General features: G+C 53.9%; 1 protein-coding gene across 1 annotated transcript; it reads left to right on the top strand.

Moving 5' to 3' along the window:
- The first annotated feature begins 25,760 nt into the window (after window positions 1-25,760).
- On the top strand, window positions 25,761-62,091 carry LOC138808592 (E3 ubiquitin-protein ligase NEURL1B). Its single transcript, XM_069994886.1, has 5 exons — window positions 25,761-25,899; window positions 43,356-43,913; window positions 51,651-52,355; window positions 55,416-55,541; window positions 56,987-62,091. Exons 1-5 carry the CDS (start codon window positions 25,869-25,871, stop codon window positions 57,229-57,231), a joined length of 1,665 nt encoding a protein of 554 aa, XP_069850987.1. The 5' UTR covers window positions 25,761-25,868; the 3' UTR covers window positions 57,232-62,091.
- Window positions 62,092-70,405: the final 8,314 nt, after the last annotated feature.

Below are 70,405 nucleotides of genomic sequence, written 5' to 3'. Positions count from 1 at the left end.
AACATCCGGATATTAAACCCAAATACGCCAAAACAGAATTCTCTAGATAGGCAGAGAACTGTTGTGGACAGATGCATTGATTGTGATAAAATATACATAACATTTCCCTTGCAACCTTTTTTTTATTGTGATCCTCGGACTTGAACTCAGGACCTGGACACTGTCCCTAAGCTTTTTTATTATTATTATTTTTTAGCCACAGCCCCACTTCTGGATTTTGGTCATTGTTTGTAGATAAGAGACTCATAGACTACAGCCAGGAGTCGGTGGCTCCCGCCTGTCATCCTAGCTACTCAGGAGGCTGAGATCTGAGGATTGTGGTTCAAAGCCAGCCCAGGCAGGAAAGTCCCTGTGAGACTCTTATCTCCAACGAACCACTCAAAAACCAGAAGTAGCACTGTGACTCAAGTGGTAGAGCACTCACCTTGAGCTGAAGAGTTCACAGACAGCACCTAGGCCCAGAGTTCAAGCCCCACAACCAACAACAACAACAAAAATCTCTCACAGACTATCCTGCCTGGGCTGGCTTTGAAATGTCATCCTCAGACTCTCAGCCTCTTGAAGAGCTAGGATGACAGGCATGAGCCACCAGTGCCCAGCAAATTCTAGAACATTTCATCACCCCCAAATAAGTAGAAACCCCACAAGCTGCCATCAACTGAGGGTCTACTCTGTGCCCAGCACTGTTACTTTATTAGTTCTCGCTCCTCATGGTTTTGAGAGAAGTCGATTTTGCACAAGGAGAATGGGATACCAGAAAGGCCCAAAGCCACAAGCGTTGTTAATGTCGAGGCTCGATTTTCATCCAAGTTTTTCTGACGCCAGAGTCCACTGTGTTTGCGGTGAGAAGTTGCAAGATAGGGAAACTGGAATCCATCGGTAGGAATCAACCTAATCAAGCACGCTTTGGTCCCTAGGTTCAGTCTGTGGTTGGTTGCTTGGGCCCATGGCAAAGCCATGCATCCTGGTTAGGAGCATGTAATATGAAGGGCCTCTTCATCTTTGGAAGTTAGGGGGTGGGGAAAAAAGAGAGAGAAGAAGAGAAAGGCTGGAGTCCCAATATTCCTTTCAAGGCCACACCCCCATCCCAATGACCTAACTTCCTCTCCTTTGGCTCCACCTCCTGAGGAGTCCATGAGCTCCCAACAGCCACACAGCACTCAGCCAAACCACAGCATGGCAGGTGTTGGACAAGTAGATCATCAACCCGCTCTGCTCCCTGGGGTGCGTCTAGATCGATCCATACATAAGCCACGGACGACAGTGACAGGCTTCATGAGAAGTTCCCACATACCAGGCCTGAGGACTGGGGAATCCATTCTGGGAACAGAGCTCAGCTGGGAAACCAAGGAAGCATGGTGCCGTGCCAGAACTTTTGTACCCTGATGGGTAACAGAGAGACCGGGTCCTGTCCCAAGACTGTCAGTCAGTCGTGGGTCTTGAACTCTGAGCCTAAGCCCTGTCCCTCAGCTCTTCAGCTCAAAGTGAGTGCTCTACCACTTGAACCACAGCGCCACTTCCGGTTTTCTGCTGGTTCATGGGAGATAAGAATCTCACAGACTTTCCTGCCCGGGGCTGGCTTTGAACCTCGATCCTCAGATCTCAGCCTCCTGAGTAGCTAGGATGACAGGTGTGAGCCACCAGCACCCAAGTCTTTCCAAGGGACTTTAATAAAACACCCAAGACTGTTGAGATATAAACCTCATGCAATGCCTTTCCATCAGGGAGAGGGAAAAATGTCTCACCTTCTCCTCTTTCCTCTGTGTGTGTGTGTATGTGTGTGCAAGCATCCCCATATGTAAAACTGAGATCCTCTTACACACCCAGCATTTCGAGCTTTTGATTTTCCTACTCAAAACATACATCTTGGAGCTGGGTGCCAGTGGCTCACACCTGGCATCCCAGCTACTCAGGAGGCTGAGATCTGAAGATGGTAGTTAGAGGCTAATCCAGACAGGAATGCCTGTGAGACTCTTAGCTTCAATGAACGACAAAAAGCTGGAAGTGGCACTGTGGCTCAAGTGATAGAGCACTAGACTTGAGCAGAAAAGCTCAAGGACAGCATCCAGGCCCTGAGTTCAAGCTCCAGGACTGGCAAAAACTAAACACACACACACAAAAAAAAAACACATCTTGCAAATTGGTTTATACACGTGTGTGTGTGTGTGTGTGTGTGTGTGTGTGTGTGTGTGTGTGTTGGTCCTAGGGCTTGAACTCAGCGCCTGAGTTGTTGTCCCTGAGCTTTTCTGCTCAAGGCTGGTGCTCTACCACTTGAACCCCTACCTCCACTTGGGACTTTTTGGTGATTAATTGGAGAGAAGAATCTCACCAACTTTCCTGCCTGGGGTTGGCTTCCAACTACAATCCTCAGATCCCAGCCTCCTGAGTAAGCTAGGAGGACAAGGTGTGAGCCACCAATGCCAGGTGAAATCAAGTGACTTGGGACATACATATGGTAGATTATATTTCTGGTGACAATATGGGGTTGGGAGACTCATGGGACACTGAGTATGAATTTCTTTCAGCAGCAAGGATCTGTGGGTGCTCAATGAACGCTCAGAGCGACTTGACATGACAGATTGGACATCTCCCTGGATGCTGATGACTGGAAGCTTGGGCCTTTGGGGTTCAGATGCTTGTGACCAAATTACCATCCAGCTAGAACACACTGCTTCATTTATCCTATCAGCAATAAAGTAGGAACACACTAGTTCTCTGGGACCCAGCCTCCAAGAACTATGCTTTTGTTTTGGCTTTTTCTTTTTTCTTTTTTCAATTTTCTATGGATCTTTGTTTTTTTTCTTTCATCTTTTCATTTTTGTGTTTTGGTTTTTTTTTGCCAGTCATGGGGTTTGAACTCAGGGCCTGGGCACTGTCCCTGAGCTCTTCTGCTCAAGGCCAGCGTTCTACCACGTTGAGTCACAGCGCCACTTCCGGTTTGCTGGTGGTTCATTGGAGATCAACAGTCTCACGGACTTTCCTGTCCAACCTGGCTTCAAACTGCAATCCTCAGATCTCAGCCACCTGAGTAGTTAGGATGACAGGCATGAGCCACCAGCCCATCTTTTCTCTCTCTTGTTAAGTGCTTTCCTACCAGAGAATATAAATGGAAATGGACAGTCCTACAATGGTTGCATCACCCAAAATCTAATTTTTCCATTTCCAGTCACTGGTAGTATTCAAAATATTTAGCCTAGTAAAAAATTAAGCTGCTGAGTTAAAAAAACAAAGAATTTGTTTTGTTTTTTAATATTTGTATCGTTATTAATAAAGTGATGTACAGAGGGGTTACAGTTAACAGAAGTCAGGTAAAGAGTACATTACTTTTTTTTATTTTTAATGTTTGGCCGGTTGTGGGGCTTGAACTCTGGGCCTGGGCGCTGTCCCTGAGCTCTTCAGCTCAAGGCTCGTGCTCTGCCACTTGAGCCACAGCACCACTTGTGGTTTTCTGGTGGTTTATTGGAGATAAGAGCCTCACAGACTTTCCTGCCTGGGCTGGCTTTGAACCATGATCCTCAGATCTCAGCCTCCTGGGTGGCTAGAATGACAAGGCGTGAGTCACCAGCGCCCGGCCCACTTTATTTTGAGGCAGGGCCTCATGATCCTCCTATTTCAGCCTCCCCAGTGTCTGGGACCATAGGCGAATGCTACCACACCCAACCTCCTGACATGGAGTTAGAGGTGGATGCTGAAGGAACGTAATTCTACATTCTGCACCTTTGTGTGTTCAACCAATTATTTCTAAGTATAGGACTCTGCCTGGTTCGAATGTGGGAGTAGTTGCTGACAATAGAATACAAAGTCAGTCATATTCTCTCGCTCGCTCGCTCTCTGTCACACACACACACATTTTTTTCTGAGTGTGATTGACAGCCGGAAGCCCGCCCCATCCTTGTGGGACAGTATCAGCTGACTGACCAGGGTTTGTTGCCCCCAGAAACAGAGCTCATTTGTCACTTCCTAACCCCACCCGCCCTGTTTGCAAGACATCTGCCTTAGCTGTGTAGATGCTGAGCTTACAAGGCCCTGGCTTGAATTCTGGTTGAAAACCCTCAGGGTTTTGGGGGTCTTTTTTCTGGATTTTATTTTTGTTTTGTTTTGTGCCAGTACTAGGGCTTGAACTCAGGGCCTGAGCACTGTCCCCTGAGCTTTTGTGCTCAAGACTGATGCTCTTCCCCTTGAGCCACAGCCCCATCGGGTCTTTGGGGAGATTCATTGGAAATGAGAGTCTCACCGACTTTCCTGCCTGGGTGAGCCTCAAACCAGGATCCTCAGACCTCAGCCTCCAAAGTCGCTAGGGTGACAGGCCTGAGCTAAGAGGATCTGGCTGAAAGTCCTGACTTTTTCATGTCTGTCTGTCTGTCTGTGGAGATATAAAATGAAATCTGATTGAGGGTTTCAAAGCAGCCCGTACCCTCAAGCCTGGTGCGTGTCTTTGTCAGCCACTGGTGTCTCCTTTGATGACTTGTCTGGTCGCCATCTTTGTCCCAATTTTCTGTTGGGTTGCTTGGAAGAGCCCTGCCTCTCTTTACAGTTAAAAGCAGAAGAGGAAATAGAAGCTCCCTGCCTTGAATTAGCCTGGTTGGGATGGCAGACACACACACACACACACACACACACACACACACACACATTTCTGAAGTGCTAGGAGCCCCGGTTTGAGGGACAGGATGGCCTGGAACGCCATCAGCCACACCCGGAGACTCAAGCTCAGACCCAGACCGAGGCCAGACTCCTGGGAAATGCTATTTTTAGGCCAACCTCCCGCCTTTGGATGTGAGCACTATTTTGCTTGCAGCCTATGGAAGGTTCGAGAAGCAAACAACACTGGCCGTTTGAGTCCAATGAATCTAGGTCCAGTCCTTCACTCTGCTGGGCATGGTTGGGTAAATGGCTTCACCTCTCTGAGCGTCCCCCCCTCCCCTAGCCTACGTGGCTCTGGGGGCGGGGAAGGATCCCCCCAAGGGCAGTATGACCTCCAAAAATGAAAAATGGGGAAAGGGATGATAAGGCTCAATAGAGCATGTGTAGGGACCCTGGGGTTCAATCCCCAGCAAAGAGAGATGGGGAAAGGGAAAGAAAGAGGAAGGGGGAGAGGAAGAGAAAAGGAAGGGGAGGGAGAGGGGAGGGAAAGAAAGAAAAGGCAGAAGAGAGAGGAGAGAGAATGAGAGAGCAGAGAGAGAGGGACAGAGAGAAGAGGGAGGGAGGGAGAGAGGGAGGGAGAGAGGGAGGGAGGGAGGGAGGGAGGGAGGGAGGGAGGGAGAAGGGAGTGGGTAGAGGGAAAGAGAGAAGGAGGAGAGAGCAGAGAGAGGGAAGCAAAAAGAGGGAGGAAAGGAGGGAGAGAGGAGAGAGGGGGAAAGAGGAGGGAGAGAGAAAAAGGGAGGGAGAAGAGAGAAGGAGTAGAGGAGAGAGAAAGAGGGAGGGAGGGTGAGAAGAAAGAGGAGAAAGAGAAAAAAGAGGGAGGGCTGGGAAGGTGGCTCAGTGGTAGAGCGCTTGCCTAGCATGCACAACGCCCTGGGTTCGATTCCCCAGCACCACATAAAGAGATAAAGCCGGAAGTGGCGCTGTGGCTCAAGTGGTAGAGCGCTAGCCTTGAGCAAAAGAAGTTCAGAGGCAGCGCCCAGGTCCTGAGTTCAAACCCCAGGACTGACACACAAAATTAATAACAATAACAACAACAATAATAATAAGTCCTCATATCCATACTTGGAGTGGGGGGTTCTCTTACAAGGCCAGAATCAGGGCAGTCTGCACCCCAAAAACAACAGCAACAGAGCATGCGATTCTGCAGCCAGAACTAGTGTAGGAGATACCAGGCCTGGGGTAGGTTTCCCCAACGCCCTAGCGGAGCAGGAACTGCCATCACAGATGGGGAAACTGAGGTACAGAGAGCAGTGTTATCAGACTCAGGCCTGTTACCTGCCTACTACGTCTCCAGTATCCTTTGAAAGCCCAGTGACCAACACCTTCCCCCCAAAGTCATGCGGAAGCAGTAGAATCCTTATCAAGACACACACTGCTGAGGAATCAAGAATGTGTGGGCATCAGGTGAGGGTTGATCAGGGCGCCAGCCTTGGCTTGCTCCGCCTACATTTTGCTCTCTGGGAAAGAGAGACCTGAGCCACCTCCCCCCGGAGCCTGCTGGGGCCCAGGCTGTCTCCCAAAGCAGAGCCTCTAGACTCATGTGACAGTGCTCTCTTGGTCCTCTCTCTTGGTCCCTCCATGCTCCAGGCTTTCCAGGCTTGGGCCTTCCTCTAGCCCAGTGTCCCCCACTTGAGCAAACCACAGACTCAGGGAGGAGAGTGAGGCCGGCCCAAAGAGGGACAGGCAGGCTGGCAAACCCCGATCTAGCCAGCTGGATGGTTTCCATAAGCAGACCCCCATCATTCCCTGCCCCCCCCCCATAATAAACACGGTGTGCAGCAGGCCATCAGCCACACGCATGCGTACAGGCTCAGAGTAAACATTGGAAAAGCATGCACCCCACCCCACCCCAGAAAGACCCCAAATTAGAGAAATGTGACAGCGATCAGATCCACAGCCCCCAGCTCCTGCTTCTGTCTGTCTGTCTGTCTGTCTGTCTGTCTGTCTGTGTCTCTCCTGTTTCTTACTCTGTCAGTCTCTTCTCTATCTGCCTCTCTGTCTCTCTCTCTCTGTCTCTCTCCCAGTCTGTCTGTCTGGATCTGTCTCTCTGTCTCTGTCTCTGTCTCTCTGTCTCTCTGTTTCTGTGTGTGTGTGTGAATGTTTCTCTCTCTCTCTCTCTCTCTCTCTCTCTCTCTCTCTCTCACACACACACACACACACACACACACACACACACACACACACACACCCCTTCCCTCCTCTCTGCTTTTATCCCCATCATTAGGCAGAAGCCCGCGTGGCAGCCGCCCACCTGTGCATCTCGGGCTCTGAGGGGGAAAAATCCCACAAGCAACCACAGCGACTCCCGCTCCTCCCTCCCGCCTCCTGCTCCCAGCTCCCCTTCACTGGTCCAGAGGAGGCCAGGGGTGGAGGCCCAGGCTGGGGAGGGCACAAACCCCCTTCCCACCTGGAACCTGTGGGGACCGGGGCTGCAGCTCTGGGACACCTAGGGGGTGAGACATCCACCCCCCCCACCGCACCCCAGGATATCAGTCTGGCTGATCATGGCTTCATAGGCCAGGGTCACTTGGGGGGAACAAAGAAGGCTGCAACTTTTGTTGTGATGCCCGATCCGCACCAACTAGTCCTCCTCTGGGGTCCTCGCTGGACTTGGGGGACCGGCCCACTGGTCTACTAAGCCAGCTTGGCCATCCCCTGGCCAGTATGGGGGTGTGTGGAGGTGACCCCCAAGCATGGCAGGGGCTTCTTCTCTGGCATGACCTGCAGGACGGGGGGTCACAGGCACTGGGGGGGAGCCATCATCATGTGCTTTGGCTTGTTTGTCTAAGTTTTCATTTGAAAAATAGGAAATAAGAGCTATTTGTTTAAAGAAATGAAGTTCCAGGCTGAGCACTGGTGATGCACAGCCTGTCATCCTAGCTGCTCAGGAGGCTGAGATCTGAGGATCCTTGTTCGAAGCCAGCCTGGACAGAGGAGTCCATGAGACTCTTGACTTCCATGATCCAGGAAAAAGCCAGAGGCAGAGGTGTGGCTCATGTGGTAGGGCACCAGCCATGAGCAAAAACAAAGCTCAGGGCCAATGTCCAGCCTCTGGGTTCAAGCCCCTCCAACCCCCACCCCCCCTGCAAGTGCTGATGTGAAAAGAAAGAAAATGGAGCCGAACCCTGGTGACTCACACTCTATAATCCTAGCTACTCAGGAGGCTGAGATCTGAGGATCGAGCTTCAAAGCCAGCATAGGCAGGAAAGTCCATGAGACTCTGATCTCTAATTAAACACACACACACACACACACACACACACACACACACACACACACACACAGGGCAGGAAAGTAGACTTGTGGCTCTAGTAGAATGCTAGCCTTGAGAGAAAAAGCTAACGGACAGCTGCCAGACCCTGAGTTCAAGCCCCAAGACTGTCATTAAATGAATGAATAAATAAATAAATAAATACATTTCTCTGATTAAACAACAACAACAAAAACCCCACAGGGCAGGGAAGGTGGCTCAGTGGTAGAGTGTTTACCTAGCATGTATGAAGCCCTGGGTTTGAGTCCTTGGTATCACATACACATGAAATTAATAAAATAAAAGGAAAAAATAACCATTAAAATATTTTGAAATAAAGAAAGAAACGAGGAGGGAGGGAGGAAAAACTAATTTTTTTAAAAATGTAAAGGTACAAAATGTTAATTAATCAAATGGTGTTAACTTAGTCACTTGATTTTCTTAAAAATGAGTGAGCCAAACTAAAAGAAAGAAGAGGGGGTGGAGGAAGGAAGGAAGGAAGGAAGGAAGGAAGGAAGGAAGGAAGGAAGGAAGGAAGGAAGGGAGGGAGGGAGGAAGGAAGGGAGGAAGGAAGGAAGGAAGGAAGGGAGGGAGGAAGGAAGGAAGGAAGGGAAGAAGGAAGGAAGGAAAAGGAAAGAAGGAAAATGGAAGGGAGGAAGGAAGGAAAGCAGGAAGGAAAGAGGGAGATAGGGAAGGAGGGAGGGAGGGAAGAGATTTAAAACTAATAGAAAAATCTAAAAATGTGAGCACTAAAAATAAGATTTTTATTTTCACTCACTTCTTGAAAACATCCATGGGCCAAACGCAACTCAGCCGGGGCCCCCACGTGCTCCAGGGCCAGAGCTGTGACTCTGATGTGTTCAGAAATGCCAGGCTCGGCGGCGGCCCATGTGAAGCCCAAATGTGGGGGACACGGGCCTGACCCTGACTCTGGCCTTTTCTCACTTCTAGAAAACCATCAGCTCCCAGTCAGGCCCCTGGGTGCGCTGGGCCTGGCCTTCCATCCCCAGCCTGAGGTTCATTTCCCAATTTAAAAAAAGCCATGGAATTCTGGGAAAGCTGTGTATTTCTTTTCCCCTTTCCCTGAACCCCCCCCCAGAAGGGGTTCGAGAACCCCTTCTGATTGTACTCAGAAATGCATATTGCCATATTAAACCAAGATCTCACACACACACACACACACACACACACTGAAAACAAAGAGCCAGAAGTCAGATTGGTGCCTGAAGCTCACACCCGTCATCCTTAGCTACTCAGGAGGCTGAGTTCTGAAAGCCCAGGTTCAAAGCCAGCCAAGTCTCCAATGCTCTTGTCTCAAATCTATGAGACTCTTTTTTTTTTTTTTGGTTGGTCATAGGGCTTGAACTCTGGGCCTGGGCGCTGTCCCTCAGCTCTTCAGCTCAAGGCAAGCGCTCTACCACTTGAGCCACAGCTCCACTTCCGGTTTTCTGGTGGTTTATTGGAGATAGGAGTCTCACGGTCTCTCCTGCCTGGGCTGGCTTTGAACCGCAATCCTCAGATCTCAGCCTCCTGAATAGCTAGGATTACAGGTGTGAGCCACCAGCGCCCAGCTCTATGAGACTCTTATCTCCAATGAAGTCCCAGAAAACCAGAAGTGACACTGTGGCTCAAGTGGTAGAGCACTGGACTTGAACAAAAGAAGCTCAGGGACAGCACCCAGGCCCTGAGTTCAAGCCCCAGGACTGGCAAAAACTTTTTTTTAAATATAGTAATCAAATCAGTACATGTGAATAAGAAACTTTCAGTTGCCAACATCTGTTTCTTGGAAGTCTTTCTATAGAGGTAGAAAATTAGATGCCAGAGTACAGGTCTCCATTAACAGAGAAGGTTCCTTCACGCCTCTGCGTCATCTTCTTCTCCAGATGTCATATCCCGCTCAAGATTGCTGATTGGTTTACAAACGAACGAGACCTACTATGTGCCAAGCTCTCCTGTGTGCACATAGTAGGTCTCCTTGAGTTCCTCCACTCACACTGTCCCCCGCCCCCACCCCCAGCACTGATCGCAGAGTCCACTGCAGGGTGTGCGAACGTGGCCCAAGCTGAAGTCACTCATGAACATTTCACCCACAATCCTTTGCTTGGAGCCCAGCCAACATGGCCTACAACAGACATGGTCAGGGAAAAAATGATACAGAGCTTGACAGGAAGTCTGCAAATCCTGGGGTCTCTGCCACTGACAGGAATCTCCAGGAGCTTTGTTTCCTTGTGGTGGCCCCCACAGGGTGTGTGTGGCTGGGGTCCCCCCAATTCTCCTGCCCACCTCCACTCTCCAGGGCATCCTCACTGAATTCAGTGATCTGGTAAGCCCAGGAAATCCTTGGCCTGGACATTGGATTCCCTACATGCACTTGGTTTCAATTGTATGGAAAATCAAGGCCCTGGAGGCCTCTGGGACCAGGACTCTTTATTTTTTATTTTGTTGTTGTTGTTGGTTGTGGGGCTTGAACTCTGGGCCTGGGCACTGTCCCTCAGCTCTTCCGCTCAAGGCGAGTGCTCTACCACTTGAGCCACTGGGCCACTTCCGGTTTTCTGGTGGTTCATTGGAGAGAAGAGTCTCACAGACTTTCCTGCCCAGGCTGGCTTTGAACCATGATCCTCAGATCTCAGCCACCAGAGTAGCTAGGATGACAGGCATGAGCCCCTGGGTGCCTGGCTTGGGGTCAGTTATTTCTTCTCCTGTGTTCTAGGCAGGCCTGTCTTCTACTCACTCTGAGAGCCAGTCTCTAAACTCAGACAGCTTAGGACAGCCAACCCATGCTTTATGGAGGGAATCAGAAAGACCCCCCGGGGGGAACCCCACTCTCCAGGGACCTCCATCTCATTAAGGAGACAAAATGAATCTCTTGCAAACAGAAACCTCTCATCCAAAATACCAAATCACTTATCAGAAAGACTGAAGGTGATCTCTAAGGATGCTTGTAGTAGAGCAAGTTACATATGTAATATAGCAAGAAAAGAAACGAAAGCGGGGGAAGGGAGGGCATGAATACACACACACACACACACACACACACACACACACACACACACACACACAACACTGATATCCTTTAACATTTGTTACGACCAAGTCATGAAATCGATATTGAGCTCCCTAGCAGCCAGGATGAAAAGAGAAATTCGGACAGATGCGATGACTGTGCCATTTGAACAAGCCTACTACCCAAGAGAATCCTCAAACTAGTTAGCATGTGTGGGGTACACACGCGTGTGCAAGGGAAATACTATTATCATCCCTTCTTCATCATCCCTTTGCAGCCATACCACGGCTGGACAAGGCCTGGAACACTGACTATTAAATCCATAACCTGGGCTCCCACCTATCTCCTAGTTCCAAGCTAAAACTCTCCCACAGATCGACAGCCCCACGACTGACTTTCTTTAGCATTAGCTAAATGTGACCTCAATCATCCGGGAAGTCCTGCCTCAATCACTCCTTAAGTCCCACCCTGAAGCTATTACTGCTGATGCTCAGAACTGTAAAACCTCCCCAGCCTTACAGAGTTCATGGTCTCACCGAAGACACTGACTGATAAATAGGCCAATAGGAACACATGGAGTCCATGGGAAGTCCATGAAGGAACAGGGCTAAGGCATCCTCGATTTGGCTGGGCGGAGTCACACGGTTCCCTTGGGAAGAAATCAGCCCACTTCATCCCCAAAGGAACTGATGGAAATGAACTGATCGGACAAAGAGGTGTGACAAAAGCCCTCTAGGCTGAGGGAACAGAGCCCAGAGAAGCCTGGGGTAGAGAAATGGCTTAGAGGAAGCCCATCAGACACATTTTGCATTTCCCGCACACAGCAGATGAAGGGAAGAGAAATGACATCAGACACAATCCATCCGACAGCCAGTAGTCAAATCCTGAGATCAGGGGGAAGCAAATGTACTGTGCCGTGTTTGTTCTTTAATTTGCTTGAAATTAGACTCCCTGGCAAATGCTTGCATTTTAGCAATTCCTTGTTGTAGAATTGAAAACTCAAAGGCATTAATTTGTGGGTAGATGGATGTGTGGATGGATGGATGGATGGATGGATGGATGGATGGTGGGTGGGTGGGTGGTGGATGGGTGGATATATGGATGAATAGATGATGGGTGAATGGATGATCATGGATGGATGGGTGATGAACTGATGAATGGATCAATGGGTAGATGGTTAAACGGGTGGTTAGAGTGGATAGATGGATGGATGGATGGATGGATGGATGGATGGATGGATGGATGGATGGGTGATGAATAGATGGACGGTGGATTGATGATAATGAATGAATGGATGGGTAAGTGGGTGGATGGATGATAGTTGGTGGATGGATGGATGGATGGATGGATGGATGAATAGATGGATGAAAGGATGGATGGACAGATAGCCAGATGGATGGTGGATGGATGGATGGGTGATGAATAGATGGATGGTGGGCTGATGATAATGAATGAATGGATGGGTAAGTGGGTGAATGGATGAGTGGATGGATAGATGGATATGTGGATGGATGGATGAATGAATAGATGGATGGAAGAATGTATGGACAGATAGCCAGATGGATGGTGGATGGATGGATGGATGGATGGATGGACAGATAGAGATGGGGGATGGATGGACAGAAAGTCAGATGGATAGTGAATGGATGGATGGATGAATATGTGGATGGATGTGTGGATGGATGAATCGATGAACAGATGGACAGACAGACAGATGGTTAGTGAATGGATGATAATGGTTGCATGGATGGTTGGATGGTCGTATGAATGCATGAATAGAAGGCTCTATGCTGAAAATTTCCTGAAACTGTCTTGAACAGGAAAAAAATGAGTGAGGACAGGACAGGAAGCAGGAGCCCTCGCCCCTCCCTATGCAAAACTCAGACAAAAAAAGCCAGAAGTGGAGCTGTGGCTCAAGTGGTAGAGCACCAGCGTTGAGCACACAGGCTCAGAGACAGCACACAGGCACTGAGTTCAAGCCCCAGGAGCAGCACGTGCACACACACAAACACACACACACACACACACCACACACACACACACACACACACACACACACACACACACACACACACACACACACACACACACACAAAAGAAAACCAGAAGAATCTAATGGAGTGTCACCACCCTCGATCAGCCATTACTGTCTGTACTGGACTCTCTGCTGGACACTAACCAGGCATTCATTGGTTTTAATTCTCCCAGCAAGCCTTGCATGGGCTGTCCCCCCAGGAGGCCCACCCCCTTTCTCAGATGGGGCACTGAGGTGACAGGACTTGAGGGAGACAAGGGGTGGATCTTGTGTATCTGTAAAACATCTTCCAGGTTCCATGTTGTCCAACTTGGACCTTCCTCATGGAGTGTGTGGAATCTCGTAAGAATGACTAACATTGAGCAAACAGAGACACAGAAAAGACACCATAAAGGAGTTACCTCAGCCGGGGTGGCTCAAGGCCAGCTGGGCCCTGCCCAGGCACGCTGAGCAGCGTCTGTGGCATTTGCAGGTGTCTGTGACTGGGATAAAGGCAGGATGGTGGTGGCGGCACAGAGGGTGTGGTGGTTGTTCCTGGACAGATGGTGGATGGACAGATGGTGGATGGTGCATAGACAGAAGATGGGTGCATGGATGTGTGGATAGATGGTGAATAGATGGATGGATGGTGGATGGGTGGATGAATGGATGGATAGATGGATGGTGGATGGTGGATGGATGGATGGATGGATGGATGGTGGATGGATGGTGGATGGTGGGTGGATGGATGGATGGACGGTGGATGGATGGATGGGGGATGGATGGATGGATGGATGGGGTGCATGGATGGTGGGTGGATGGATGGTGGATGAATGGATGGTGGATGGATGGATAGATGGATGGTGGATGGATGGATGGATGGATGGATGGTGGATGGATGGTGGGTGGATGGATGGATGGACGGTGGATGGATGGATGGGGGATGGATGGATGGATGGGGTGCATGGATGGTGGGTGGATGGATGGATGGATGGATGGTGGATGGATGGATGAATGAATGGATGGTGGATGGATGGATCCATGGTGGATGGATGGATAGATAGTGGATGGCAGATGAATGGATGGATGGATGGATGAACAGACAGTGGATGGTGCATTAGATAGAAGATGGGTGCATGGATGAAGGAAATGCAGCTCATGCGTGCAATGGAATAAGATTTAACATTAATAAGAAGGAATGCCTGTCAGAGCTGACCCAGAGCACGCAGGCTTCCATGAAATAAGCCAGACACACAGAGAGACAAACGGCCAGCTCTGATGCGTGCAATCTGAAACCACCATCTCACCAAAGCAGAGACCCAGTGTTTCCCGGAGGCCAGAGGGGTGGAAGAGTGGGGGAGGTGTTCATAGAACCGCTCAGAATGTCACTTTAATATCATACACACGGACAACCATGCATACTACCTGTGCTTGAAACTGCCGAGAGTGAGATCTTAACTATTAAGGACCAGCCAAGGGTGGCGGCTCACGCCTTGGCATCCTAGGCCAGATCTCAGGAGGCTGAGATCTGAGGGTGAAGGTTCGAAGCCAGCCAGGGCTTCTGATCTCCAACGAACCACCCCAAAGCCAGAAGTGAAGCTGTGGCTCGGGTGGTAGAGCGCCCTCCTGGAACAACCACAAAGGCGAAGGGAGAGCATCCAGGCCCTGAGTTCAAAGCCCCAGTACACCCCAGTACGCATGCGCACACCCCGTGTATGTGCGCGCAGGCACATGTACGCATGCGCACACACATTCCCAGAGGGCCTAAAGTCAAAAGGGCATGGAAGTCAAAACTACCCAAAAGGAAACACAAAGACAACTCTATTATTTTCTTCTTGGCTTTTTTGTTGTTGTTGTTGTCTGTTTTGTTTTGTTTTTGTTGTTTGTGCTTAAATTCAAGGCCTGGGCACTGTCCTTTAGCTTTTTTCCCACTCCAGGCTGGTGCTTTACCACTTGAGCCACAGCTCCACTTGCAGCTTTTTTGTTTTGCTGATTACTTAGAGATAAGACTCTCTTGGGGCTTTCCTGCCCCAGCTTGGATTCCAACTGTGATCCTCAGATCTCAGCCTCCTGAGTAGTTAGGATGACCAGGCGTGAGCCACCAGGGCCTGGCCAATTTTTTTTTTTTTTTCTTTTTGCAGTGCTGGGGATGGGATGCATGCTAGTCAAGTGCTCCACGATTGAGCGCTTGTCCTCATCCCCGCAAAGGTAATATTTTAGAAAAGTCAAGGTGGGTGCTGGTGGCTCATGCCTTTAATACTAACAGCCAGGAGGCTGAGCTCTGAGGATCGCAGTTCAAGGCTAGTCTGGGCAAGAAAGTCTGTGAGACTCTGATCTCCAGTAAACTATTCAGAAAAAGCCAAAGTGTGGCCGAGGCTCAAGTGGTAGAGTGCTAGCCTTGAGCAAAAGAAACTCAGGGACAGTGCCCAGGCCCTGAGTTCAAGGCCTTGGGCCAACATACACACACACACACACACACACACACACACACACACACACACACACACACACACACACAAATCAATACAGCAACAGTGAACTTGAGACACAGCTTAATTCATGTGTATTTAGAAGAGCAGAGGACAGGAAGAAATAATGGCTAAAAACTTCCAAACCTAATGACACAATAATAGCTAATGTTGACAGGTTCTTTGCTGAGACTCAGGTACTAATGTGTTTCCATATATTGGCTCATCTACTTCCTACAAGTCTTACTAAAGTTCTAATACTTTTGACTTGTCTCCCTTTTTTTTCTTCTTCTTTTTCTTTTTGTCAGTCGTGGGGCTTGAACTCTGGGCCTGGGTGCTGTCCCTCAGCTCTTCAGCTCAAGGCCAGTGCTCTACCACTTCAGACACAGCACCACTTCTGGTTTTCTGAGTGGTCTCATGGACATTCCTGCCAGGGCTGGCTTTGAACCACGATCCTCAGATCTCAGCCTCCTGAGTAGCAAGGATTACAGGTGTGAGCCACTGGTGCCTGGCTTTTTCTCTCTCATTTTGTTGTTGTTGTTGTTTGCTTTTAATGAAAGTTTAATGAGTTGCTGACCCAGAACAGGAACCCAGAGACTTCCATCTTGGCTTTGTTATTTGTGAATGTTGTTGCTATCTTTCTAGAAATGGCGCTCAGACGTTATTTTTCATGGCTGAGTAGTATTCCATGGCTGAAGTTTATTGAACAAAGTGCCTATGGTTGAAATCGGGCTTCCATTGTCTCCCAATTATGAAAATTATTATAGAGTTGAGTTGTGGCTGTCCTTGTCTGATTATATTTCCCACCTCCATTTCTAACTTCTGGGTCAAAAATAAGCACATTTGGGAGACTTTTACTGTGTGTTGCTACACACACTACAGAAAAAAAGCCTCTAAACGCTCCAACACTCGCTGTGTGTGCTTTGGGCAAGTGACTTTACCTCTCTGAGCCCTAGTAAGGCTCGATGCTGAGAGCTCACGCCTGTCATCCCAGCTACTCAGGAGGGTGAGATCTGAAGATCATGGTTCAAAGCCAGCCCAGGCAGCAAAGTCTGAGAAATTCTCATCTCCCATGAACCAGCCAAATGGAAGAATGAGATGTGTGGCTCAAGGGGGAGAGGGCCAGACTAGAGTTAAAAAAAAAAAAAAAAAAAGGCCAAACAAGGCCTTGAGTTCAAGCCCAGTCCAATACAAAAAGAAAAGGGGTAATACTAGTCCTTCCCTTTTGGGGGGAGCTCCCCAAAATTACAGTGGTGTCCCAGCAGAAGGCTGTGTGGAGCCGGGGCGAGGAAGGGCCACTTAATGGCCCAGTCTTACCTAAGCAGTAGTGATTGATGATTGATTGATTGATTGATTGTCAGTCCTCAGGCTTGAACTCAGGGCCTGGGCACTATCCCTGAGCTTTTCTACTCAAGGCTAGTGCTCTACCACTTGGAGCTACAGCTCCACATCTAGCTGTTTTTTCTGGTTCACTGGAGGTAAGAGCCTGGGGGACGATCCTCCCTGGGCTGGCTTCGAACCACAATCCTCCTCGAATCTCAGGCTCTCCGGGAGCTAGGATGAACAGGAGGAATCATTGTTTGTTCGTTTGCGGAATGGTAACTTACTGAGCACCTACTAGGTGCCACATAGATTTAACCACAAAAGGAAGGCAAGGAAGGAGTCAACCCATCAAGATATGTCAGAAAAAGAAAAAAAAAAGAAACAAAACTGAGGGAAATGAAGAGAACATAAAGATCAAGTCTATCTAACTGGGATGGTCAAAACATTGGTGGGGAGAGGAATCTCAGAGGAGGCAACACTTTAATTAAGATACTAGCAACATGATGAATGAAGCCTCTTAGGAGATTTGGGGGGGGGACAACAGGTGTGTGTGGGAGGGGATGACAGCAGGTGCAAAGGCCCTGAGGTAGGATGAAGCTCAGCATGAGGAAGAAATAGAAAGCTGGCTTGGCTAGAACATGCTCAGAACAGGCCAAGAAGAGTCTAAATGGTCTTGAGAAGCCAGGACTGAGCACCAGGGGCCAAAGCCCACGCCCCTCTCCCTCTTTCCTGACATCCACAAACAATGACTCACGCAGCCAAAAGCTCCCGGGTTAAAACGATGCAGATGGTGCCTGTGATATTAAAAATCCAGGGAGCGGTGTATTTCTTTCTACTCTAAGAGATGCCAGCCTGCCGCTGCTTTATTTAAGGCATTCATCAGGCCCCAGGTAGGAGGAGCTAAAGGTAGGGGGATCCTCGCGGGGCGGGTCTGGAATCTGGCCCCGCCTTTCCCAGCCCCTCCTGGGGGGCAGGGAGGCTCTTCCCTGGGGCTCAGCCACAACTCCATAAATTCTCAGGCCCAGCGCCAAACCCAGCTAGGTCTCTAGGAAGCAGCCACCATCACCTGCCACTCCCCGTGCCCTCATTCATTCCTTCATGCATGCATTAATTCAGCCTCTCTCCCCCAATAGTCTGACATTCATTCATTCAGCCACTCTCCTCGCTTTCATTGGTTGGGTCTTGTACCTGTCATTGGACCATGCTTCTGGCATTCATTCATTTGGCCACGCCCCTTGTAGTCTGTCAATCACTAGGCCACGCCCCTTGCAGCCGGTCATTCACTGGGCTCCGCCCCTTGCACATTTGCTTGGCCACACCCCTGTATCCTGTCATTCATTAGGCCACACCCCTTGAGTTCATTTGCTCAGCCACGCCCCTTGTGTCCTATCATTCATTAGGCCACACCCCTTGCGATCATTTGCCCGGCCACGCCCCTGTGTCCTGTCATTCATTAGGCCACACCCCTTGAGTTCGTTTGCTTGGCCACACCCCTTCCATCCTGTCATTAAGCCACGCCCCTTGCAGTCTGTCATTCATTAGGCCACTCCCCTCGAGTTCATTTGCTCGGCCACGCCCCTGCGTCCTGTCATTCATTAGGCCACTCCCCTTGAGTTCATTTGCCCGGCCACGCCCCTGTATCCTGTCATTCATTAGGCCACTCCCCTTGAGTTCATTTGCTTGGCCACGCCCCTTGCATCCTGCCATTCTTAGGCCACGCCCCTCACGCCGGAGCTCTCATTCACAAATACTCCCTGGTCCATCCCACCGCGCTCACTCAGCCCTCGGCCGGGCTCCTGGCCCTGGAGATGACGCACTGCAGGCCTCACCGCTGAGCCGGGCTGGGCAGGGGATCCCCAGTCAGCCCAGGGGAGCCCTGGCCCTGCGGGCCCCTAGGTGGCCCCGAGATGCTCCCCTTGCCCTACTGGGTCTCCCAGATCCCTCCTGTGAACCGAGGAGGACGGGGATCACCGTGACCTCCTTCCCCTCCTTTCTTCCCCCCTGGCATAGCCACCACCTGCAGCCGTGGTGGAGGAGGCCATGGAAAGGGGGCCCACGCTGTAGATGGTGCTGTTCCCAGCCGTTTCCCAGATGAGGAGTTGAGGCTCAGAGAGGTAAAGAACCTGTAGGAGGTCACACAGCGCTAGCTGGACAGCAAAGAGATGGAGAACACAAAGCTAACACAAAGCCAACGGGCGTCAGGGAAGACTTAAAGAGTACCTGTTCCCCTGGATCTTTACGCCATGATAGTCTTTATTGGAGATATATAATGTCTGTGTGTGTGTGTGTGTGTGTGTGTGTGTGTGTGTGTAAAATTACCAGTGGCTCACGCCTGTCATCCTAGCTACTCAGGAGGCTGAGATCTGAGGATCACAGTTTGAAGCCAGCCCAGGCAGGAAAAATCCATGAGACTCTGATCTCCAATGAACCACCAGAAAACCAGAAATGGAGCCGTGGCTCAAGGTAGCGGAGGGCTAGCCTTGAGCAAAAGAGCTCAAGGACAGCACCTCGACCCTGAGTTCAAGCCCAGTAACTCACACACACACACACAAACGTAATTATATAACTCATCTGGTCGAACCACTACTAAATATCCCCATGCTGCTGATCACATGTACGGTGTATAACATGTGAACACCGTTATATGTTATAGACTGTGATAGACAATTTGCTCCAGGAAAGTTAGAATGAACTTGTGACTTTAAATGAGCATCATTATTCCACAATACTGTGAAATTCGGGAAATTATGTAATCACTTAATCACACACACAACAAAAAAGAACCTTGGGGAAGTTAGGGAGGGAAGGGATGGTAGGGGAAAACAATGGAGAGGGTAACAATGCTCAATAGGAAGTGTACTCATTACCTTGCTCATGTAACTGTAACCCTCTGTATAATATCTTTACAATAAAAAATAAAATAAAATAAAAATAAATAAATAAAGTATATTACATACATATAATTAACAATGTTATAACATGCTTTATAATATATTATTAGGTTTTATATGATTTTATATAATTGTGTATGTATTAAGTATATAATATAATTAATGTCAATATATATTATATAATGTGTAATATAGTGTAGTATAGTATAGAATTCATATGATCACACAAAATTATTACACAATGAGTATGTTCAAATGATTACACAAAATTACAGTTATAATTCTTTTATTATATAATTATATATTATAACATATTATAATTTTGATGTTAATATTATATAATGTATAATATAAAGTATAGGGTTTGTGTGTGAGAGAGAGAGAGAGAGATCTTTTGTATTGGCAGTTTTCTGAAGCATGACAGAAAAGCTAGAGGGAGCCGGGCGCTGGTGCCTCGCGCCTATTAATCCTAGCTATTCAGGAGGCTGCCATCTGAGGATCTTAGTTCAAAGCCCGCCCGGGCAACAAAGACTGTGAGACTCTTCTCAAACTAATCACCAGAACACCAGAAAGGGCGCTTTGACCAAGTGGTAGAGCACTAGCCTCGAGGAACAAGAGCTCAGGGACAGCGCCCAGGCCCTGAGTTCAAGTCCCACGACAGACCAAACAAACAAAAAGCAAAGCAAAGCCAAGCTGAGGGGCTGCTGTGTGATTCTCCCTCAGCCTCTGAGCTGGGCAAGGTGGCAGGGTGAACTGGCCTCCCGTCTGCCCCTCCCCTGCCCCCAAATCTGGTCTCCTTGCCCCTCCTCCCCCACCCCCACCCCTGGCTGTGGGGGTGGGGAGGTGGCAGATGGGTGGCTGGGGAACTTTGTCAAAGCAGCTGCGGGGACAGGAGCGTGCTTTGTTGAGTCCTTTCAGGGGTCCTGGTCACACACAATGGGGGAGACCAGACACAGCCCTCTCTTTTCTTTCTTTGCTTTCTCCTTATACACGTGCTGGGCCACCTGTTCCTCCAGGGACCGGCAGGCCTCTGACCTTGTGTACGTGTGTGTGTGTGTGTGTGTGTGTGTATGTGTGTTTGTGTGTGTGTTTAAATACCGTTCCCAGGTTTGCATCTTTCCTCCTCCACATTCCCCCAGCTCAACCTGAATGAGGCACCCCACCACCAGCACCCCCCCCAGGGCTGAGTGACACCCCCACACTGCCCTTCCTGCCATCTTTCTAACTGGGGGAGAGGAGGGTAACACACAATCCCCCTAGACACTTTCCAAACCTCAACATTTGTGCTTGGATCGCCATTGTTTTCAGTCTACACATAGATGAGAAGTTGTGATTTCTCTCTGCCATGTTCTGAGCCTATAAATGCTTTAAAAGCAATCCCCTCATCTGGACTGGGAAGGTGGCTCAGTGGTAGAGCGCTTGCCTAGCATGCATGAAGCCTTGGGTTCGATTCCCCACTACCACATACACAGAAAAAGCCAGAAGTGGCGCTGTGGCTCAAGTGGTAGAGCGCTCACCTTGAGCACAAAGCTCAGGGACAGTGCCCAGGCCCTGAGTTCAAGCCCCAGGACTGGCAAAAAAAAAAAAAAAAAAAGTAAAATCCCACTGGGGCATTTCTGGGTCAGATCTCACTTCTGAATTCTGGGAGTAAGACCTAGAATTGTCTAGATTGTCGGGGGCCTGGGTAAGCTGGAGTCTGACGTGATTCTTGGTTTGTAGGCTGCTGTCTGCCCTTCCCCTGATTCTGTTCTTTCATAAATTTCCCTGGGAAATTTACACACACACACACACCAGCAGGCCTTGGAGGCTCACGCCTGTCATCCTAGCTCCTCAGGAGGCTGAGATCTGAGGATCCCACTTCGAGGCCAGCCTGGTCAGAAAAAATCTGTGGAATTCCAATGAACCAGCAAAAAGCCCCCAAGCAGAAATGTGGTTGAAGTGGCTGAGCACCAGGCTTGGGCACAACCAATAAGAGACAATGGTCAGGACCTGAGCACTGTCCCTGAGCTGTTTTGCTCAAGTCTGGCGCTCTACCACTTGAGCCACACCTCCAGTTCAAGCTTTTTTTGACAGTTAATTGGAGAGAAGAGTCTCACAGGCTTTCCTGCTCAGGCTGGCTTTGAACCATGATCCTCAGATCTCAGCCTCCAGAGTAGCTAGGACTAAGAGTTGAGCCACCGACATCCAACTTGCCTTGGGTGTCTTCAAATAGTAACTCTCATCCTGTGTCTGAACGCTGTTCCTGTGTCTTAGTGCAAACTTGGGAAGAAGTTTGTCCACGTGGTTTTCTTTCTTTTTGTTTATTGCTATTGTAAAGGTCATGTACAGGGTTACATAAGTCAGGTAATGAATACTTTTTTTTCCTCTTAGTTTTTCCCTCCTGGTCCCCCTCCCCCACAAGTTGTATCCTTCATTTTCAACATAATGTCTAGTGAGTATCAAACCTGCCCACGAGGCTTTCTTAGGCCACTGAGATGAGCTTCCTTTGGAACTAGCTCCAGGACCAAGCATGCATCTGCAAGCCAACAAGACAAAGAAAAACATGTTGTGATTCTTCTTTCCCTTTTTGCCTTGGCTGCCAGGTGCATGGTTCCCAGATTCTATACCAAGAAGTAGTTTCTTCATTGAGGGCGTGAGTGTGGTATAAGTGCAGATCATCTGTGTGTGTGTGTGAGTGTGTGTGTGTGTGTGTGTGTGCACGTGCGCACGTACGTGCGTGTGCCAGTTTGGAAGCTTGAACTCAGTACCTCATACTCTCATCTGTTTGTTTGTTGTTGTTCACGACTAACACTCTACAACTTGCCCCACAGCCACTTGTGCCCAGCAAGGACTTTCTTTATTTTTTTTTGTTTTAATTGTGCCAGTACTGGGGCTAGAACTCTGGGCCTCTGGCCCTCAGTTGGCTTTATTTTTTGGTGGCGGAGGGGATCGGTTGTGGGTCTTGAACTCAGAACTTGGGCACTGTCCCTGATCCTCTGTGTGTTCAAGGCTAGAACTCTATCACTTTGAGCCACAGCACCACTTCCAGTGTTTGAGTGGTTCATTGGTGACAAGAGTCTCATGGGGACTTTCCTGAGAAGGCTGGCTTTGAACCATAATCCTCAGATCTTAGACTCCTGAGTAGCTAGGGAGTTTCATCTGAAGGTGACCTCTTAGCTTTGGGAAGTCTCAGATTCCCTTCCTCCCTCTCCCTCTCCCTCTTCTCCTCCCCCTTTCTTTCCCCCTCCTCCCTCTCTTTCTGTCTCTCTGTCTCTGTCTTTTGTCTCTATCTCTGTCTCTGTCTCTCTGGCTCTCTCTCAGCAGCCCAGGTTTCAAAATGCATGTTTTAGCAGCAGGGTTTGCAGCAATAGTATCTGGAAACCCAGCTTGGGGCTCTACGTGTAGCCTGCAATCTCAGCTTCTGAGTCTTGGATGGACCTGTTGGAAGACGCACCCAAGTTCAGGCAGGTTCCTATAGTGGACATACTCCACTCCCTCAGCTCAGCTATGCTTGACTGACATTAGTACCAAGGTAGGGCCTGCCAATGCATGCCTCAGATAAGCCGGGCCCTCCCCACTATCCAGTCCTTGTGAGGCTTATTGGTGAAAAAGGCCCCCCTACCCACGAGACTCTGCAGATCCTAACAGGGGCAGGGGGCAAAGGAGGGGCAATCAACCATCCCAGACATGGTGGGAGGGAACCAAGTAAAAGAGCACCTAAGAGCAGCGACTGGGGAGGCTGAGATCTGAGGATCATAGTTCAGTCAGCCTGGGCAAGGAAGTCTGTGAGACTCTTCTCTCCAGTGAACCACCAAAAAGCCAAAAGTGGAAGCCTGGCTCAAGTGGTAGAGCGCCAGCCTTGAGCAGAAAAAGCTACAGGACAGTAATACCTAGGCTCTAAATTTAAGCCCTAATATTGGTGTGTGTGTGCACGCGCACACACACACACACACACACACACATCCTTGAGTCTTCATTACAAAGTCATATGGATTCTGCTTATCTGAGCCTGTCTCCTTTCGTGACCGTGCTGATTTCTGTCTCCATTCCATGTGTTCAATGTACACAGAACCCCAAGGTGCCCAACCAGAGCCACGGGGTTAAAAGTTAAATAATTATAATCCCAGAGATCAGTAAACCAAACCCAAGGTCACCTAAGAGTCTGAGGAGGAGGAGGAGGGGGGAGGGGTCAGCTCTGGGCACCAGAGCTGTGACCTTGCTGTGACCTTGAAAAAAGCCTCTGAGATGCCAGTACACGGAAGGGCACCAGGGAAAAATAGGCAAGGCTGATTCTTGATACACTCTCTTTATTTGCCTAGCTCCAAGCCAGACTTTGCCCTTACCAGTCCAGTGGGAGGTCTCTCTTGGGTGCCTAGCTTTCATTCTGAGCACCTCAGTCTCCCCTATGTGTGAAGGGCAGGTGATCATATTTCAGAAAGACTAAAAGCAAGGAAATGTAAGACACACACACACACACACAAATTGGTGTGGAATTGGGTCTTCTTGGACCAGTCATTGTACCTCCTAGGCCTCAATGTTTTAGGGTACAGGCCAGCAAGCTTTACTCCCCTAAATGTGGCCTGGGTACCCCCCCACACACACACAGGAAAGGGGCTCAGTAAAGTGGGTGAGTGAATGCCTATTAACACTGCCTGCCGTTTTCCAGCACTTTCCATCTTCTTCACATGATCACTGTTTCAATCTTGTTTTATCTTCTTTCTAGATTTAATCACTGTATCATATGTTTGGATTCTTTTTTTTTGGGGGGGGGTGCTAGTCCTGGAGCTTGAACTCAGTGCCTAGGTGCTGTTTCTTAGTTTTATTGCTCAAGGCTAGCACTCTACCCTTTGAACCACATCTCCACTTCAGGCTTTTAGACAGTTCACTGGAATAAGAATCTCACAGACTTTTCCTGCCTCCTCCCCGGCTGGCTTTGAACTGGATCCTCCGATCTCAGCCTCCTGGGTAGCTAGGATGACAGGCGTGAGCCACTGATACCAGCTAAGAGTCTGTGTGTGTGTGTGTGTGTGTGTGTGTGTGTGTGTTGGTACTGGGGCTTGAACTCAGAGCCTGGGTGCCATCCCTTAGTTTTCCACTCTGGTCTGGCACTCTACCATTTGAGCCACACCTCCACTTCCTGTATTCTACTCTTAATTGCCTGCCATTCCTGAATTAACTAGTGCCTGAATTAATGAACATGGGAATATGAGCTTGCTCTCTGTCTCTCTGTCTCTCTGTCTCTCTCTCTCTGTCTCTCTCTCTCTCCCTCCCCCCAATGTGGCCAGCCCCCCCCAACACCCCCCCACACACACACAGCACCCGATGGATTTGTGTGTGCTGGTCCTGGGACTTACACTCAGGGCCTACGAACTGTCCTTGACCTTCTCTGCTCAAGGCCAGGGCTCTGCCACTTGAGCCACAGCTCCATTTCCGGCTTTTTGCCGGTTAGAAGCTTTCCTGCCGGGGCTGGCTTCGAACACCGATCCTCAGAGCTCAGCCTCCCTTCCCAGCAGCTGGGATGACAGACAGCGCCCAAATCATGCAGCCGGGGCGACCCTGCAAGGTGCGTGCCCCCCCCACCCCGCACCCCACAGGGGGACGCAACGCCCCCCACCCCGGGCACCCCGAGGCCCAGCTCCCACGGAGATCACAGGCGGGAGGGAATGGCCGAGCAGGCCCCGAGGAGCCTGGCACCCAGCTGCCCCCGCGCGCGCCTTCGGGCTCCGGGCGCCGGGCCCGGGGCGCGGGAGCGGCCAGGGCAGAGGCCGGGCCGGGCCGGGCCCGCCGACAGCCGGGCGCAAACTTTCAAAAGACGCGGCGGCCGCGGCGGCCCGCCCCTGCCTGATTGGGTGTAGCAATGCGTGGGGGCGTGGTCTCGGTGGGCGTGGCCAATAGCACCTTAGTAGGGAGGGCGTGGAGGCGTGGCCTGGGGGAGCCGTGGCGGGGGACGGGGCCTGGGGCGTGGCTTAGGGCGGAGCCTGGGGGCCCTGGCGGGGACGGGGCCTGAGGGCGTGGTCGGGGGCGTGGCCTGGAGGGGCCCAGCGGTGGGGGCGGGGCCGGGGCGGGGCCTGCGAGCCCGGGCCGGTGGCTCCGCCCCCTCCACCCGCCGCCGCCGCCGCCGCCGCCGCCGCCGCCGCCCTCCCGCGCGCCCAGCTGCCTCCGCCGCCGGCTCGCGGGTGCGGCGACGATGCCCCGGAGCGCGACCCCCGCCCCCGCCCCGGCCCGGGCCCCCGGCGACTGCCCGCCCCGGGATTAGCCACCGGGCGCGCGGCGCCCATCTCGCACCGCAGCCGCGATGGGCAACACCGTGCACCGGACCTCGCCAGGTACGCGGGGCGCCCCTGCGGGAGGGGGGGGGCGCCGGCTCCGCCCGTCCACCGGGGCCCCCCACCCGGGGCGCCAGCACGACCCCCGGGGCGCGCCGGGCGCGGGGTCTCCCGCGCCTCCCCGGGGCCCGGCGGGCGGGCGCCGCGTCCCCGTTACCTTGGGGACCCCCATCCTCGGTCGCCCGGCCGGGGCCCGGTGCACCGAACCGCCGCGGGGGCGACGCGCCCCCCCCCGCCATTGTTCCAGCCCGGGGCGAACCGGGGCGACGCGGGGTGCGCGCGTTTGGGGGGGAGGGGGGAGCCTCGGTCACCCCAGCTTCCGACGGCCGCGAGCTGCCCGGGAGGGAGGAAGGGGTGCGGGGGGGGGTCCCCACTTCCCGTGCACGTGCTGCCCGCACTTGGTCCCCTCGGGGTCCCCCCCCCGGCGGCGGGGGCTCCCCCACCACCCCCCCAGCACCATCCGAGTCTCCGCATCGCCCCCTAGGCTGGAATTTCTGGGATCCACATGGGGACATGGATGGGGCAAGGGAAAGGGGTGATGGGGGGCAGAGGAGGCCTGAACTGGTGTGGGTCCCCCCCACCCACAGGCTCCTGGGGACCCCCCCCCAGCGCACCCCAGGGTGAGCGCCTGTGCAGCCAGGCCCCACCATGGAGATGCGTCCAGATGGACGGTGGAAATCGCAGCTTAGAGGGGGAAGTGACTCAGGCAAGGTCACGCAGGCCACAGTGGGACAGGGTGGCTGTGGCCCTGTCTGTCCGTCCGTCGGTCCGTCCATCCATCCACCCACCCTCTCCCAAGCCCACGAGCCGTTTATAAAATATTTTGGTGTGAGGCGGGTCATTTTTACAAAATCCTTTGTGCAAAATAAATAAATAAAGGTGAGTGTGAGTGTGTGTGTGTGTCTGTGTGTGTCTGTGTGTTACAAAGGCTTAGCTCCATGAAGAAGAAATCTAGCTCCGCTTCGGGTCGAATGTATTCTGAGGGTTCTTGGACAGGTGACTAAGCACCCACCTCTCATTGGATGGACACCCCTTGCTGCACCTTCTCTCTTCACCCCCATGCTCTATCATGCAGTTATCAAAAAAAAAGAAATCTCCCATTACAAATGTCCTGGGCAGTGGTAGCTCATGCCTGTCATCCTAGCTACTCAGGAGGCTAGTTCAAAGCCAGCCCCAGTAAGAAAGTCTGTGAGACTCTTCTCACCAATTGACCAGGAAAAATAAAAGCAGGAAGTGGAGCTGTGGCTCAAGTGGTAGAGAGCCAGCCTTGGGTGAAAAGGGTAAGGGACAGCACCCAGGTCTTGAGTTCAAATCCAGTACTAGAGGGCTTGGAAGGTGGCTCAAGTGGTAGAGCGCTTGCCTTGAAGAGCTGAGGGACAGCGCCCAGGCCCAGAGTTCAGGCCCGTGACCAAAAACAAAACAAAAAAAAAAATCCAGTACTGGGGCACACACCCATACAACCCCTCTCCCCCTTCCCCAAAGAGATTGATTACCATACTGAACTCTAGGGTCCCCCAGGCCGTAGCTCATGGACAGGGAAACAACTTCTGCCTGATAAACCTCTTGGCAACTTTAGGACATGTGCCTGGTGCAGTCACCTGCGGGCTAGCAGCAGAAGTAACTTCAGTCTCCGGATCTGTTCCTACAGTCTAGCCTCTGCTTTCCTGTGTGCATGGCAGACTAGGGTAGGGGGGGAAAGAGGTGGGGAGACCCAGCCACCCCCATTAGAGGGGCTCCAGGTGGAGGAAAAGATGGCAGGTGGTCTCTGAGCCTCGAATCATGTTAAGCAGACGCTCCTTTGCCCATCCTTCTCTGTGTGTGTGTGTGTGTGTGTGTGTGTGTGTGTGTGTGTGTGTGCTGGTTGGGGCTTGAACTCAGGGCCTGGAGCTCTGTACTTTAGCCTTTTCACTCAAGGCTGGCACTCTGCCACTAGAGCCAATCACAGCTTCACAGTTCAAACATTGCTTGATTCATTGGAGCTCAGAGTCTGAGAGAACTTTCCTGCCCAGACTGGCTTCGAACCGCCATCCCCAGATCCTCAGCCTCCTGAGCAGCTAGGATGACAGGTGGGAGCCATTGGTACCCAGCCTGTTTATTCATATTCTTCCTGAAGCAAGGCTTATGCTGGGCTGGGAAGGTGGCTCAGGGATAGAGTGCTGGCCTAGCATGCATGAAGCCCTGGGTTCGATTCCTCAGTACCACAGACACAGAAAAAGGCAGAAGTGATGCTGTGGCTCAAGTGGTAGAGTGCTAGCCTTGAGCAAAAGAAGCTCAGGAACAGCGCTCAGGCCCTGAGTTCAAGCCCCAGGACTGGCCAGAAAAGAAAAAAGAAAAGAAATGCTTGTGCTATTCTAGTTAACATGAATTAGTTAATTAATTAATTAAGGTCATTCTGCTCAGCCTTGGACCCAGGAAAGAGTCAGACACGGTCAGGCAACTGCACGGGGCTGGAGATACACACAGTATGCATGCCACTAGGTCTTGTCACTGTGGATGGAATTCCCTGGGCTTGGTGCTGGGTTCGAGGCTAGGCACATATGTCTAGTGTAAGTGTAGATCCTGCGTGGCTGGACACGTGTATTGAGTGTGAGGAAGGGCTGTGTATCATCCCTGGATCGCATTGTTACTGATTTCTTAGACACTGCTGTTTATTGAATCTCCTCACACACTGGTTGGGGGGCGGGGGGGGGTGAATAATTTCTTTCTTGTCTAGTCTGGCTTTCAAAAAAAATCCGGTTCAGAAAGCTCTTCCCACAGCCACCCCTCCCCACCCTCCCCGCCCCCCACCCTGCACACACACCCCTACCCAGGGTCCTGGATGTCTCTGTCCACACCACTTCCCTGAGACCGCCGAGAACAAACCCCCGGCTCCCCAAAGCCTTGATCACATCTTTAGATGCCAGGTCGCCCTTCACAGAGCCTGCGGCCTGGCAGGAGATCAAAGCCCGCATGTGGCGTTCAAAAACGCTGCCTTCGCGCTCCACATGGCTCCGGTCTCTTCCTCTCCTTGTACCTTCGCTCGCCGGAACAGACACATGCGTGGGGATCCATGCTACAAGACTGGAAATAGAGAGCTGGCATTTTGCAAAAGCACCTGGATCCAATGCCAGCCGCCCCGCCCCACATATGCGCCTCCATTGGCACACCCAGTACCCGCTTCTCCTCCTTAAAGCCCTCCTGTACTTTCTGCTCCCTCTGCCTGGAACATTCCACCAGCCCAGACCTCCACCTGTCAGTTCTCTCTGCTCCAAAACAGGGCCCCTTCCTTCCCCACCCCCTGCACTACATACACTCCTATGCATCTGCTTAGTGTGGATATCTGCAGGATCGCTGTCTGTCCATCCATGTGGCCAGCTAGCCATTGTCTTGTCTCCCCAGGTAAGTGTTTCTCTACCTGATCTGTGTCACTGCTGTACATGAAGACTCAAAAGCAAGGCGAAGGGGTGGGGAGAGAGAGGGAGAAGAGGCGTGGTGTGTACTCCATAGACAATTAAATCCATCGATTAGATTCATTAACCGAATGCATCAAGGCATTGAATTCTCCTATCTCGAATCATGAGAATCATCGTCCCCAGCTGGGCACAGTGGCTCACGCCTGTCATCCTAGCTACTCAGGAGGCTGAGATCTGAGGATCACAGTTCAAAGCCAGCCCGGGCAGGAAAGTCCGTGAGACTCTTATCTCCAGTAAACCACTAGAAAACTGGAAGTGGCGCTGTGGCTCAAGCGGTAGAGCGCTCACCTTGAGCTGAAGAGCTCAGGGACAGCGCCCAGGCCCAGAGTTCAAGTCCCATGACTGCCAAAAACAAAACCATAAAAGAATCCTCGTCCCATTTTCCAGGTGACACATCAAGGTTTGGAGATGGGCAAATGTCTTGTGTGTCCCCCCCCCAAACCACCACCCTGATCGACCTTGCCAATCATCTAGTTGATAAAAGCCTGGATTGAAATCTAAATGTTTGCTTAATTCCAAAGTCCGGTAGAAGCGGTAGCTTCCCGGCCCATTCAGGGGACGCTGAATTTATTTATTAACATTTATTAGGTATCCCACCTAACATGTGATTAGGCTAGGGTTTATCATCAGGAAATACTTTTTTAAAAAGGGAGGGGGAGCGAGTCCCTGTGACTGTTGCTAGGGGAGTCCCTTAGCAACCAAGCACCTCATTTGCATATTGAGCTCAGGGCTGGGGGTGACTGCAGAAACTCCTCTTGCCAGCCACAATACGCAGAGACACCCAGAGCTAAAGACACCCCCAACTCTTGCACGTGATCGAGAAGGTGGCAGGGCGTGTAGGGTGGTGGGAGTGGGGTGTCGAGTGTTGAACAAGATCTGTGTGGTTTGTAATACTACATGGTCCCCCTCCCTCCCTCCCTCTCCTCCTAAAAGGGGATACGAAGCCTGGAAGAGGGGGGGGGGGATGAGCCCAGGGAAAGTTGTTCCCTTTCCTCTCCCATCACCAGTTCTTTCCTTTGGCGCCTCTGCGGCTGTCTGCCGCCGCTGATTGGCTAAAAGGCAAAAATTCAAACGGGCAGGTTGGGTTTAATCATTAAGTTGGCCCAGCCAACGGCTTGTCAGCGTTGGCTCAGTGACACCTGAGTCCTGGAGCTCCTGGTGCAGATCCAGTGCCAGCCTCAGCTGTGTGCCCAGCCGGATTCCACGCCGCCGCCTTTGCCAGCTCAGAGCAAGCCTTTTATAGGGGAGGGGGTGCAGAACCTTTAGTCAAATGGGGGGGCTCTTGGGATATTTATACATTGTGCTGGGACTGTACAAAATGATCAATACAGGCAGACAGATAGATCGATCCCAAGCAGCTTGGGAAAAACATCCATGGCCCCACGCCTGTCCTCCTCGCTCAGGAGGCTGAAGATCTGGAGGATCGTGGTTCAAAGCCAGCCTGGGCAGGAAAGTCCATGAGCCTCTTTATTTCTACTGAACCGCCCCCAAAGCCAGAAGTAGTGCTGTGGCTCAAGTAGGGGTAGAAGGCTAACGCTGAGGGGGAAAAAAGCTCAGGGACCGTGCCCAGGCCTTGAGTTCAAGTCCTAGCATCTCCCCCTCCCCCTGCAAATAGAGCATATATATTTGTACAGTTATCTGTCAAATGATTTCATAAGCCTTATAAGGACTTGATGTTTTGCACTCCTGATTTAAAGGGGCCATGTCTTTCCAAATCTTCCAGCAAACAAGCTCAGACAAGGTCAGAAGCATGCTTGGGCTACAGGTAGCGCCCCATTTCTTGATCTGAAGGATCTGTCAGCACCATTCAAAAAGGAGGTGTAGCCGGGCCCCAGTGACTCCCACCTGTCATCCTAGCTACTCAGGAGGCTGAGATCTGAGGATCATGGTTCAAAGCCAGCCTGGGCAGGAAAGACCATGAGACTCTTTTATCTCCAATAAACCACCAGAAAACCGGAAGTGGTGCTGTGGCTCAAGTGGTAGAGCGCTCGCCTTGAGCTGAAGAGCTGAGGGACAGCGCCCAGGCCCAGAGTTCAAGCCCCACAACTGACCATAAAAAGCGGGGAGGGGGTACACTTGTACCTGCCCTGGACACCTCTCACAGAGACCCTGTGGCTGCGGCCCTGGACAAGGCCCTGGCTTTGTTGGGCCTGCGCTAACCAGACAACTGCTACCTGAGGGGGTGTCCCTGCACCCCATTTTCCTCAGCCCTGGGACGGGTCTGTCCAGTGTGCGGGGACAGTGGAGAAGTCTGGGACCAGGAGAAGCTGGGGTCTCTGCTGTCTCCCTTTGTTGTCACTTCAGATTCTGTCTCTCTGGATTTGGTCTGCTGTGGAACTTAAGGAAGGCTTCCTGGAAGAGGTGATCTCTAGAGGATAGTTCAGTGGGGTGTCTGCCCTGTACCCCTGAGCGTCATCTTCTCCTTAGCCCTCCTCTGGGGCTCAGTCCCCAATGGCCACCCATACCTCCTGGATGGCAGGCATGATCTAAATGGGTCAGTCTAAGGGCGATCAGCAGCCAGCTTGCCTCCGAACATAGCGCTTGCTCTCAGAACAGGCCCCAAACGCCAAGCAACACTGCCAGGAAACAGAGGGGAGATGGGGGAACACCCAACACCCTGGCCCCCATCTGCATCACCGAAGTGGGTCCTGTGTTCTGCGGTTCTGCTTTCAAATCTCGATCACCAAATACAACTGAAAAAGGGCGGGCCAGTGCCTCACACCTGTAATCCCGGCTCCTCCCTAAGCTCAAAGTCAGCCCAGGCAGATAAGTCTGAGGCTTTTTTTTTTTTAAATTTTCAATTAACCAGCAAGAAAGACTGGGCTGGAGATGTAATTCAAGTGGTAGAGCACCAGCTTTTGAGCAAGCAAGCTGAGGGAGTTTGAAGCCCTGAGTTCAAGTGCAGGGAATGGAGAAGGGAGGGAGCGAGGGAAAGAACGAGGGAAGGAAGGAAAGAAAGGGGAGAGGATAAAAGGAGGGAAAGAAGGGATGGAGGGAAGAAGGAGGGAAGGGAGGAAAAAAGGAGGGGAGGCAGGGAAAATGGAAGAAAGGAAGGGAGGGAGGGAGAGAAGGAAGGAAGGAGGGAGGGAAGGAAGGATGGGAGGGAGGGAAGGAAAGGATGGAAGGAAAGAAGGAAGGAAGGAAAAAAGAAAGGGAGAGAGGGAGGGAGAGTGTGCTAAGAAAGCAAGATTATTGCTTCACAACTATAGCTGCACAAGCGTGGTATGTGTGTGTGTGCACACGTGTGTGTGTTGGTGTGGATTGTGCACTCTCAGTGAGCACTGCCCTGTGAGAATTGAGTGGACAGAAGCTAAGAGAGTTTGACCCAATGCCCAGGAGGGGGCCGCCATGTTTAATTGTTGCTATAGCAACACAGTTCTAGTCCCGCCCCTGATGTCCCAGTAACACAGACATGACTGTCCCAGGCAGCCAATGGCTGAGCCCGAAGGACAGGAGACACTTGGAGGCTCCTTTTCACATGCACAGGTTTTGAGGGGTTCCTGGGGCCACTCCCCGGTCACCCTGATTTCTGGGGAGATTTCTGATTTAGTATGTTTGTTTCATGCCAGTATTAGGGCTTGAACTCAGAGCCTGGGCGCTGTCCCTAGGCTTTTTCACAGAGCCGCAGCTCCACTTCCAGCTTCGTGGTAGTTCATTAGACACAAGAGTTACACTGACTTGTCAGCCCGGGCTGGCTTTGAACCATGAGATTCTCAGACCTCAGCCTCTTGAGGAGCTGGGACAACAGGAGTGAGCCACCACCAGCACCCACGGGCCAGGTTGACCAGATCTCCAGGCCCAGCTCTGAACCAATCCAAGGGCCACAGCCCTGTACTCAGGACACAGCAGTCACCAGGAATGGCAGAGAGGAAAATCCGGGGTGGGGGGGTGCAGGGGTGCAGGTCTTCCTGGAAGAGACAGACCCAGAAAGGAGAAAATTAAAAAGCTGTTCAAGACAGAGGGATGCTAGATTCAAGAGGTCCCAGAGAAGGACGTGACATAGAGTTGTGGGGTTTTGGGGGGTCAGTGGTGGTGGGGGGCCCATGGACATGGAGATGGAGGGGTTGAGCCAGGCTCTGTTTGTGCAGATGGGTTCCCCACCAAGGTAGTTCAATGCTCAGCCCTTTGGGGACCAAAAGGCTTTCTGTATTTAGTCGTGCTTTCTTTCCAAAGGCTTAAAATAGAATCCCAGCAGCTGGGTCCTGTGGTTTCAAGTTCAAAGCCATGCTGGAGTCCCTCCGGGTGGCCTGCCCCCAAATGGCCACGTGCCCATGCGTGTCCCACGCTAGGGCTTTTTATCAGCTTCACCCACCCAAGATCTCCACCCTCCCCTCCCCAGTGTCTTAAATCTGGGACTCAGACTCCGAGCCCTGTTCTGTATCTTCATTTCCACCCTGGATCCACTGGCTTAAACCTGCATGGGGGGGGGGGGGGGTTCTTATCAGCCCAAGGAATGACTTGAACTCTCAGCCTCAGTTTCCCCTTCTGCCTTGAGCGGCGGGGTGATGTTCATTCCCACATGACTGTGGGTTTGGATTGTGAATTCACCCAGCAACCCAGCACCTAGCAACTAAGCACCCAGTAACCAAGCACCCAGCACCTCCTGCAGAGTGCAGGATTAGATCCCCATTAATAGAAAGGGGTTGTCAGGTGAGATGCCGGTATGTGAGGTTTGAACTCAGGGACTCGTGCTTTTATTTGGCTTTATCATTCCAAGTCTGGGCACTTTACCACTTGAGCCATAGCTCTACTTCCGGCTTTTGGATGGTTCATGGGAGATCAAAGTCTCAAGGATTTTCCTGCCCTAGACTGGCTTTGAACAGTGATCCTCAGATCTCAGCCAGGACTGAAGAACCAGGATGTTAGACATGTGTCATGGATGCCTGGAAGATTCTTTTGCTTTATTTGTGCCCAGTCCTGGGGCTTAAATTCAGTACCTCAAGTCTTGAGGGCTTCTTGGGGGGGAGGGGGTTGTTTGTTTAACACGAGGCTAATGCTCTACTACTTGAGCCATCCCTCCATGTCCAGCCTTTTTCTCGTTAATTAGAGATCAGCATCTCATGGATTTGTCTGCCCAGGCTGGCTTTGAACCTCGATCCTCAGATCTCATCCTCCTGAGTAGCTAGGATGACAGGCGTGAGCCCCCGGCGCCCCACCAGATTCATTTTTGGTCTCCGAGCACAGGAGAAGGAAAGGGGGTGTGCTGGCTGTGGCCCCCTCATCCCATCCTAAGGCATGGCAGGGGTGAGACTCTCCAGGCTGCTTGTGGAGGTCCCCACGGGGGACCCCACCCAATATCCCTGGAGGTCTGATCTCCAGCCTTACCAACACCCCTAGGGGAGCAGAGTCCACAGCACCCACCTTGCAAGATCATGGGGAAAACAGAGGGGGAGCACAGGGGGGGGGGGCGTCACGTGGAGAAATCCGGCGCAGAGGCTGTGGGAGCCGGGGTATGGAGGCCACTGGGCAGACTTCTGGATGAACTGTCCTCAAAGGAGCCTTACGAACCCCAGTGTCTGCAGGGAGAAATTCCCTACGGCGTTCCTCCAAACTCCTACACACAACTGAGCGACATAGCCCAGGGGACAGATGGGGACACTGAGGCACACTGAGGCCTCTGTCCCCAGCCCCTTCCTTCCTCCTGATCTCCCAGCCTCGAGCCCTTTTGATTCCAGAGCAGGGCCAGGAAGAGAGCCCCCGCCTTACCATGGGTGACAGACACCCAGTGCACCCCTATTCAGTCTCTTCCTTAACTCCTAGGGACTCTGCCTCGGCCTCCATCCTCTTCTGTGGCAATCAGGGGAGCATTCTGTAATGAGTGATCGATTGGGGGTGTGCGGTGGAGGGTTTCTGCTGCGTAGACTTGGGGCACAGCACCCACAGCTACTTCAGAGACGATCACAAGCTGTCTAGACCACAGGAAGGCCGCATTGCTGCTTCTGCTCACCCCAGCATGATGGATTGAATTGATGAGCTGGCCGGACATCCCCAACTTCCCACAAGCGCCCCCGCCCCCCCCCCAACCTGTCTCCTAAGCAGGCTGTTTGGGAAGGCAAATTTCCATGTGTTTGTCACAGAGCCCGTATGACGACATACCTACGCCATCTGACATCAGACTGCTGCCTTGAAGGAATCAGGGTTTCAGGTCATCTCCAAACGGCCCCTAATGCAAGGTCTCACAGGAATTACAGACCAGATCCCTGACTGGTGTGGGAGGCGGTCCTGGGTTCGAATCTCAGTTCCACCATCTCTAAGCTGTGTGATGCTTTGGCAAGCCTGTTTCCCTCTCTAAGCCTCTGTTTTCTCATGGTACCTCTGTCCTTGATGGGGTCCTGATGGTGAATAAACAGATGTGTGAAAAGTCAGAGGCCAGCAAGGAGTGACCACTACCATTTACTAAGTGAGGAAAATCTGAACTGCTGAGGTAATTGACAGGAGTGTTAGGCGGGCCTTAGGACTGTTGCCCAGATGATTGACAGGACTGAGAGGCGGGACTTAGGACTGGAACCCAGATGATTGACAAGGCTGAGAGGTGGGCCTCAGGACTGGAGCCCAGATGATTGACAGGGGGAAAGGCAGGCATTAGGACTTGGAACCCAGATGATTGACAGGGGTGGGAGTTGGGCCTTAGGACTTGGAACCCAGATGATTGACAGGGGTGGGAGGCGGGTCTTAGGACTTGGAACCCAGATGATTGACAGGGGTTGGAGGCATGCGTTAAAACTGGTGTCCAGATGATTGACAGGGGTGGGAGGCGGGTCTTAGGACTTGGAACCCAGATGATTGACAGGGGTGGGAGGCATGCGTTAAAACTGGTGTCCAAATGATTGACAGGGGTGACCTTGGCCGGCCCATCCTGGCTTGGAGCCTGATGTCCCCCTCTGTGCAATGGGTCCCAGTGACGATAAAGAATAGAAAGGCCAGCAGACACTGGTGGCTCACACCCTAACCTCAGCTACTCAGGAGGCTGAGCTCTGAGGATCGCAGTTCAAAGCCAGCCCAGGCAGGAAAGCCCATGAGACTCTGATCTCCAGTAAACCACCAGAAAACCAGAAGTGGCGCTGTGGCTCAAGGGGTAGAGCGCCAGCCTTGAGCTGAAGAGCTCAGGGACAGCGCCCAGGCCCAGAGTTCAAGCCCCACCACCAACCAAAAAAAAAAAAAAAATACATGGATGGGGAGAAGAGAGCAAGCTGTGTCAGATAGAGACGATCCAGAATCATCCCCGGGGCTTCAGAGCTGCACACAGTAGGACTTTAGCAGACCTACTGTGTGCTGGGCCCCCGCCTCTGTTTGTCTTGTTGTTGTTGTTGTTGTCTTATTATTGTTGTTGTTTACTGTGTCTGGGGCAGCTGTGGCATCTTCTGCTCTCACCCTTGACCTTCCGTGCCAGCACCAACACTTCCTGGCTGTGTGATCTTGAGCAGCTTTCCTGACATCTCAGAACCGCTATTATGGGTTCAAGTCCCCCCAAAAACAGCAGTGACCAGGCACCTGCTTTGCTTTCTATCCATCCCCAAGGGCCCCCCCCAAAGTAGAGTTTGTTCACAGTTCCAAACAGGATGGTCAGGGTCTACCCACCCCACCCCCAACCACAGCCTTCCTTCCAGAATCTTCCTTGCTGGAAACTAGCTTCTACTACTACTTGAATTTACCTAGCTCTCCACTTGCAGTTCGAGCCTGCCAGAAACCACCCAGCTGAGTACTGGGGGGAACGAGGGGGCAAAAGTTCTGCTTTGGAGCAAAAGCAGCCCCCACACACACACACGTACCCCTGTTCTATACCCTGTAAGAAGGGATCCAGGGGTCTAAGATTCCCCAAAATTCCCTCCTCTGAGACAAAAGTGTGAAACAGGGCTGGGAAGGTGGCTCAGGGGTAGAGTACTTGCCTAGCATGCACGAAGCCCCAGGTTCGATTCCTCAGTACCACATACACAGAAAAAGCCCAAAGTGGCGCTATGGCTCAAGTGGTAGAGCACTAGCCTTGAGTAAAAGAAGCTCAGGGACAGAACCCAAGCCCTGAGTTCAAACCCCAGGACTGGCACATACACACACACACACACACACACACACACACACACACACACACTTTTCAGAGGGGTGAATCTCAGCTCCAAACCCTTCGGCCGTCTCCCGAGCCTGCTAGGGGGCTTTAACCTCCGCTGCCTAGCCCTTAAGACCCTTGGTAATGCAACCCCTGCCCCCATCAGGGCCCTAAAGGCTGCAGCTTCCTGTATTCCCTCCCCCTGCCAGCAGAGGGCGACCTCCCAACCCCATGCACTCCAGGGGGTTGTTTGCAAAGCAAAGGGGAACATGCATGCAGGACACACTGAAACACACCCAAGACCACCAGACACACTCTACATGTGTAATGCACCACACACACACACACACACACACACACACACACACACACACTGTTATCACCTCTGGTCAGTAGGCCTGGTTTGATTTGGGCCTTGGGCTCTGTCTGGAAGCAGAAGTTCCCCACTCAGAGTCTACAATTCAAGGATGGTGGAGTTAAGGGTCCTGGACACCCCGAAATGGAGCGCAGGGCTATGCGCATGGAGCCCAAGTGTGTCTGTGTTCTGCCTTCAGCGCCCTGAGCAAGCTGTTCCTGCACCCCCTCACCTTGACCCAAAGTCCCAGCCGCTGTCTGGGGAAAGCCAAGGTCCTCACTTATCCAAGAAACCAACCCTAGAGGGTGATCCCCGAGTCTAAACCCCACCCCCATCCCAAAGCTGAAATTCTAGGCCTCCAGCACACCCAGAACTCTGCCAGACGCCAGCAGGTGGTAGCCTGGGGCTATTGGGGGGAGGGGTGGGGGAGAGAGGCCAGACCCTTCCCCCCACGGGCTGCAGACCAGAGCCACCGCCATGGATGGTGGCCCTGCACACCTGGCAGGAAATGTCACTTTTTCCAGCCCTTTTCAGATCAAAGGAAGAGATGGGGAGGGCACAGTACCCATCTGTTAGAAAATGGCTTAAAAATAGGTCTCTGTCCTTGGATACAGAGGAAAAGCTGCTGGCAGAAGCCAGGGTCACTGGCACACCTCTCTCCCCGCAGTAAATCTCCCCACCCACCCCCATCCCCACCCCCACAGGCATGGGGCTTGAACTCTGGGCCTGGGCGCTGTCCCTCAGCTCTTCAGCTCAAGGCGAGTGCTCTACCACTTGAGCCACAGCGCCACTTCTGGTTTTCCGGTGTTTCCTTGGAGATCAGAATCTCACCGACTTTTCTGCCTGAGCTGACTTTGAATCTCGATCCTCAGATCTCAGCCTCCTGAGTAGCTAGGATGACAGGCCAGAATCACTAGCTGATCTTTGATCTTCCAGCATCTTCCACCAGGACTCTAGCAGCCCACAGCTGGGAGAAATAATCGCTTATCCACCACCACCACCCCCAACCCTGACTTCCTGATGGAAATCAAATCATCGAATGGAGATTAAACAAGTATGTCAATTTCACCACAGTTTCCTACAGCCAATTTTGCAGGAAACTTCCCCTTAGAGTAAGCAGGTATCTGTCTACAGCCCACCCACCATGCACCCACAATCTGGCTAAGGAGACCAACAGAGAGAGATAGGGGTGCCACCTTTAACCAGAAGGGAAGATACAAGTCATGATGCAGACGCCTGGAATCCCAGCGACTCGGGAGGCTGAGATCTGAGGATCCTCATTTGGAGCCAATCCAGGCAGGAACATCTCTTGAGACTCTTCTCTCCAACAGACCACCAAAACAGCCAGAAGTAAGAGTATGGTTCAAGTGGTAGAACATCAGCCTTGAGCCAGAATAAATTAAAAAGCTAAGAGACAGCACTCAGGCTCTGAGTTCAAGTTCGAGTACACACACACACACACACACACACACACACACACACACACACACACACAAAATGGTAATTATGTGGTACTTTGGAGCTGAGGCTTTGATCTCTGGGCCTGTTTAATGTTTCCTGGAGGCCACGCTAGAGGCAGAGACCTTGGCCTATGGGCAGCAGAAGAAGCCATCACTTCTGGTGACGCTGCAGACATACCAGCCTTCACCCACTGCCCCAGCCGCCCCTGCCCACAGCTTGGACATAGGAGTTCACTTAGGGGGTTCTTGCCTTCTGGAATTCCTCTCTAGCAGGGTCCACCCCAGCCCCTGGCCAGCCCCTGTGTGCTCACTGTGGTGGACCTGAGGTTCCCCCCGCCCCCAAAAGATTGGGCTGTGTCTGATGTGTAGAGATGACCAGAGAATCAGATGCTGGTGGCTCCCACCTGTCATCCTAGCTACTCAGGAGGCTGAGATCTGAGGATCATGATTCAAAGCCAGCCCAGTCAGGAAAGTCCATGAGACTCTTGTCTCCAATAAACAACTCCGAAAAAGCCAGAAGTGGCACTGTGGCTCAAGTGGTAGAGTGCTCGCCTTCAGCTGAAGAGCTGAGGGACAGCACCCAGGCCCAGAGTTCAAGCCCCACGACTGACAACAGCAAAGAAACCCAGCTCACCCTGGCTTAGAAGCCAGAATCTCCCTGAGCTGCAAAGTCTACACCTGGCTGGCTGGACCAGCATTTACACACTTAATTTTTGCTCAGCGATCGGATGTTTGTTAAGTGACTAAATGATTGAGGTCCCCGGAGGTCTTTTTCCACTGTGGAAACCTGGCTTGTTCTTTATTTATTTTCTTTAGTAGCAATCCTGGTGGAGGCTTGAAAGCAAGGCTTGGGCACTGTCCCTAAGCGTTTGTGCTCAAGGCTGGCACTCTACTACTGGAGCCACAACTCCACTTCTGGCTTTTTGGTACTTCTTTGAGGATAAAGTCTCACAGCTTTCCCACCCCAGGGTTGGCTTTGAACCCAGATCCTCAGATCTCAGCCTCCTGAGAAGCTAGGATGCCAGGTGTGAGCCGCCAGCGCCTGGCGGGGCTTTGATCTTTGAGATGCTTTGTGTCTTGTGGGTCAGTGTCTTCTGGGGTTGTTATTATTATTATTATTATTATTAGGTTTTCTGAACTTCACGTGTCGTGCAAGGGGTTACAATTTACCTTCCAAGGGCCCAGAGCTTCCTGATGAAGTTAAAGAGCGTCTCTGGGCCCCTCCACCCATAAATTGCCTTCCTCAGAGATGGAAAAGCCCTCTTAAAGGATCCTGGGAGGAGAGGGCGTGGCTTGCCTGTGGGGGTGTGGCTTGTGCGCCGGGGGCGTGGCTCTGTCTGAGGTGTGGTTTGTTTTCTGGAGGCAGAGCTTGCCTGTCGGGGCGTGGTTTGCCGGGGCGTGGCTTGTCTCCTGTGGGCGTGGCTTTTCTGTGGGGGCGTGGCTTGTCCATCTGAGTGGTTGGTCTTTCTGGGGGTGTGGCTTGTCTATCGGGCGTGGCTTGTCTCCCAGGGGCATGGCTTGTCTCTGAGTGGTTTGTCTTCTGGGGCGTGGCTTGTCATCTGGGGCGTGGCTTGTCTCCCAGGGGTGTGGCTTGTCTCGGAGTGGCTTGTCTCCCGGGGGCGTGGCTTGTCTGAGTGGTTTGTCTTCTGGGGGCGTGGCTTGTCTTCTGGGGCGTAGCTTGTCTCCCAGGGGTGTGGCTTGTCTCCCGGGGGCGTGGCTTGTCTGAGTGGCTTGTCTTCCGGGGCGTGGCTTGTCTTCTGGGGCGTGGCTTTTCTCCCAGGGGTGTGGCTTGTCTCCCAGGGGCGTGGCTTGTCTTCCAAGGCGTGGCTTGTCTTCTGGGGCGTAACTTGTCTCCCAGGGGTGTGGCTTGTCTCCAGGGGGCGTGGCTTGTCTGAGTGGCTTGTCTTCCGGGGCGTGGCTTGTCTTCTGGGGCGTGGCTTGTCTCCCAGGGGTGTGGCTTGTCTTCCGAGGCGTGGCTTGTCTTCTGGGGCGTGGCTTTTCTCCCAGGGGTGTGGCTTGTGTGCGTGGTTTGTCTTCCGGGGGCGTGGCTTGCATGCCCAGACGGAACTCCTGCGCGGCTCTGGGTTTACTCAGCCCGTCCCCTCCATCCCTGCCGTGCCCAAGGCCCCCAGTGCCTGTCACAGGAAGGGTGACCCCCTCCCACAGTGGCCCCCATTCCCTGCAAGGAAGGGGAGGCGTCTGTCATTCCCATGGGGTGCTTGACACACGTACACACCCCGTCCTGGGGTGGAACTTGCGATGACAATGGGCTCAGGCGCTCTAGCAGCCCGGATGTGGGCAGTGAAGCCCCCCCAGCTCCCACCACACCTCCCCAGAACGGGCAGGGGTGAGGAGAGGGGCTCGCGACCAGGAGGCGCCCCTCCTGGGTGGCTGGGATTACAGGCGTGAGCTCCACGCCCTCCCCCTCCGTGACACCCGCACGTCCAGTTACCTGTGATCAAGTCACTTTATTCCGTTTGTGTCACTGTTTTTTGTGAATTTTTTACTGTTGGGCTAAAGGTGATGTACAGCGGGGTTTCCATGACACAGGCCAGGGAACCAGCGCGTTTCTTTTTGGACAGTGTCACCCCTCTCCTCGCTCTCTCCCAGCTATGTCCACTGCTCCGACCTTTCCATAGACATGAACACCCGGAGGGGAGCGGGGAGGTTCTGGAAAAGTCATCTGGTGCCCAAGACCTGTGTTTCCAGCTGGGGGAGGGGAGGGGAGTCCCAGAGGCCTGGCCTGGCTGTGTTTTGGACCCTCAGCGAATAACAGCACCAGATTGTTAGTGACCAGTTACACTGTGTGATGCTATTTAAGCGTTTTGTCCACGTGATCACCTGGCACTGGACTGGCCAGGGAACCAAACCTACCACGCCCAACCAGCAAGAGCCACAAAACAGGGTCCCCTGGCTCATCTGAGAGACCCCCCCCCCCAAGAGAAAGCATGACCCAGGGCAGAGAAGGTGGCTTGCCTCGCGTGCATGAAGCCCTGGGTTCGAATCTTCAGTGCCACATACACAGAAAAAGGCAGAAGTGGTGCTGTGGCTCAAGTGGTAGCAAAAGAAGCTCAGGGACAGAAGAAGCTCAGGGACAGAGTCCAGGCCCTGAGTTCAAACCCCAGGACTGGCCAAAAAAGGAAGGGAGGGAGGGAGGGAGGGAGGGAAAAGGAAAGCAAACATGACCCAGAGAACAGCAGCCACACACCCCTCCACCAACACCCTCCTCCCCAAGAATCCAGGGGTCCTTGTTGCCCTAGAAGGAAGCTTCTAGATGTGGAGAGCTCCAATGGAGATGCAGAAGTCGTGGGAACCTCAGAACTGCGTTGATAAACTCACTAGTGCTGGCTATGGAGAGAGGAACAGTGTGCACGCATGGCATTCACACACACACACATACACCAAGTGAAGCCTCAGTTTGCATAACCTGAGACATGGGTACACAGAGTGGTCTGTGACAAGGAGATGGGGGGGGGGGGGAATCTGGAATCTGCCCTTGGCTGTAGCATGGAAGCTTCTACAGGTTATCCTTGATAAACTGGTTTCTGATGAAGATGGCATTTTCAGTAAGAAGAAGAATTGTGAGGCGGGCGCTGGTGGCTCACCCCTGTAATTCTAGCTGCTCGGGAGGCTGAGATAGGAGGATTGCGGTTTGAAGCCAGGCTCAGCAAACGAATCTGAGGGGTGTGTGTGTGTGTGTGTGTGTGTGTGTGTGTGCGTGTGCATGCGCACCGGCCCTGAGGCTTCAAATCCAGGCCTCAGGACATGGTTCCTTAGCTTCTTCACTCAAGGCTGGCGCTCTCCCACTTGAGCCACACCTCCACTTTGGTCTCAAGTTTGCTGGTTCATTGGAGATACGAATCTCACGGACTTTCCTGTCCGGGCTGTCTTCGAACTGGGGTCCCCAGATCTCAGCCTCTTGAGTAGCTGGGATGACAGACCTGAGCCACCCAGGGCCCGGCTTGACTCTGATGTCCAATTAATGAGCAAAAATTTAAATGGCCTGGAGTGGAGCCGTGGCCCAAGTGGTAGAGCACCAGCCGAAGAGCACAAAGTGACCGGAAGAGAAAAGCTTGGTGTGTGGATGCTGGATTGTTTCTTGGGGTGGGGGGGGACCCCCCTGACCTCTCGCTGTCGTCTCTCCACAGACTCCAGCCCCCCGACGCGCCTCCTGACCCCCCGTCCGTGCTGCGGCCCGGGCTTCGAGCAGCAGCCGCAGCGGCACCCGGTGCTGGGCGAAGCCCCGCGCTTCCACGCGCAGGCCAAGGGCAAGAACGTGCGCCTGGACGGCCACTCGCGGCGAGCCACGCGGCGCAACAGCTTCTGCAACGGGGTGACGTTCACGCAGCGGCCGATCCGGCTGTACGAGCAGGTGCGGCTGCGCCTGGTGGCCGTGCGTCCCGGCTGGAGCGGCGCGCTGCGCTTCGGCTTCACGGCGCACGACCCCTCGCTCATGAGCGCGCAGGACATCCCCAAGTACGCCTGCCCGGACCTGGTCACCCGGCCCGGCTACTGGGCCAAGGCGCTGCCCGAGAGCCTGGCGCTGCGCGACACCGTGCTGGCCTACTGGGCCGACCGGCACGGCCGCGTCTTCTACCGCGTCAACGACGGCGAGCCGGTGCTCTTCCACTGCGGCGTGGCCGTGGGCGGCCCGCTCTGGGCGCTCATCGACGTCTACGGCATCACCGACGAGGTGCAGCTGCTCGGTAGGCCGCGGCCCTGCGCCCCGGGGAGCGATCGGGGGGCCTGTGCGCGCTGGATCGGGTCCCATCCGCCCCGGGGAGGGGCTCCGGGGGGCGATCGGGGGCCTGTGCGCGCTGGATCGGGTCCCATCCGCCCCGGGGAGGGGCTCCGGGGGCGATCGGGGGCCTGTGCGGGGCCGCATCGGGTCCCATCCGCTCCGGGGGCGATCGGGGGCCTGTGCAGGGCCGCATCGGGTCCCATCCACCCCGGGGAGGGGCTCCGGGGGGCGATCGGGGGCCTGTGCGCGTCCGGATCGGGTCCCATCCGCCCCGGGGAAGGGCTCCCGGGGGCGATAGGGGGGCCTGTGCGCGTCCGCATCGGGTCCCATCCGCCCCGGGGAGGGGCTCCGGGGGCGATCGGGGGCCTGTGCGGGGCCGCATCGGGTCCCATCCACCCCGGGGAGGGGCTCCGGGGGACGATCGGGGGCCTGTGCGCGCTGGATCGGGTCCCATCCGCCCCGGGGAGGGGCTCCGGGGGTGATGGGTGGCCTTGCGTGTCGGGATCGGGTCCCATCCACCCCGGGGAGGGGCTCCGGGGGCGATGAGGGGGGGCCTGTGCGCGCTGGATCGGGTCCCATCCACCCCGGGGAGGGGCAGATCGGGCCCTGTGCACTGGTTTGGGAGAAGGGGGTGCAGATTGAGTCCTGTGCGCCCCGGGGAGGGGCAGATCGGGCCCTGTGCACCGGGTTGGGAGGAAGGGGGGGGTGCAGATTAGGTCCTGTGCACCGGGGAAGGGGCAGATCGGATCCCACCCGCCCCGAGGAGGGGCAGATCGGGCCCTGTGCGCCCTGGAGACCGGCACATAGGGTGATGGAGTCGTGTGCATCCTGGGGAGGGGCAGATCGGGTCCTGTGCGCCCCGGGAGGGGGCAGATCCGGTGACATGGGTCCCCAGGAGGGGGCAGATCCGGTCCCCTGTGCCCCAGCGAGGGGAAGATTGGGTCTTGCGCGCGCCGCGCCACCGCCGTGGGGAGAGGCACACTGGGCCGATCGGGAAGGGACAGATGGGGTCCCTGTGCGCCCTGGAGATGGGGGAATGGGGCCAACCTCAGATCTCCACCTCCTGCATAACTAAGATCATACAGATACAACAGGCACGCAACACAGGCCGTTCTCATCTTTGGCCATAAGCTGGTTTTACCTGTCACTGAACGTGCAAGGAGAATCCTGCCAGGGGTATGCGCACCTGTGCATGGCCGTACCTCCACTTAACCGTGGTGAGACTCATCCATGCACTTGCCGTGTCTTTTTCGGTAGTTTGTGTTAGGTTTTTAAAAAGAGGTGACCGAGTAAGAACTGAAACTGCACCACGCACGTGGTATTCAGGTAAGGGGTTTATTCAGTAGGCCTGCTGGGACCAGGCAAGGTTGGCACTCCACGCGGCTGGCAAAGGAAAAAAAGAGGGCGGTCTGGCGGCGGTTTAGGCCTTATATAGGGTAGGGGGCGGGGAAGGGTGTGTCCAGGTAAAGGGAAGTGGGATCAGGTGGGAGAAAGGTGTGGCCACATCAGGTTAGGATGTGACCTCAGCAGATGCGGACGTGACCTCTTCCAGGTATCCCAGTTGCCTAGGTAACGCAGGTACTGGGCGAGGTCTGTTCGTCGTCCAGGAATGGACCTTACAGTTTGTTCCTTTTTCGTTGCTGAGTAATATTCCATCATGGACCCCATGGTTTGTGTTTGTGAATGTTAAGACCATTTCTGATTTCTTGGCTCTGGATCTTGAGGGAAAAGCCTGGCTTGGGCTCCTTGCCCTTCAGCCCTAAGAGAAGATTCCCAGGGCCAAGCTCTCTTTGCCCCCATGCCCCCCAAAGAAAAACTTCCTCATGGCTCAGCGCCATTGAGGGCTTGGGAGACACCAAGACCTTTCTCTAGAGACCTGGCTTTTCACTTGCCAATTGCTGTGTGGTTTTAGCCAGGTGACAGAACCTCTCGGTGCCTTCGATTTTTTTTTTTTCATCTATAAAATGAGTTCACCCTAGCTCCCAATCACAGGATTTGTGGCAGGGTTAAAAGAGGCTATTATAAAATGGGGTGCCACACAGGGCCGAGCACATTGAAAAATAGCTAATAGGTGTGTGGATCCTAGGCTCATGCAGGTCAGACTGTGCAGATTGGATGCTCCAAGATGGAGGGTTTCTTGGACATTGTGTGTGTGTGTGTATGTGTGCACACGCACACACATGCACGCACACGCTCACGCCCTGTGCCAGTCCTGGTCTTTAGGGCCAGGGCACTGTCCCTTCACTTTTTCACTCAAGACTAGTAACACTCTTATTTGAGCCACAGCTCTACTTCCACTTTTTGCTGGTTCATTGGAGATACCTGGCTCATGATCTTTTGGGGGGGGAAGAGGGGTACCTGGGGCTTGAACTCAGGGCCTAGACACTGTCCCTGAGCTTCTTTTGCTCAAGGCTAGCACTCTACCACTTATGCCACAGTTCCACTTTTGGCTTCTTTTCGCTAATTTGCTGGCCCAGCACTGGTGGCTCACGCCTGTCATCCTAGCTACTCAGGAAGTTGAGATCACAGTTAAAAGCCAGCCCAGGCAGCAAAGTCTATGAGACTCTCCAATAAACTACTCAGAAGTCAGCAGTGGTGCTGTGGCTCAGGTGGTGGAGCACTCGCCTTGAGGTGAAGAGCTGAGGGACAGCGCCCAGGCCCAGAGTTCAAGCCCCGGGACCAGAAAAGAAAAAAAGAAGAAAAAAAAGTCTCATGAACTTTCCTTCCCGGGCTGTGATCCTCAGATCTCAGCTTCCTGAGTAGCTAGGATGACAGCTGTGAAACCCAACTCACGGACTTTTCTTCCTAGAGTAGCTTCAAACCTGGAGTCACCCTTCCTCCACACACATATTTTACAGTCAGAATAATAAACTTATTTTCAGAAAGCTATGAGAAGTTCCTGACATGTAACTGGGATTCGATCATGTTTCCTTCACGGGGAAAAGCAAGTTGACTTTGGTTACATCAGAGTAGAAGGATGAGGGGCGATTCTTCTTTCTGCTGCTCCTCCCAAGATAAGGATTTGGAAACAAACGGGATGGGGAGGTTATAATAAAATAAGAGGAGGAGAGCGGGTGTGGCTCAGTAGTAGAGCACCTGCTGAATAGACAGTACGCATGGAGTTCCATTGCTGGGAAGAAGAGAAAGGGGAAAAGGAAGAAGGATAGAAGGAGAAAAGAAAGAGAAGGAAGGGAGGGCGGGAAGGAGGAGGAGAGGAAGCAAAGAAGGCATCGTGTGTGGTGAGCTGAATTTCAGGGAGCAACTGCTGAGCAGCTGTCCAAACCCCACACACACACACACACCCCGCTGCTTGGCTGCTGACTTCATGGGCTGGCTCCTGGGCCATACTGTACCCTGGGAGTGAGGGCATGGGGTGGGAGGGGGGGCGCCCCGGTTTTCAACTCAGGCCCTTGCACTTGTTAAACGGATGCTCCACCACTTGAGTCAAGCCTCCTAGTCTTTTTTTATGTGTCTCTCGTGGGGCTTGATCTCAGCTGGGCGCTGTCCCTGAGCTCTTCAGCTCAAGGCAAGCGCTCTACCCCTTGAGCCACAGCGCCACTTCCGGTTTTCTGGTGGTTCATTGGAGATCAGAGTCTCATGGTCTTTTCTGCCCAGGCTGGCTTTGAACCACGATCCTCAGATCTCAGCCTCCCGAGTAGCTAGCATGACAGGCGTGAGCCACTGGCGCCTGGCTATTTTTTCTTATATTTCAAATAGCATTTTGAATTTTTTTGCCAAGGACCAGCCTCCATTGTGACACCCCCTGCCCCCCCCCACACACACACAAGCTATACTGCCCACCTGGCTGGGACCACAGGCCTGTGCCACAATACCCAGCTTCACCATTGAGATGTAGTCTCCCTAACGTTGGTGCTGGTACTGTGATCCCCTGATCTTCACTTACAGGAGTAAACAACCTCGCCCGGCCTCAGATAACTACTTTTTTTTGGGGGGGGGGGGGGACACAGTATCGTCAGGTGCTGGCTGGCCATGAGGGGGAACAGCCTGGCCCCCATCGCATAACAGTGGCTCTAGAACTGGTAATAAAGCTCTGCGCACACAGCTTGGCCCCCATGCCTGACACCAGGCAGCTGGCAAGGCCAGAGATGGGAGCAAGGGTTTGCGGGCTCACCCTGATGACCAGTAGCTTAGGGGTGCCTCTGTGGGGGACCTGTGTGCACCCATCAATCTGGGGTGAGACCTCCTCTCCCTAGCCACCAGCCTGTCCTACCAAGAGCTCCTGAAGACCTACTCTGTGCCTGATGCCAAGCGGCCCCATTTGTTCTGCCCGAATTGATTCCCTTTTATGCTCAGTGCTAAGCCTGAGCCACAGCTCTACTTCCTGCTTCTTATTGTTTGCTAGTTAATTGGAGATAAAGAGTCTGACGGACTTTCTTGGTCCAGGCTGGCTTTGAACCGGGATCCTCAGTGCCATGCACTGGGCAATGTGTGTGGAGTATGGAATCTCCATTAGAGGCCTGGGGAGCCAGCTACCCCCGTGATTCTATGTGCAGCTGCAGCGTCACGAAGGGAAATGATGTATGCAAAGTCACGTGGCTCATAAAGGCGAAGCCGGGCCGTCCACGCGGGCCACGAGCTTTGCCACGCACTGAGCCCAGGCACTGGCTGGCAGGACCCAATAGGAGCAGGCGGGAGACGCTGAGGGACGGGCAGGCGCAGTGGGGTGGACGTGGCCAGGGCCAGGGCGGGTGGAGGCCCCCGGCACTGCCCGGCCAACACCCCTGGGCTTGGTCTGGCAGGACAACTTTGGGTGGAGAGGCGCTGGGAAAGTTCACTACACCAAGAGGCTCCCACAAACACAGCTCGAAAACTTCAGAAAAGTGAGATTTTTTTTTTCTGATCTCAGAACCAGTATACATCTAACAGAAGAAAAAAAAAATGAGAACATCAGAAATCTAGAAGTTTCTCCTCAACAACCAGCTACTTTCAATTTTGTTTTTCTTTTGTCAGTTGTGGGGCTTGAACTCTGGGCCTGGGCGCTGTCCCGGAGCTCTTCAGCTCAAGGCGAGCACTCTACCATTTTGAGCCACAAAGCCACTTCCAGTTTTCTGGTGGTTCATTGGAGATAAGAGGCTTACAGGACTTTCCTGCCCAGGCTGGCTTTGAACCGCAGTCCTCAGATCTCAGCCTCCTGAGTAGCTAGGTGTGACAGGTGTGAGCCACAGGTGCCCAGCTCAAATTATCTATTTCTTTCTAGTATTTTCCTATGCATCAGTTTCCCACAAAACAAGAACCTCACTTATAAATTGTTTTGTACTTGGTTCTAACCTGCCCTAGCCCTGTGCGAGTATGCCAGAGCCTTTTCTAGTTTTCCCCACTTTGAGAAGCTGTAACCCCAATCTAAGTGGACATCTAAGGGGCATACAGGGTTTGAATAAGCATGCTTTTTGTTGTTTTTGTTTTGGCTTGAACTCAGGGCCTGTGCACTGTCCTTAGCTTTTTTGCTCAAGGCTAGCCCTCTACCACTTGAGCCACGGCTCCACTTTTGGCTTTTTGGTGGTTCATGGACTTTTCCACCCCAGGCTAGTTTTGAACCTCCATCCTCAGATCTCAGCCTCCTGAGTAACTAGCATTGTAGGCGTGAGCCACCAGTGCCCAGCTAAACCTATCCATTATTATGAGTTCAGTGTATATTTAGAAAACTAAAGAGGAAGAATTTTCCCATGACACAAACTACAGATTAGTAATATGTAACAAAGCGCTGGCTAGAGAGATCAGCATGAAAAATTGGAGAAACATGTTTTCTTGGGTATTTATCATGCTTAACAAGAATATGTTTTATCACGATAAACCCTTCCAAATATTTTGAATGACTGTTTCCCTGATAAGTTTGTTATGCAGTGTGGCCCTCAGGGTTTTCTAGAAACTTCTCCCATTAATGTATCCAGTGCAGTGTTACTGCTGAAGGCTGATTGGCCTGCCTCTCCTGAACCCTGAGCACAGGGTGAGGTGCAAATGCTGTGCCCCGCAGGGACTCAGTCTAGTTAGGGAGACAGAAAAGAAATAACCCACTAAAGTGGAGATCTGCACTATCAAACTAACAAATACTTTGCTCTGTGTGTGTGTGTGTCAGCCCTGGGGCGTGAACTCACAACCCTGGGTGCAGTCACTGAGCTTTTGGGCTCAAGGCTAGCTAGTGTTCTACCATTTTTAGCCACGGTGCCCACTTCTGGTTTTCTAGTGGTTACCTGGAAATAAAGACTCTCAGACTTTCTTGCCAGCCCTGGCTTCAAATTGAGATCTTTGTATCTCAGCCTCCTGAGCAGACAGGATGACGGGTGAGCCACTGGCACCCGGCCTGACCAAAAAACAAAACGAGACAAAAACACCACAATCGGGTCAAGAACATTTTACACCATATGGTGGCCTGTCATCCTAGCCACTCAGGGGACTGAATATCCAGGTTCAAATCCCAGCCCGGACTTGAGTCTGTGAAATTTGTATCCCCAATTAACCAACAAAAGTTGGGGGTGGAGGTGTGGCCCAAGTGTAGAGCACCAGCCTTAGGCCGCCAAATGCTAAGCAAAAGCGTGAGGCCCTGAGTTCCAGCCCAGGTCCAGCACGGCACAAGAAGTGCAGGAAGGGGGGGGGGGGCAGGAGGTGAAGGGGGGGAGTGTCACAGCACCGGAAGTGCGGTGCAGGAGGGGGACCGAGAGGCCGGGGTCACTGCACCAGAAGGGCAGGGGAAGGGGAGGGGGGACTGAGAAGTGGGGTCATTGTGCTAGAAGTGCGGGGGTGGCGGGGAACCCAGAGGTGGGGGGGAGGGGAGATCACTGCACCGGAAGTGCAGGGAGGTGGGAACCACTGCAGGGTGGGGGGGGGTCACTGCACCGGAAGTGCATGGGAACCCAGAGGTGGGGGTCACTACACCGGAAGTGTGGGGAGGTGGGAACCACTGCATGGTGAGAGGGTCACTGCACCGGAAGTGGAGGGATGGAGGGGCGCCGAGAGGTGGGGGGGGTCTCTGTACTGGAAATGCGGGGAGGTGGGAACCACTGCAGGGTAGAGGTCACTGCACCGGAAGTGCATGGGAACCCAGAGGTGGGGGGGTCACTACACCGGAAGTATGGGGAGGTGGGAACCACTGCAGGGTGGTGGGGTCACTGTGCCGGAAGTGGAGGGTCGTCACTACACCGGAAGTGTGGGGAGGTAGGAACCACTGCAGGGTGGGGGGGGTCACTGTACCGGAAGTGCATGGGAACCCAGAGGTGGGGGGTCACTACACCGGAAGTGTGGGGAATGGGAACCACAGCCGGGTGGGGGTCACTGTACCGGAAGTGGGGGGAGTCATCACTACACCGGAAGTGTGGGGAGGTGGGAACCACTGCAGGGTGGGGGGGGTCACTGTGCCGGAAGTGGGGGGTCGTCACTACACCGGAAGTGTGGGGAGGTGGGAACCACGGCAGGGGGGGTCACTACCGGAAGTGCATGGAAACCCAGAGGTGGGGGTCACTGCACCGGAAGTGTGGGGAGGTGGGACCACTTCAGGGAGTCACTGTACCGGAAGTGGGGGGTCACTACACCGGAAGTGTGGGGAGGTGGGAACCACTGCAGGGTGAGAGGGTCACTGCACCGGAAGTGGCGGGATGGAGGGGCGCCGGGAGGTGGGGGGGGGCCCGTCCCGGGGGTGCGCAGCCCCGATCGTCCCCTCACCCCGTCCTCCCGTCCCCCCACCCCGCAGAGAGCGCCTTCGCCGACACGCTGCCGCCCGCGCGCCTGGGCCAGGCCCGCTTCAGCGCCTGCCCGCCGCCCGGCAGCCACGACGCCGCCAACCTGGACAACAACGAGCTGGAGAACAGCCGGGTGGTGGCCAAGCTGGGGCAGCTGGCGCTGGGCCGCGCCGCGGGCCCGCCGGCCGCCGCCATCCCGTGCGGGCCCCGCGAGCGCCCGCGGCCCGCGTCCTCGCCCGCGCTGCTCGACGCCGACCTGCGCTTCCACGCCACGCGCGGGCCCGACGTGAGCCTGTCGGCCGACCGCAGGCTGGCGTGCGCGCCGCGGCCCGACGGCGGCCGCACGCTCGTGTTCTGCGAGCGCCCGCTGCGGCCCGGCGAGAGCCTCTTCGTGGAAGTGGGGCGCGCGGGGCTGGCGGCGCCCGGCGCCGTGGCCTTCGGCATCACCTCGTGCGACCCCGGCGCGCTGCGGCCCGCCGAGCTGCCCGCCGACCCCGACGCGCTGCTCGACCGCAAGGAGTACTGGGTGGTGGCGCGCGCCGGGCCCGTGCCCAGCGGCGGCGACGCGCTCAGCTTCACGCTGCGCCCCGGCGGCGACGTGCTGCTGGGCGTCAACGGGCGCCCGCGCGGCCGCCTGCTGTGCGTGGACACGTCGCAGGCGCTCTGGGCCTTCTTCGCCGTGCGCGGCGGCGCCGCGGGCCAGCTGCGCCTCCTCGGTGAGTCCTGCCCCGCTGCGCCTGCGCGGGACACCCCCCCCCCTCTCCTCACGCCCCGCCCCACACCAGGTCTCATCGCACTCTAGGCCCCGCCCCTTTCCCTCTCCATGCCCCGCCCCGTGCCAGGCCTCTTACTCTAGGCCACGCCCCTCTCCCCACCATGCCCCGCCCCACACCAGCCCTTATCTGGCTCTAGGCCACGCCCCTCTTCCCACCATGCCCCGCCCCACACCAGCCCTTATCTGACTCTAGGCCCCGCCCCGTGCCAGGCCTCCTCTTACTCTAGGCCACGCCCCTTTCCCCATGCCACCCAGGGATCATCACACTAGGCCACGCCCCTCTCCCCACCATGCCCCACCCCATGCCAGCCTTTATCTTATTCTAGGCCACGCCCCTTTCCCTCTCCATGCCCCGCCCCATGCCAGGCCTCCTCTCTAGGCCACGCCCCTTTCCTCCCTTTACCACCCAAGCATCATCTCACATTAAGCCACGCCCCTCTCCCCACCATGCCCCGCCCCACACCCGCCTTTATCTTACTCTAGGCCACGCCCCTCTCCTCACCATGCCCCGCCCCATGCCAGGCCTCCTCTTACTCTAGGCCACGCCCCTTTCCTCCCCATGCCGCCCAGGGATCATCTCACACTAGGCCATGCCCCTGTCCCCACCATGCCCCGCCCCACACCAGCCCTTATCTTATTCTAGGCCATGCCCCTCTCCCCACCATGCCCCGCCCCACACCAGCCTTTATCTTACTCTAGGCCACGCCCCTCTCCTCACCATGCCCCGCCCCACACCAGCCCTTATCTGACTCTAGGCCACGCCCCTCTCCCCACCATGCCCCGCCCCACACCAGCCCTTATCTGACTCTAGGCCCCGCCCCTTTTCTACTCCATGCCCCGCCCTGTGCCAGGCCTCTTACTCTAGGCCACGCCCCTTTCCCCATGCCACCCAGGGATCATCACACTAGGCCACGCCCCTCTCCCCATCATGCCCCGCCCCACACCAGCCTTTATCTTACTCTAGGCCACGCCCCTCTCCTCACCATGCCCTGCCCCATACCAGATCTCACTCTAGGCCCCGCCCCTTTTCCTCTCCATGCCCCGCCCCATGCCAGGCCTCCTCTTACTCTAGGCTACGCCCCTTCTTCCCCATGCCACCCAGGCCTCATCTCACTAGGCCACGCCCCTCTCCCCGCCATGCCCCGCCCCACACCAGACCTCTTACTCTAGGTCCCGCCCCTTCCCCCCCTCCCCCCCCCCCCCGCCACCCAGGCCTCATCTCACACTAGGCCACGCCCCTCTCCCGACCATGCCCCGCCCCTCCTCGTGCCCCACCACAGGCTAGACTTCATCTCACTGTAGGCCCCCACACCCCTGCAGAAGTCACACCCGGTGTAACCCCGCCCTGCCACAGACCCCGCCCCCATAGAAGACCCTGCCCCTCCCTCTCCACCCCAGGCCCCGCCCACATCAGGCCTTCCTATAGATTCATCCCTGGTCCTGCCCCTCCCAGTTCCCTACACACCCCATCATTGGCCCTCTACAGGCCCCGCCCCTGTCTGGCCCTGCCCCGCCGAAGACTCCACCCCTCCTCATCCTGGTACCGCCCCCATCCAGCCCCCACCTCCGCCCCTCTGCACACCTCTCTATTCCAGACCCTGCCTCTATTCAAGTCTCTCCCTCAGGCCTGAGGGTCTCAGCCTCCAGCACCTGTCACTCACGCAACCCCGGGTGCCCCAAGATACTGGCGCTTCGTATGCCACGCTTAGTAAACCACCAACCTAGAAAGGCTGTCTGTAAATGGGAGGGGGTGGCGGAGAACGCCACGATTACTCCCCTTGTTATAGTTTGCTGTATTCAGATTCTTTCTGAAGAATGCAGTGCATAATACCAAGTGTAGGAAGTAAATTCAATGGCAGATGCAAAAGAGAATCGAAATATCATCATAGAACCTTGAGCCATCCCATTTTAATAGGACTCTCCCCTCCGCTCTTAATACCAAGAATAGGGCCCCCACCTTTCTATGGAAGGAATTCATAGATGCCGGGTAGGGCCGCTGTGCCGACCTTCTCCTCCAGCTGTGGGGCATGAGTCATCCCAGAGAGCACAGATCTCCTGTCAGGGTCCCCAAAACAAGGCCCAGCTATTAGCAAAAATGGCCAACACTTCATGCATTGCCTCTTCTCCCTGTATGCTCCCAAGGAGATTGATGTCATTCTTCCTATCCACACATAAGTTAAAAATCTTATTGTGTGACAGTCCAGAATCGCATCCATAGCTGGTTAGCCATGGGGATGTGACACAAATCCCAGACCCTCCTGAGCCTGTTTCTCCTGGGTGTGCTAACCATAGTTAAAGCAGCCACTGGGCCTCTGACACAGGCTGAGGAGGAACAGGGTGTCAGGGGTGGTTATCTGCTGGGCTCTTCTTATATGTTGGTTTGGGGTGTCTGGAGAACAATCAAGCACAGCCACAATTTCAGCTTTGCAGAAACTAAGTCTATAACCTTTCCTCACCCAACCCCACCCCTGCACTCCCTGAAGTAAGGGAAAGAGATTCAAATGGTCAGGAAGAAAAAGAAGGAAAATCCTTGCTTTTGAAGACCAGAAAGCTGTTCATTTGATCCTGAATCTCAGAGCCACCCTGCACCCCACTGTCTGACCACCATCCTTCCTTGGTCACCTAAAAGAGGTGCAACTGTCTTCATGCTAAACAATAAGCTGTTAGGGCCTGAACTCATGACAAGAGCTTGAGAAAGAAAACTCCTTCAATATGGACTACACTAGCAGTCTGGGATCAGGGAGTTATGCCCAAAAAAGAAGAAAGGAGGAGGAGGAGGAAGAGGAGATACCCAGTGTCATAAGCAACTAGAACTTCAGAAGTCTGGAAGTGTATTGAAGGGATTCAGGAACAGCTGGATCTAGGTGTTGATAGCATGGTCCTCCACAGAACCCTGGGAGGTGACTCCTGTCCTCTCACTGGACAGATGGGGAAACTGAGGTGCAAAATGGCACCCAAGCCAGTTTCTTGCTGCCCCTCACAGAGACTCCTTGTGTCTCAGGTACACTACAGTCCAGTCCCGCAACCACGACTCCATCCGGATCCCTCAGCGGCTCCCAGGACGATAGCGATTCCGACATGACCTTCAGTGTCAATCAGTCGTCCTCTGAGTCAGAGTCATCCCTGGGTAAGGAAAAGGGGACCCCAGCAAGGGCTCGGGGACCTGGGGTAGGCCTGACTCCTTGGCCATCTGGCTGTCTCATGCCAGCATCGATGCCTGTCCTCTCTACCCAGGGGGCGGAAACACAAAAGACATGGCATTCCAAAGGAAGATAGGGAGATACAAAAATGTGTGTGTGTGGGCTGGGAAGGTGGCTCAGTGGTAGAGCGCTTGCCTTGCAAGCATGAGGCCCTGGGTTCGATTCCTCAGCACCACATAAACAGAAAAAGCCAGAAGTGGCGCTGTGGCTCCAGTGGTAGAGCGCTAGCCTTGAGCTGAAGAGCTGAGGGACAGTGCCCAGGCCCAGAATTAATACCCATGACCAGCAAAAAAAAAAAAAATGTGTGTGTGTGTGTGTGTGTGCGTGCGCGCGCGCGCACCAGTCCTGAGGCTGGAACTCTGGGCCTGGGTATTATCCTTGAACTGTTATGCTTAAGATCAGAATCCCACAGCCTTTCTTGCCCAGTATTGGCTTCGAACCTCAATCCTCAGATCTCAGCCTCCTGAGTAGCTAAGATCATAGGCATGAGCCACCAGCGCCAGGCACAAAACCTGTTTCAAAAAGTTAAGCCAATGGGGCTGGGAAGGTGGCTCAGTGGTAGAGCGCTTCACCTTGCATGCCTGAGGCCCTGGGTTCGATTCCCCAGCACCACATAAGCAAAAAGAAAAAAGCTGGAAGTGGTGCTGTGGCTCAAGGGGTAGAGCACTAGCCTTGAGCTGAAGAGCTGAGGGACAGCGCCCAGGCCCAGAGTTCAGGCCCCACGACCAGACTCCCCCCCCAAAAAAAAAAGTTAAGCCAAGCAGGGAGCTGGTGGCTCATGCCTGTCATCCTAGCTACTCAAGAGGCTGAGATCTGAGGATCTCGATTCAAAACCAGCCTGGGAAATGTGAGACTTATGTCCAATGAACCACCAAAAAAGATACCAGAAATGGAGCTGTGGCTCAAGTGGTAGAGCATCAGCCTTGAGTGAGAAAGCTAAAGGAGAGCGTCCAGGTCCCTGAGTTCAAGTCCCAGGGTCCACATTTTAAAAAGAAAAAAAGTTAAACTACAATTGGCATCTCCTCAAATCCTTCACCCCAAAACACCAGTTTCTCTAGAAGTGACACCTTCTCAGAGTCACACAGAACATCTGGCAGGGCTGGGAATGTAGTTTAGTGGTAGAGCGCTTGCCTAGCATACATAAAGCCCTGGGTTCGATTCCTCAGTATACCACATACACAGAAAAAGCCAGAAGTGGCGCTGTGGCATAAATGGTAGAGCACTAGCCTTGAGCAAGAGTTCAGGGTCAGTGCCCGGGCCCTGAGTTCAAGCCCCAGGACTGGCAGGAAATAAAAAAAGAAGAAGAAAGAGAATGCATCTGGTAGCTCCACCATTCATGCATTAAGGGGTGTGGTATCTTCCCTTTTGGCAGTGACCGCCCCCAGCTCCCCACTGAGTCCCCTGGTGTCCCCAGCCTTCTCCCTACCCGAGCCCGCGGCCAGCAAGAACGGCGAGTGCACCGTGTGCTTCGACGGCGAGGTGGACACGGTCATCTACACGTGTGGACACATGTGCTTGTGCCACAGCTGCGGCCTGCGGCTCAAGAGGCAGGCACGGGCCTGCTGCCCCATCTGCCGGCGACCCATCAAAGACGTCATCAAGATCTACAGGCCCTAGGCTGGCCCCCAGCAAGCTCACCGCTTGGAAGAGGACACCGCTGGTCGCCAAGGAGAGCCGAGGACACAGGCCATCGCTCCTGGGCCGGACACAGCGTGGCAGGTGTAGAGACGAGGCCCTGGGGAGCTCAGGCCAGGCAAGGATTCCTTGTGGCTCCTAAGTGCTTTGCACACACACACACACACACACACCCCAAAGAGCCCACTTTGGGGAGACAGCGTCCTCCGTGCAGAGACGCGGGGCTCCAGCTGTTCCCTCGCTGGAGTGCGCAAGCCGGACTCCAGATGTTGACACCACTAGAAAACAGCAGCAGCAGCAACCTGCTCACTTTCTGGGGTGTGGTTTTCCGAGATAACGCTGGTTTGGGGGGAGGGTTGAATGTACAAGGCCTGAACCTACCCAGAACTCCCTTGGATGGTGTAGGGGGGACAAAAGCGGGGGTGGCTGGGGGGGGACAGGCAGATTGTCTCTAAAGAGAAGGCAAAAAATAACTCATTGTTTACAGCTCCGAATGGGCGGAGAACAACTGGCTATTTTCAGTCCTTACTCAGACTCGGAGGCTTGTGTTGATGGCTGGTTCACCCCCCCAGGACGGGTCACTGAGCCCCTCCTCCTGGCCCCGGCCCCCCCCCTCGGTGCTGCAGGCCTGCCCCAAGGCCTCTCCCTCTCCAGAGCCCGCCTCTCTTCCTGGGGGAGGGAAGCAGGTGCCTGACCAAGACTTGGGCTGGACAGAGGCCACTGCAGAGCCCAGATAAAAAGCTGCGTTCATCTGTGGGGGCTCCCCAAAGAACAGGAGGGCTGAGGGTGTTCCCAGGAGACCCCCCCCATCATGATCCATCAGATCATTTGATTCCAGTATTCCAGACCCTACCCCATACTGATCGTGGGTGTGTGTGTGTGTGGGTGTGTGTGTGTGTGTGTGTCCTGGGGCTTGAACTCAGGGCCTGGACACTGTTCCTGAGCTTTCTTTTTTCTTTTTCTTTTTCTTTTTTTGCTCACTCTACCACTTGAACCACAGATCCACTTTCAGCTTTTTGGGGGTGGTTCACAGCAGGTAAGAGGCTCACAGACTTCCCCGCCCAGGCTGGCTTCGAACCACCATCCTCAGACCTCAGGCTCCTGAGTAGCTAGGATGACAGGCCTGAGCTGATTGGTTGCTAAGTGTGTGAAGGCCCTGGGGCTCCTCCCCTCCCCTGCGCCTATTGGCTGGTTTGTCCCAGGACCCTGGCCTGGCCACCCACTGCCTCCTCGTTCCTCATTGGCTGGAGCCCCTTAAAGAGCTCCACCTCTTCCTACCCCCTGCTGTTCCTGGCACTGTCCCTTGGGCTATTTTTCCTCAACTCCCAGGCTCTGCCACTTTGAGCCACAGCTGCCACTTCCGGTTTTCTAGTGGTTAAATTGGAGATGAGTCTCCCAGTCTTTCCTGCCCCCAGGCTGGCTTCAAACTGGGGTCCTCAGATCTCAGCCTCCTGAGTAGCTAGGATGATGGCAGGCGCGAGCCAGGAGCTCCCCACTCCGTGCTGTTGCTTTTAAGGGAGTTCCTTGGCCTCTCTGTTTTTCCATTCCATTGGATCAGAGCAGAAATAAGAACACTTGTTTTTGTGTTCGTTTTTTTTTTTTCTTTTTTCCTCATAGTCAATTCACCCATCTTTGCTCGGAGATGAGAAAGAGAAGAAGCAGGGAGGGGGGAGGAAAACTCCCAGGGGGTTATGGATTCAAGTAATAAATCATTTTGCAGGGTGCAACCCTTTCCAAGGCCAAGCCCCACTAGGCCCCTCACCCTGGGATGGTCTCCAGCCAAATGATTCTCTTGCTGTTCTGACCTGGTGTTCACCCCACCTAGAACCTTCCATCGCTCGATTTTCCCTGGTGAATGCAGGAAATATGATCCTCTTTTAACTTTGTAGCTGAATTTTATTTTATTTTTTTTGGTGCCAGTACCGGGACTTGAACTCAGAACTCCCCTTGGCTTTTCTCACGGATGGCTGGCGCTCTACCACCTTGAGCCATGCCCCCAACTTTTTGGCTTTTTGGTTTTTGGCTGGTTGATTGAAGAGTCTCACGGACTTGCTGCTTGGGGCTAGCTTCCAACCGTGATCCTCAGCGCTCAGCTTCCTGAATCCTTAGGATTACAGGCGTCAGCACCTGTGCCCGGCTTGTAGCTGAATCTTCTAAGAAGCTACCAGCCTCTCAGTGTTTGCCAAGCAAAGGCCTGTGGCTCCCCCCAAGGCTTTGGCCTCAGGCTGACCATTCCATTGCTGTTGCTGACTGAGGGCCCTTGGGGAGAGTGGACCAGACATAGTCCTGGGGACAAGCCGAAAAGAAGAGAAGCCTGGGGTGGGAAAAGGCTTCCATCTCCTGCTGCAGCCCTGGGTAAGGTTCAAGCAGCAGCTTGGTTTTGGGGAAGCAGGCAAAGGAACCAGTGTCTTATTTGCGCCTAAGTGCCTTACCATCTGAGCATGCGTCAAACCCCAAGGTAGGTCTTACAAGGCCTCAGGACCCCATCTAAGACCCTCTGCCTCTAAGACTGTCCTGTGGTGCCTAGAAAACACTGCCAATAGTAACCCGAGGATGCCACACCAGGGTGTGCCAGCTGGACCGGTTTCTGTACCTGTCTGGAAGGTTCTCTACGCCCCGTGGAGGGACCAAGTGACCTTTCCACGCTGGGTTAGGGGGTAGCCGCAGCCCCATGTTTTCTGTTAGGTGGGGTGCCCTCCCGAGGGGCTTGGGGGCCCCATCCTACCTTCCTGAGCTCTGTGGCCACCACCCCAAGGGCAGAATCGGGGAGACCAGGAGATACCCCATTTGTTGTCTTGTTTCAGTCCACCCAGACCACCCTGGAAAATAGCAGGCTTGAAGGCCCAGGGAGCTCCTTAGTGTTGTGCTGGTACCGGGACTTGAACTCAGGGCCTCGGGCACTGCCTTTGCTCAAAACTCAGCTCTCTACCCCTTGAGCCATACCTCCACTTCGGGCTTGTGGTTGGCCAATTGGAAATAAGAGTCCCCCGGACGTCGCTGTCCAGGCTGACCTCAGGCCACGATCCTTCCGTCTCAGCCTCCTGAGTAGCTAGGATTACAGGTGTGCACTAGCAGCACCTCGCAGCTCGTTCTAGAGTGAGACTCGGGATTGAGCTCCACGGCCCGCATACTGGTAACGATCGATCGGGCGGCCCCTCACCAGTATGGGTCTGTGCTCTGGGTTCAAAACCAGGACCTCCATGAAAGCCCACAAAGGCTCCATGTTGGAGGAGACAGCGGGGCTAGAAACCCTGCTTGTTCAACCTCGAGTCAGGTCCTAGGCTAGCTCATAATAGGCACTCAGTAAAAGATGGTAGAAGATACCAGAAGCCAGATCATCCGTGTGTTAAGGATCTGAGATAACCACACCATAAAAAACACGAAGAGCCATTCTACAAGCCACCAGCCATGGGGTCCTGGGAGGCTGACCAAAGAAGATGTGCCCCTCGCCCCCAGCTCAGGACACACGTGGTAACTAGAGACGGTAACGGAGCTTAAGCATGGGATCTACTGGACTTTCTTTTCTTGTTGTTGGGGGTGGTGGTGGTAGGACTTGAACTCAGGGCCTGGGCACTATCCCTGAGTTCTTTTTCATGCAAGGCAGGTGCTCTACCACTTTAAACCACAGCACCACTCCTGGTTTGCTGGTGGTTTATTGGACATAAGAGTCTCACGGACTTTTTCCTGCCCCTGACCGGCTTTGAACCCCGATCCTCAGATCTCAGCCCCCTGAGTAGCTAGGGTGACAGGCGTGAGCCATCTAGCACCCGGTTTCTCCTGGGCTTTCCTGGCCAGCCTGTTAGCTTGGATCTCTGGAGGTCCAAACGGATTCTTTCCTGGCCTAGAATCTTCCAAGTGCTTTGAACACACTCTACATTAGCAACTCAACCAACTTGTGGGTTCTGAACGGTGGGCAAAATGGCTCCCCCCACCCCGGGGTAACACATGGCCACCAGCTCCAGGGGAAAATGGGGCGGAGCTAAGACTCAGCAAATGAGAGGCAAAAAAGGGATTGAGAGGGGCTGGGCATGTGGCTCAGAGGTAGAGCGCTCGCCTAGCATGCATGAGGCCCTGGGTTCGATTCCTCAGCACCACATAAGCAGAAAAAGCCAGAAGTGGCACTGTGGTTCAAGTGGTAGAGCACTAGCCTTGAGCAAAAGAAGCTCAGGGACAGTGCCCAGGCCCTGAGTTCAAGCCCCAGGACTGTAAGGAAAAAAGAAAAAGATGGAGAGGTGATGAGACCCCCATTGCTGCCCCCCCTTCGCCCCCCTCCAGAGTAAACCGGCTCAGGAACACGCAGACTCCTGCCCTCCCTAGCCCCCCACCTCCCCCCAAGTTCCTACCGAGATGACCCCTACAACCATCTGTCTGTGCCTTAATGAAAGCATCTTCGCTTTCTATCCTCTTTACACAAAAGCAAACGTTCCAAGCGGACCACGGGGGAGGGGAGCCAGCTGACATGGAAGGTTCTAGAAAAACCTGAGGTGAAATCACTGACTCTTGCAAAAAAAAAACTTGCTGTTGGGGAGGTGGTGGAGGGTCGGTTCCCCACCCTGACTCCCAGGGACCTGCGTACCGACCTTTATAAACCCTGCTGTGACCTCTGACCTCACCAAACCAGTCTAATCTTTGGGGGCACCTGTAATAAGATTCAATAAAAACAAGTTTTACACCTGGGGGGGGGAGGAAATGGGTTGGGGAGGGGTGGCCCGGGCCTGTGTGTGCTGTGCTTTTGTGTGTTGTGTGTTCTGATTATTTTTGTTGTTGTTGTTCTGTTTTTAATCTGTTTTCTATGAACATCATTTTCTTGTTTGGAAAACAAATACAACTTTGACATGTTTAAAAAAAAAAAATCTGTTCCGATCTCAGTTTTTACTGGGGCTTCTTCTTCATTTCATTTAAGTGATCTATCCATTTCGCTTGTACTGGGGCTTCGAACTCAGGGCCTGCACACTTACTCTTCCGCTCAGAGCTGGTGCTCAGCTGCTTGAGTCACGCCTCTACTTCCAGCTTTTCGGTGGTGGTTCATTGGAAATAAGAGCCTTGTGGATTTTATTTTCCCCTGCCTGGGCCTGTCTTTGAAATGTGATCCTCAGATCTCCACCTCCTGAAGAACTAGGATGACAAGCGTGAGCTTCTAGCTCACGGCTCAGAACCTAATTTTTAAAATCCTCCTGGCATCCAATTTGGGGGAAAGAAGTGAAGGAACCAAATGGTGGCCTTAAATAAGTGTCTACAGAGCTTTGAAAATGGCTGGCCCTCTAAATATACATACATACATACATAGATGAAAATGCTAACTCATATGAGGAGGAAATGGGGGTGGGAATGGGATCCTAGGACCTGAACTCAGAACCTGGATGCTGTCCCTGCTTTTCTGCTCAAAGCGACTACTCTACCACTTGAACCACAGCCACAATCCCAGCTTTTCTGGTAGTTAATTGGAGATAAGAGTCTCATGAAGCTGGGCACTGGTGGCTCATACCTATAATCCTAGCTACTCAGGAGGCTGAGATCTGAGGATCGCAGTTCAAAGCCAGCCCGGGCAGGAAAGTCCATGAGACTCTCATCTCCAATGAACCACTCAGAAAACCGGAAGTGGCGCTGTGGCTCAAGTGGTAGAGCGCTCACCTTGAGCTGAAGAGCTGAAGGACAGCGCCCAGGCCCAGAGTTCAAGCCCCACGACCAACAACAACAACAAAAAAAAGTGACCAACCACAGGTGGTAAAGAACAGCCAGGAAACCAGCAGAGAGATCATGGGTGTGGTATGAGCAGTGGCTGGTGGGTAATGTTCTTGTGGGTTTTGTTTTTAACATTGTCTACAACGAGTCTGGATGAACGGTCATTTCAAGTTGGGACTTAGGGGGTAGGAGAAAAAAATAAAAATAAAAGGAATTCTCTCTCTGCCCTGCAGAAAATGAACGCCAACAGCTGGCCCTGGCTGGAATTCTGTCAGAAATTCCCAGGCGGATTGTCTGTCGGTTTGAGGTCCAAATTTAGGCATGTTGGAGATAAGAGTTCTAAGTGGCCTAATAGAGGCCAGGCCAGGCTGACCAATGGGCTTGGGCCTCTTGCAGGCCAGGATTTTTAAGGCCCAGATTCCTGGGTAGAGGGAGGAGGAGGAGGAGGAGGAGGAGGAGGAGGGGGAGGGGGAGGGGAGGAGGAGGAGGAGGAGGAGGAGGAGGAGGAGGCCGCCTGCTCTTCCTCGCCTCCCAGACTTCAGTCTTGGTGGCACTGAGTATCAAAAACAATGATACAGTTGGGAAGGTGGCTCAGTGGTAGAGCGCTCGCCTCGCATGCATGAAGCCCTGGGTTCGAGTCCTCAGTGCCACACACACAGAAAAAGCCAGAAGTGGCGCTGTGGCTCAAGTGGTAGAGTGCTAGCCTTGAGCAAAAGCAGCTCAGGGACAGCGCCCAGGCCCTGAGTTCAAGCCCCGGGACTGGCAAAACCAAAAACAAACAAAAAGAAACAGTGCTGTCCTCCAAGGCCTTACCTAGGGACAGAGCACACTCAAGACCAAGATTCATTTCTTGCTCACATGAGGCATTCTTCACAGGATGCACCAGACTTCTTACTCCTTTTTTGGGGGCGTCAGTCATGGGACTTGAACTCACACCCTGGGCGCTATCCCTGAGCTCTTTCACTCAAGATGAGCACTCTACCACTTTAAGCCACAGCACCACTTCTGGTTTTCTGGTGGTTCATTGGAGATCAGAGTCTCCCAGACTTTCCTGCCTGGGCTGGTTTTGAACCAAGATCCTCAGATCTCAGCCTCCTGAGTAGCTAGGATGACAGGCCTGAGCCGCCACCACCCAGCCACTTTTTCTTTAAGGTAGTAGAGATTTGAACTCAGGGCCGCTCACTCAGGAGCTGCCCAGCCTTGCTTTTTGGTGGTTATTTTTAGGATAAGGATTTTTGTTGTTGTGCTAGTATTGGGGTTCCATCGCAGGCCTGGGCACGGTCCCTTAGCTCTTCCTCAAGGCTGGCCACAGTTCTACTACTACTATTATTGTTATTGTTGTTATTGTTATTATTGTATTTGGTGGCTAATTGGAGCAGAAAGTCTCTCTAGGCTGACATCAAACCGTGATCCTCAGATCTCAGCCTCCTGAGTATTTAGAATTATAGACATGAGCCACCGGCGCTCGGCTTAAGATGGAGTTTGGTTTTCCACCTAATTTTAGGGTTCTCATCTTTCCTTCCCATGGTTCCTGGGATCACAGGCCTGCCCCCCCCCCAGCTCAGCCTCCCTTCCGGGAGGCAGAATTCCTCAGAGGTTTTCATCTGCTGGTTGGTTTGTTTTCACGAGGCTGGCTTGGCACCGGGAGGAAAAAGGAGAGGGAAAGGTAAAGGGCCAGGCCTGTACCCTACCTACTTAGGAGGCTGAGCCCTGCGAGGTGCAGCTGGAGGCGAGCCGGGGAAGGAAAATCCAAGAAACCCTTCTCTCCAACTAACCACCGAAGAGCTGCAAGTGGAGATGTGGTTCAAGTGGTAGAGCACCAGACTTAAGCCAAAAAGCTAGGGCCCTGAGTTCAAGTCCTGACAAGATAGAAGAAAAGTAGGGAGGGAGAGAAGGAAGGGAAGGAAGGAAGGAGGGAGGGAAGGAGGGAAAGAGGGAAGGAAGAAAGGGAGGGAGGGAGGGAAGGAAGGAAGGAAGGAAGGGAGGAAGGGAGGGAGGGAAGGAGGGAGGGAGGGAAACTGGGAAGGAGGGAAGAAAGGAAGGAAGGAGAGAAGGAAGGAAGGAGGGAAGGGAGGAAGGAAGGAAGGAAGGAAGGAAGGGAGGGAGGAAGACAGGAAGGAGGGAGGGAAGGAAGGAAGCAGGGAAGGAAGGAGGGAGGGAAAGAGGGAAGGAGGGAAAGAGGGAAGAAAGAAAGGGAGGAAGGGAGGGAAAGAAGGAAGGAAGGAAGGAAGGAGGGAAGGAAGGGAGGGAGGGAGGGAGGGAGGGAAACAGGGAAGGAGGGAAGGAAGGAAGGAGGGAGAGAAGGAAGGAAGGAGGGAGGGAAGGGAGGGAGGAAGGGAGGAAGGAAGGAAGGAAAGAGGGAAGGGAGGGAGGGAGGAAGAAAGGAAGGAGGGAGGGAAGGAAGGAAGCAGCGAAGGAAGGAGGGAAAGAAGGAAGCAGGGAAGGAAGGAGGAAAAGAGGGAAGGAAGGAGGGAGGAGAGAGGGAAGGGAGGAAGGAAGGAGGGAAGGAAGGAAGGAGGAAGGGAAGGAGGGAGGGAAGGAAGGAGGGAGGGAAGGAAGGAAGGAGAGAGGTCAAGTTGAGGGCGGGAGAATCTTGGCTCAGGCCAGGAAGTTGTTTCCTGGGTCAGGGCTGGCTCGGGGCGCTGGGTTGGTCCCTGTGTCTCTCAGCTTTGCTCTGGCTTGTGGCCCTTCGGCCAGGCTTCTTCTCCTTCTTCCATCAAGATGGCCGCTGTGCCTCCTAACTTGCATGGTGTCACTGTTCTACGTCTTCCCAGAAGTTTCCAGAAAAAAAAAAAGAAAAAGAATCTTATCTTCGTATTGGTCCTTCCAGTCCCCTGGACGGAGCACCCCAGTCCCTGAGCCAGTCACAGCCACGTGTGATGCGAGGGGGGATCCCTCCACACCCCAAAACAGTGGTTCCAGCACGTCTCTGAGGCTTGGGGGGGGGGGCCCAGCCCAGGCCACTCGGGTGACACTGGTGTCCTTTTTCCTGACCATGTATGTTTCCACATGGGCCACACTGCCCACCCATCCTACTGCTCTGCACCCCAGCCTGGGGACCCCCTCCTCAGTGCGGGGGGGCTCCTGCAGGACAGTCCATCCTCCCCCAAAGCTGGGCATGTGTGTGGCATCACCGCATCCGCACCCAGCTCTGGGGAGCAGCTGGGTCAGCTGGTGGAGTTGAGGGGAGAGACAATGTCTCCCCTCGGTGGATGCGGTAGAGCTCCAGGGAGAATGATCCGGAGCTGTTCACCCCAAGCAGGTGTTGGTCAGGTTCCCTGTGACAGACCAGGGACGTGGGATCAGAGAGGCCAAGGCCTGGCCCTGAAACACACAGCACAGCCTGGAGCCAGGAGTGAGCCCAGCCCCCACTCTCCTTCTAGCTGGAGAGAGGAGCAGGGGAAGGGAAAAGGGAGGAAAGAGGAGGAGGATGGAGGCTAAAGGAGGAGAGGGAGGGTGGAGGAGGAGGGAGGGAAGAAAGAGGAGAGAGAAAGAGGAGAAAGAAGAAAGGGGAGGAGGGGGAGAAAGAGAGGAAGTGAGGAGAAGGGGAGGGGAGGAAAAGGAAAGGAAGAGGAGGAACAGAGGGAGGGAGGGAGAGGGGTAGGGAGAAGGAGGGAAGAAGAGGAGAAGAAAGAAGGGAGAGAGGGAGGAGGAAGAGGGGAAGGAGGAAAGGGAGAAAAGGAGGAAAGAGGAAGGAAGGGAGAGGAGGGAGGGGAAAAGAGGAGAAGGGAGGAGGAAGGGGAGAAAGGAGGAAGAAAGGAAGGAGGGAGGGGAGGGGAGGAAGAAGAGGAGGGAGGGAAGAAAGAGAGAGAGGAAGAGGAGGAAAGGAGGAAAGGGAGAGGAGGGGAGAGGAGGAAGGGGAAGAGGTAGGGAGGAGAAGAGAAAGGGAGGGGAAGGAGAGGAAGGGGAGGAGGAGGAGAGGGAGAGGAGGAGAAGGAAAGAAGGGAGAGAGGAGAAGGGGAGGAGGGAGGAGGGAAAGGAGGAACAGGAGGGAAGGAGGGGGGAGAGGAGGAGGGAGGGAGGAGAAGAGGAGGAGGAAGGAAAGGAGGGAGAGGGAGGGGAATGGGAGAGGAAGAGGAGGAGGGAGGGGAGGGAAGAGGAGAAGAAGGGAGAGAGGAGGGAAAGGAAGGAGGGGAGGGGAGGGAGGAGGGAAGGCGAGGAGGATGAGGGAGGGGGGAAGAGGAGAATGAAGGAAGGGAAAGAGGAGGGAGGAGAGGGGGGAGGAGGGCAAGGAGGAAGAGAAGGGAAGGAGGGAGGGGAGGGAAGAGGGAGGGAGAGGAGGAGGAGGGGGAGGGGGAGAGGAGGAGGAGGAGGGGGAGGGGGAGGAGGAGGAGGGGGAGGGGGAGGAGGAGGAGGGGGAGGAGGAGGGGGAAGAGCAGGGAAGAGCAGGGCCGAGCGCAGCCACATGCTGGGTCTTGAACTCACAAGCGGCCATTGTGGCTCTGCCCTGGGGCGCAGCCCCCCCTTTCCCCCCTCCCCAGGCTCTCGGAAGCTGGTTTTGGCTTCCACACAGGGCCCTGGAAAACATGAGTATTCCAGCTCTGGGAACAGAACCCCACCTCGGCCATTCCCACAGCCTGGGAGAAGCTTCCAGAAGACTGTGTTCACCCCTGGGGGTCACAGAAGCCCAGGACCCTCAGCCTGCACACCCAGGAGGGGCCTGGGCAGCAGGGAGCAGCCCCAGGGGTTGGCTGGACAGATCTGAGCTCTCCTGCAGCCCTCATATCCCCCCCAAAAAAAACTGGGGTCCTCCCCAGGACTTCCCAGAGGCCTTTGCCTGCACAGGCCCTGACTGGAAAAGGCCTTTTGCTCAGCTCACAGCACTGAGCTATCTCCCTGTCCAGCTCAGCTGGGGGGGTGGGGAATGAGGGGAGCCCGTGGCCTTTGGGGGGGGGGTCTCAAGCTCACTCTAACGTTCACTTGCTGGACTTCGGGGGGGGTTCCTTGGGCCAGTCCTGGGGCTTGAACTCAGGGCCTGAGCACTGTCCCCAAGCCTCTCTATGCCCAAAGCTGGCGCTCGACCACCTGAACCACAGCTCCACTCCTGGCTTTTTCTGAGTAGTTTATGGGAGAGAAGCGTCTCCCAGACTTTCCCCGCCCGGGCTGGCCTCGAACCTCCATCCTCAGCTCTCAGCCTCCCCAGTAGCTGGGATCCAGTCTACAAAAGACTGGAACTTGCTGGGTGCGGTGGCATTTGCCTGTCATGCCAGCTCCTCGGGAGGCTGAGAGCTGAGGATCGAGGTTGGAGGCCAGCCCAGGCAGGGGGGAGATTCTCCTCCCCAACAGACCAGCCAAAGCCGGGAGTGGAGCTGTGGCTCAAGTGGTAGAGCACTAATAATGAGCCCAGAGAGGTGCAGGGACAGCAGCACTCCAGGTCCTGGGTTCAAAGCCCCAAAGCAAACAAAAGGAACTCTGGCCCAGGGCCTCAAGAAGCTGGGTGACCTCCAACTGCAGAGGGGAAGCGACAGTTTCTCTGGGCTCCTGGGAGCCGCCCTGCGTTCCAGGAGAGGCGTGGGAAGGGCCAGGCCTTCCCCAGCTAAGGCCATGGGGAGCCGGCCATGCCCCATGGCCTGAGCCGGGCCAGGCCCCGCAGGCCCCAAAGGTTTCCTCCCAGAGGACAGGGGCTTGTCGCCCTCTAGTGGTGGCCAGCATGGACTGCATGGTGAGACTTGGTCTCCAAAAGAAAGAGGGATCTAAGCGTGAGTTTCACTGAACTATTTTTATTTCTACTTTATGTTTGTCAGTTCTGGGGCTTGAACTCAGGATCTGGGTGCTGTCCCTGAGCTTCTTTGTGCTCCAGGCTAGCACTCTACCTCTTGAGAGAACACAGCGCCACTTCCAGCTTTTTCTGATTCGTTCATTGGAGAGAAGAGTTTCACAGACTTTCCTGCCCTGGCTGGCTTTGAACTGTGATCCTCAGAGCAGACTCCTGAGTAGATAGGTTGACAGGCATGAGCCACTGGGGCCTGTGAATCTTACTAAGAAATTGAAAGAAGAGGGGCTGGGAAGGTGGCTCAGTGGTAGAGTGCTGGCCTAGCATGCATGAAGCCCTGGGTTCCATTCCTCAGTACCACTTACACAGAAAAGGCTGTGAGTGGCGCTGTGGCTCAAGTGGTAGAGCAAAAGAAGCCCAGGGACAGTGCCCAGGCCCTGAGTTCAAGCCCCAGGACTGGCCATTAAAAAAAAATGCCCCCCCATCTCTCCCAACCTCACCCCTCCCCTCAAGGGACCTGGAATAAAGCCAGATGCCGGTGGCTCACACCTGTCATCCTAGCTACTCAGGAGGCTGAGATCTGAGGATCACAGTTCGAAGTCAGCCCGGTCAGAAAAGACTCTTATCTCCAATGAACCACCAAAAAGCTGAACAGGGTGCAGTGGCTCAAGTGGTAGAATGCTAGCCTTGAGCACAAAAGCTCAAGGACAGTGTCCAGGTTCTACATTCAAGCCAGAAGAGAAGGAGGAGGAGGAGGAGGAGGGAGGAGGAGGAGGGGGAAGAGGAGGAGGGGGAAGAGGAGGAGGGGGAGGAGGAGGAGGAGGAGGGGGAGGAGGAGGAGGGAGAGGAGGAAGAACAATGTGCTGGGTATAAAAGGAGGAGGAGGAGGAACAATGTGCTGGGTATAAACATAGCTATAACAAGAGGACCTGAGGAAAGCAGGGGAGGCAGAGAAGTAGAAAGCAATCCAGGAACTCCCACTAGGGGGCAGCAGTGAGACTGCAGGCATCTGAGTTCACAGGACGGATGGACTCGGAGCATTAGACTCTCCCAGCCCTCTGAGGAAAGAGAGCGAGTCTGATGGACAGATGTCTCTCTGGGGTTGTGGGTGCTGGTCTAGCCAGAGACTCCAGCCCCGGGGATCTTTCTCTAGTCCATCCCCTTCCTGTCTTGGTCTAGTTTGTGTTGCTCTGACCAAATACCTAGGACTAGGAAATCTACAAAGAACAGAAATGTATTCTGGAGGCTGAGATCTGAGGATCCTGGTTCAAGGCCCGCCTGGGCAGGAAAGTCCATGAGACTCTCATCTCCAATAAACCACCAAAAAACCAGGAATGGAACTGTGGCTCAAAGTGATAGAGTGTTCACCTTGAGCAAAAGAGCTCAGGGACAGTGCCCAGGCCCTGGGTTCAAGCCCAAGGACCAACACACACACACACACACACACACACACACACATGCACACACACACACGTGGGTCCCAGGCCTGGGGAGGTGGGTGTGCAGGGCCTCTGGCTGCACCTCTGATCCTCTCCTGCACTTGGGGTATCTTCTCCAACTCTGACTCCAGGATACCCAGAGTTCCAGAACTTTCTGAGGGCATCCAGCAGAGAGGGGACAGGCATGGCTTCTGCCTGTCTGTGGGGAGGGGGTCCCCACACTCTCTATTTCTTTTTGGGGTGTGTGTGTGTGTGTGTGTGTATGCTGGGGCTTGAACTCAGGGCCGGGGTGCTGTTCCCTTAGCAGTTTTGCTCAAAGCTG

Source organism: Dipodomys merriami, unplaced genomic scaffold, assembly GCF_024711535.1.
Source record: "Dipodomys merriami isolate MVZ:Mamm:240054 unplaced genomic scaffold, mDipMer1.0.p SCAF_458, whole genome shotgun sequence".
Taxonomy (NCBI): domain Eukaryota; kingdom Metazoa; phylum Chordata; class Mammalia; order Rodentia; family Heteromyidae; genus Dipodomys; species Dipodomys merriami.
Note: the sequence above shows the minus strand (reverse complement) of the source record. Positions and strands in the feature narration are given on the sequence as shown.

Coding starts and splice junctions, on each gene's coding strand:
- LOC138808592 (XM_069994886.1), top strand. CDS start 25,869: ATGGGCAACACCGTGCACCGGACCTCGCCAG. Junction 52,356..55,415: donor GGGCCAGCTGCGCCTCCTCG/GTGAGTCCTGCC, acceptor CTTGTGTCTCAG/GTACACTACAGTCCAGTCCC. Junction 55,542..56,986: donor TGAGTCAGAGTCATCCCTGG/GTAAGGAAAAGG, acceptor CCCTTTTGGCAG/TGACCGCCCCCAGCTCCCCA.